The 71,898-nt window shown below is 43.3% G+C and overlaps 4 protein-coding genes and 1 pseudogene across 4 annotated transcripts; 1 reads left to right on the forward strand and 4 right to left on the reverse strand.

The window, feature by feature from the left end:
• Positions 1 to 7,335: 7,335 nt before the first annotated feature.
• LOC122106212 (golgin subfamily A member 2-like) lies at positions 7,336 to 10,023 on the reverse strand. Its single transcript, XM_042677508.1, has one exon. The coding sequence runs from the start codon at positions 10,021 to 10,023 to the stop codon at positions 7,336 to 7,338; it is 2,688 nt and encodes an 895-aa protein (XP_042533442.1).
• A 12,508-nt stretch (positions 10,024 to 22,531) lies between these two features.
• On the reverse strand, positions 22,532 to 25,219 carry LOC122106213 (golgin subfamily A member 2-like). Its single transcript, XM_042677509.1, has one exon. The coding sequence runs from the start codon at positions 25,217 to 25,219 to the stop codon at positions 22,532 to 22,534; it is 2,688 nt and encodes an 895-aa protein (XP_042533443.1).
• A 12,495-nt stretch (positions 25,220 to 37,714) lies between these two features.
• LOC122106214 (golgin subfamily A member 2-like) lies at positions 37,715 to 40,402 on the reverse strand. Its single transcript, XM_042677510.1, has one exon. It carries the CDS (start codon positions 40,400 to 40,402, stop codon positions 37,715 to 37,717), a length of 2,688 nt encoding a protein of 895 aa, XP_042533444.1.
• Positions 40,403 to 52,922: 12,520 nt separating this feature from the next.
• LOC122106215 (golgin subfamily A member 2-like) lies at positions 52,923 to 55,226 on the reverse strand. Its single transcript, XM_042677511.1, has one exon. It carries the CDS (start codon positions 55,224 to 55,226, stop codon positions 52,923 to 52,925), a length of 2,304 nt encoding a protein of 767 aa, XP_042533445.1.
• A 15,778-nt stretch (positions 55,227 to 71,004) lies between these two features.
• LOC122106216 lies at positions 71,005 to 71,617 on the forward strand (annotated as a pseudogene).
• Positions 71,618 to 71,898: the final 281 nt, after the last annotated feature.

The following is a 71,898-nucleotide window of genomic DNA, read 5'->3' on the forward strand; positions in this document are numbered from 1 at the left end:
ACCCCACAACTCCAGGTGACCACCCCTTTTGCTGTTTCCTCCCTCCATGTTAGCTGAACAGAGGAGCACTGAGGACACTTGGTATCTGACTCTAGATTCAGCTCTGTGGTTGCTCCCCATGGGAGGGGCACAGTCTAACATCCCTCAGGAGTCTCCTTTGGGCTTGTTTTTTAAACAACCAAAAGACTCTTAAGCTTGAATCAGACATGAACCCTTGGGAGCTTATATGCTTATATAATCAGCTTTGGCCCAATATTCGCTGGATCACCAGGCTATGTGACCTGTTCATGGGACACTGGATCCCGATGCTATACAGGACCTATGTAACTTCTGCAAGTGTTCTGGCAAGTTAAAAGCAGCCAGCTACTTAGAGGCCTTCTCTTTTCTGGGTTCTAAATTGTTTCTTTGGTGCTCATGCTCAGCTGGCCAAGTTCTCCTAGCCATGAGGCCTCCATCATATGCCCAAACACCTCTTTTGATGCTACAGATGAATCACAGCCATTTTGGGTGAAGACATTATCAGATCCCACTCCTGCTGAGGCGGGACTTCTGCCAAAGGAGGTGGGACTTCCATCAGAAAAGCCTGGACTTCCACCAGAGGAGGAGGAATCTCCTCTACGGGGTGGTACTTCCTCCCACCCTCAACCCCCAGCTTTCTTCGACCCACCAATCACCCGAGCACTTGCACCCTCCAAGGTCTATGCTCTCCTCCTTCAGCACCCCTTTTCCTCGTCAGGCCCCCTGATTCCCTGATGGCACAAAGATGAGTCCAACCCAGCCTCGTGAGCCAGCCGCCAGATGACCAACACGGTGGTGTCCTGGAGGTTGTTGGACATCTTGCAGCAATGTTGGGGCCGCCCTTACCCAGGTCCAGACTCTAGAGCCCACTCAAGGTCAGGTTCTGCCCCAGCTTCCCTTCTCCCCTCATGCGAGGTGACAGGAGCAGAGGGCATATTAGATGTCCATGTTCCTTTTTCACTAACTGATGCATCCCAGATGGAAACGCGCCTGGGCTCTTTCTCTTCCAGTCCCACCACCTACATCACGGAGTAGCAGCTTGTTGTCCAGCCTAGGAGGAATCCTAGCATGATGTGTATGTCATCTTGACTGGCACACTCCTGCTAGAGTGCACCACCTTCTCCACCCCCCGTACAGGTGCCTTACGGGAGTTCCTTCAACAAAGCAGCCCCCTAAACCTGCCCAACACAGTTTCTCACACAGCTTTCACAGACCTGCAAAGTATGCCAAAAGGCCAACCCCAATACCAATGTGCAGCCATCTTCCCAACCCATCAGGCTCGAGGTGACCTCCCAGAAATGGATTGGCAAGTTGCTTTTACCCCTATGCCAACCGTTCACAGGTACAAGCATCTGCTTGTTCTTGTAGACACCTTTACAGGATGGACAGAGGCATTTCCCACCACCACCCAGAGAGCCTCCTCTTGTGTCCCAGCTTCTTTTGCAGGAAAGAATTCCCCTCTTTGGCCTGCCAGCTTCCTTCCAGATGGACCATGTCCTGGAACTCGTTTCCTCCATAAGCCAGCACTTGGCTAAGTCTTTGAACACTTCCTGGCTCTTTCATATTCCCTATCCCCCTCAGTCCTTGGGGAAGGGGGAACCTGCCAACCGCCCCCTCAAACAGCTCTTGACCAAACTGTCTCTAACCTGAGATTGGCTAAGGCTTTCATCCTTGGCTCTTTTTCGTCTGCATGTTTTACCCAAAAAAGCCTTTAATACGAAGTGCTTTTGAAGTGATGTATGGCCGCCTACCTTTGCCTTCCTCGTTTCAGGCTTTGGATTCTCTGTTACCCTCCCCAATGCTGTCTTCTCTCCCTCAGCACCTGCCTACTTCTCTTTGGAAATATGCTGACCAATATAGCCCTCCGCCTTCCCTGTCATCCTCTGAGCCCTCATCGATGCTGACCTAGTGTACATTTCAAAAACTTACCTGCCACAGGCATCAAGTTCCACCAACTTTTCTGCTAAGTGGGAAGGACCTTTTCTAGTAACTTTATTCCCACAGAGGTGCAGGTTCCGGGCCATCCACACTGGATTCATCTCTGCCACATCAAACGTCACCTGCGTGATCCACCTTCATATACCTCTAGCCAACTGGACCCGTCTCTATGGATAAAACAAGATTGGACACAGTCTTCCTCCAGTCACTGAGGACCTGAAGGACCCTACTCTGGACAAGTAACATGTGTCTAACAGTACAGCCTTGGTCCACTTGGACAGTACCTGACGCTCCTATTGACTACCTTGCCCCCTCTCAGCAGGAAGTAGCTTTCAAAGAACAGACCCTGGCCCATACTCCCTGCTTGGTACTGTACCTATTCAACAACAAAGTGGGGAATGAAGTCAGTGGAATGCCCCCATCCAGACCTAAGTTCTGCCCTGCCTACTCACTGGTGGTACCTGCTGGGCATGTAGAATACCTCCCATCTCTAGCCTCCTGGCTGTATAAGGGTCCCCCTGGGAGACAGACAGGCACCTTTTTTACCCTCCCTTGTGGGAAATTTGGCCTTGTCAGCTCCACTGACAATAACCCCTTTTTGTTCGATGTGACTTTGTCTACATGGTCTTCTGGGTAGAGTACAACATTTCACTATACATAACTTTCAATTTTCTTCTGTTTTTTTTTTTTTTTTTTTTGGGGGGGGGGGGTCTGGTCGTGGGCCTGAACTCTGGGCCTGGGCGCTGTCCCTCAGCTCTTAAGCTCAAGGCTAGCGCTCTAACACTTGAGGCACAGCATCACTTCTGCTTTTTTTTTGCTCATGTGGTGCTGAGGAATCTAACCCAGGGCCTCATGCATGCAAGGCAAGCGCTCTACCACTGAGCCACCTTCCCAGCGCCCAATTTTCTTATTTCTTAAAAATTATCTTAAATGATCTTAAATTTAAAAGAAAAACAAGAGAAATAAGTGTTATTATTTTATTTATTAAAGAAAGAATACTGAACATATTACAGTATAGTTCACTGAAAAAGTTCAGATATGTGATATTCTATACATCCTCTATAATACTGTATTCTTCTTTTAGAATTACAATTCTGTACCCCATTTGGAAAGTGTTATGCAATTACACATAGCTCCAATTGTTAATGTCACATTTTTTTCTTTTAGCAAAGATTCAATACTCAGAAACTTTTCTTGTTTTCTACACTTTTGATGATTGCCTAATCTCAATATCCCCACTGTTGCATTTTAATACTCAAGAAAATTTCCTATTGTTGGTCCAGTTTAGTACATTTTGAAAATGCAAATGACTGCACAGCAATGTACCAACATATAATATGAAATGATTAATATCACCTATGTGATATTATGTATAAATGAAGTTTATGAATCAACATATATTAAATTATTCCATTAATTACTATTAGTGCTATGAAATAGTAATATGAACTGAGGGCATTGCTGCCCACCTTTCTTTGTAAAGGATTGACTCCTTGTAATAACCCTCACCTGGGCCTCTTCCCAGGAACCTATGGATTCTTAATGTCTCTAGATATGAGCCACCTCCTAGCAACCTCGGCTCTGTCTGGCCTACAGTTACCCCTTTTCCTACCATCCCATTACATTGAAACTCTCATGCCCATAGTATCTTTTGGAGGAAATAGCTCCTTTTTTTTTTCTTTTTTTTTGTGGGACATGGGGCTTGAATTCTGGGCCTGGGCGCTGGAGCCCCAGTCATTCATTAGATGGTGATGATTTCAAATATATCATCTGCTTGTGGCTTATAGAAGAAAGGGAGGCAGGACTCTTCGCCCCCGTCTGTGGGCTCTTGCTGGGGCTGGATGGCAGGCAGCAGCGGCACAGGAGGCCCTGCAATGGGGCTCTCCAGGGGCCCAGGCGCCCCAGCCTCTCCAGAGACAGGCTTCAAGTATTCTTGAAGATGCACATCTTCACAGCCTTGCTGCTCCTGCCTGACCTCTGTCTTCAGGGGGACTGAGAGGTCTGAGGGGCCTCGGCAGCAGGGGCCTGGGCAGCTGCCAGCATCATGTCCTGGCACTCTGTGCTCTCTCCTGCAAGGCGCAACAACAGCTCCTTCAGCTCCTTCCTCTTCCTCCTCTTCTCCTGGGACAGCTGGCTCACACACTGCTCTTTCTCCTGACACAGCTTTTCCAGGACTTCTAGCTGTTCCTTGTACAGCACGATGGTCTCTTCCATGGTGGTCAGGTGTTGGGTCAGCTGGCTGCAGCGATGGTGGAGGTCATCCACGTGACTCTGGGGGTGCCCCTTGCCAGCCAGGTCTTCAGAGAAGCAGATGTGCAGCTGCTTCTTGGGCGCCTGTGTGTCCTGCTTCTTCTTGCCGAACAGCCTGTGGATGCAGCGCTGGGGGAAGGTGGCTCAAGTGGTAGAATGGATAAACCTTAAATAGAAAAAGCTAAGAAAGAGCTCCCAGGCTCTGATTCAAGCCCAACACTGGGACACACAAACACACACACACACACACACACACACACACACACACACACACAAACAAAAAACAAACAATGTTGTTTTTGTTCAAAAGTGGAAACTAGACCTAAAATACATTCATAATCATGGACAAATATATATATGTACATATACACACACCTGTATACATAATTGCATATATAGATAACTGAGACTAACTAAGGGCCTACTGAGGACAAAGAGAAAATAATAGAGGGTGCAAATTTTTGAAATACATTGCAAGTGCATGTGAAAATTTTATAAAGGACTATCCTGGAAGCTGTTAAGAGTAGGGGTGGAGTTGAGAAAACAGATTCTGTGTAGAGGTACTCCTGAGAGGGGTTTGGTCTTAAAGGTTGAAGTAGATTGTCAGCATGAATGAAGATAGAAGAATGTAACCTTTGCAAATTGTAGTAGGAAGGGAGTACATGCGTGTTCCCACCATCATAGGAACACACATGGAAATCTCACAATGAAATACCCCCTTCCTTGTGTGGCTAATGTATGCTAATAAAAAGAGTTTGGGGAAAAATAAAAGAGCAATATTTCCACCACTTCATTCTGATTACCATGGGCTACAATTCCAGTACAGATTCAAAGAAAGAACTAACTCTACCTACAGGAGAGAAGAGAGACTGGCTTATTCACAGGAGAATAATCCTGGCAAGTGCTGAAGTAGACAACCACAATGCGTGTAGGCAATTCTGATCACATCTTTTCTGCAGTATGAGGACTGGGGTGACGATCATATCAGAGGAAGCTTGTACTTGTTTTCCTTTCGGTAGCACTAGTTTTGTGTCATGTTCCCACAATCTAGGCCAGTGGTGAACTGCAAACAAGAAGTTCCATATGTTTTGTGTTTTTATTTTAAGTTTGCAGGTCCTGGGGTCTCTTTGTGCTCAAGGCTATCGCTCTACTACTTGAGCCACAGTGCCACTTCAACTTTTTCTGAGTAGTTTATTGGAGATAAGAATCTCACTGACTTTTCTGCTGGAGTTAGTTTCAAACTGTGATCCTCAGATCTCCAACTCTTGAGTAGCTAAAGGCATGAGCCATGGGTGACCTGACCCAACCCATGTTATTTATTTATTTATTTAAATTTATTTATTTTTATTTATTTATGTCAGTTGTGGGGCTTGAACACGGGGCCTGGGCACTGTCCCTGAGCTCTTCAGCTCAAGGCTAGTGCTCCACCATTTGAGCCAGTGCCACTTCTGGTTTTCTAGTGGTTTATTGGAGATAAATGTCTCACGAACTTTCCGGACTGGGCTGGCTTTGAACCGTGATCCTCAGATTTCAGCCTCTTGAGTAACTATGATTACAGGCGTGAGCCACCAGCGCCTGGCCCCATATATAATTTTTAATTTTTTCTTTTTTTATATTTTTTTCCTCCCTCCTTTTCTTCCATTTTTTTCTTTTTTTGGGGGGGGCGGTCTGGTTGTGGGACCTAAACTCTGGGGCTGGGCGCTGTCCCTCAGCTCTTGAGCTCAAGGCTAGCACTCTACCACTTGAGCCACAGTGCCACTTCTGGCTTTTTTCTTTTTTCTTATGTAGTGCTGAGGAATCGAACCCAGGGCCTCAGGCTTGCAAGACAAGCGCTCTACCAGTAAGCCACCTTCCCAGCCCCCCTTCCTTCTTTTCTTTCTTTCCTTTCTTTCCTTCCTTCCCTCCCTCCCCCTTTCCTTCCCTCCCTTCCCTCTCTTCCTCCCTCCCTCTTTCTTCCTTCCTTCCTTTCTTCCTTCATCCTTCCTTCCTTCCCTCCTTCCTTCCTTCCTCCTTCCTTCCCTCCTTCCCTCATTCCTTCCTTCCCTCCTTCCCTCATTCCTTCCTGTCCTTTCTTTTTTTGTACCTCTCCTGGGGCTTGAACTCAGGGCCTGGGCTCTGTCCCTAAGCATTTTTGCTCAAGGCTAGCTATCACTTGTATCCTAACTCTACTTCTGGCTTTTTGGTAGTTTAGGAAGAGTCTCAAGGACTTTGCTGCTAAAGTGGGCTTTGAACAATGATAAGACCACAGCCTCCTGGCTTGCTAGGATTATAGCCAGGCCCCTGCTGCTGAGGCTGTCTTAGACCTCTCAGGTCCCCAGAGTAATTTTTAAGTTTCTAATAGCTACAATCAGCAAATTTTAAAAAGAACCAAGAAATTGAATTTTAATAATTTTATTCAATATAAAATATCCAACATCACGTCAGCACATCACTGAAATATTACTAAGGCAGTTGACATACTGTAGATATTCTATAATTATGTATTCTTATTTTTTATATGCCATTTTTGCACTGTCTTTGCTGATTTTCATTTGTAGCACATCTTCATTTGTTCTACTCATGGTGAGGTTTTTTTTTGTGCAAACTTTCAACATTATAATTTTCTTCTTTTTCACACTCATTACTATGTTTTCACTGCAATATTCACATTGCAGCATGTTACAATACAAAAAAGAACATTCCCTGATGCTGGGACAGAGTTCTTTTTGAAAAAATGCATGACTGCATCAACATATAATGTTAAAAAATGAAATAATTCAAGAATAACATAAACCTTTTCCATGAATCAATTATGAAAAGTACTTCTTTAAGATATCTGAAAATAATGCAGTGAGCATATGAATAAAGAAGCACTTCATAAAATGTCACTAATAAAACATGAATTATGAACCCTACCATCACTCCCATCTTCATTTTATTTTTCTCTTAATGGTGACCCATATCTGGGCCCCCTCCCTGACAACAAGTGGACTGTTAGATGTCCTTCAGGTTTAGGCCACTCCCAGCAGACTTTGCTCTGTCTGGGATATGGATACTCCTCCCCAAGTGCCACTCATTAAAGTAAGGCCTTAGACAGTGCTACCCATCATCATGCTATAAATACATTTTAGACAATAGAAGGCCATGTCTTTAGATGGTGATGATTTCAAATACATCATCTGCTTGTGGCTTATAGAAGAAAGGGAGGCAGGACTCTTCGCCCCCGTCTGTGGGCTCTTGCTGGGGCTGGATGGCAGGCAGCAGCGGCACAGGAGGCTCTGCAGTGGGGCTCTCCAAGGGCCCAGGCGCCCCAGCCTCTTCAGGGACAGGCTTCAAGCTTTCTTGAAGATGCACATCTTCACAGCCTTGCCGCTCCTCCCTGACCTTGGTCTTCAGGGGGACTGAGAGGTCTGAGGGGGCCTCGGCAGCAGGGGCCTGGGCGGCTGCCAGCATCATGTCCTGGCACTCTGTGCTCTCCCCTGTAAGGCGCAGCAACAGCTCCTTCAGCTCCTTCCTCTTCCTCCTCTTCTCCTGGGACAGCTGGCTCACACACTGCTCTTTCTCCTGACACAGCTTCTCCAGGACTTCTAGCTGTTCCTTGTACAGCACGATGGTCTCTTCCATGGTGGTCAGGTGTTGGGTCAGCTGGCTGCAGCGATGGTGGAGGTCATCCACGTGACTCTGGGGGTGTCCCTTGCTGGCCAGGTCTTCGGGGAAGCAGATGTGCAGCTGCTTCTTGGGCGCCTGTGTGTCCTGCTTCCTCTTGCCGAACAGCCTGTGGATGCAGCGCTGGGGGAAGGCGGCCTGGCTCTCCAGCTTTCTCTGGCACTGGGCTGCCAGCTGACTCAGGCACCCGCAGCGGGCCTGCTGCTCCTGCAGCTGCCGGCTCATCCTCGCCTTCCTGCCTTCTGCGATGGACAGTGCGTCCATGTAAAAATCCCACATGCTCTGCGGGTTGTCTACGTCGTCTGGAACAGTCACATCATGGGGAGTCGCCTCCTCACCCTTGTCTTCGTCTTGGCTCAGGCCTTCATCTTCCCTGGGGAAAGCCAGGGCGCTCAGCTGGGCCCGCAGCTGCGCATTCTCCTGTCTTGTTGCTTCCAGACACTTCAGAGTGTCCTGTAACTTCTCCCTTTCCATCTGGGCCAGCAACTTGCTCTGCACCTGCTCCTGCTTCAGCTGCTCCATCAGATGGCTCTGATTCAGCAGGTGCTGCTGCAGGGCCTCCTTCTCTGACATCAGCTGCTGGCTGGTGGCCTTGTGCTGTTTGCAGGTGGCGCTCAGCTCCTGCACCTGGGCCAGGTACTTGTCATGCAGCTCCTGCAGATCCTCAGCTGCTTGGCGCTTGAACTCTGCCACGTCTTTTCCTTCTTTGAATTCCTCCTCCAGCTCATCCAGCTTCGCCTGCAGGGTTGTCTTCTCCTGCTGCTCTGTGTGCAGGATGCTGGCGAGCTCCCCCTTCTCAGCGCTCAGCCTCTGCAAGGCATCCTGCAGCTGGGCCAGCTCTTCTTTCAGCTGGCGGTTGTGCACCAGTGTGCGTTTCAAGGTCTCCTGTTCCTTCTCCATGGTCTCCAGGATCTTGCGCCGGTCCTCGGCATGCTGTGCCCATTCCTCAGCCTTCTTTTCCAGTATCCACAGCCGCTGCTGCTGCTCCAGGTTCTGGAGACTGAGGCTCTGGTTCTCCTCCACCTGGAGGTGAAGTTGCTCCTCCAGGGTCTTGAGCTCCTTCTGCAACTGCAGGGTGTGGGCCTGCAGCTGCTGCTCAGCCTGAGCTGGCCCTGCAGGCGGCTCTGGGGGCCGCAGCTCTGACAGCTGCTCTCTCAGCTCCACCAGCTTGCTCTCCAACTCCAACACCTGCCTCACCCCTTGCTCCTTCTCCTCTCTCAGCTGGCTCACCTGCTCTAGCAGCTGCTGGACTTTCTCCTTCCCCGTGGAGCTCTCCAGCCTCAGGTCCTCCGCAAAGGTGTCTCTCTCCTCCTTTAATTTTGCCACCAACTCCTTCATGTTGTTGAGTTGGCTTTCCAACTCTGCCCGCTCCACTAGTTCCTCTTGGAACTTGTGGATTTCCATTTTCATGTCGGCCTTCTGTGTCAGGAGCACTTCCAGCCTCTCCTGCAGCTCGGTGTTCTCATCCTCCAGGTCTTCAATACTTCTGGCCTTTTCCTGGAGCTGCAGCTTCACGCGATTCAGGGCTTTCATGAGCTCTATGTTGTTGTTCTCAGTTTCATTCTGCGTGGTGTTGACTGCAGACAATGTTGTTTCTAGCTCTGTTACGCGCTGCTGTGCAGCCTGCAGGCAGCTGGTAAGACCCTCCTGCTCCAGTGCTCTTTCATCGGCCTCTTGCTGCTTGTGGGCCAGGGCAGATTGTAAGTCTGCTTTTTCTCGAATCAGCATCTGTATCGACAGCTTGTGCTGCTCCAGCTCTGCTTTCAGGGCTTCGTGCACACAGGCCATCTTCTCCTTGTCTTTTCCCTGTTGATCCTGCAGCTCTTGGATCTCAATGCAGAGCTGCTGCTTTTGTATTGTGCTGGAGTCCAGGGCAAGCACCAGGTGTTGGTTGTGTCTCTCCAGGTCCTTGGTGTTATTGGGACCTGTGACGCTCTGGACCCTGGCAGCTGTGACAGTGCCCAGGGGAGGGGGAGGCTCAGGGTCTGCGTGGTCTTGGGCCGCACCCTTGAGTAAAGGACAGTCCCCAGCGGTGTTTGTCTTGGGGTTACCTCCCTCTTTCATTTTCCTCTTCTTGGATTCTGCAGGTCTAGCAGGACCATTCCTCTGCTGGTATTGTTGCAGTAGTTTCCTTCCTGCAGCTACTTTTTTTTCTCTTTTTTTCTCAGGCATCCCAGCACTGGGACGGCGAAGGTGGGGGGGCCACATTCCCAGGCTGCCTAAACTCAACTCTGTTCTATCACCAGTAACTCTACCTCCAACTATTTCTCCAAAATTACCTCGATTCACCCACTCACCACTCACCACCACCTCTACCTCCTTCAACTCCTGTAGTGGTGTGAGCCAATAGAGGGGATCCCAGTGCTACTAGGCAGCATGGAATGTGGGCGTGGCCCCAAATCTTGTATCCCATTGGCCAAAGGGAAACATAACCAATAGGTGTGTGGCCAGAATCTTGTGATCCAAGCAGAATCAGTGTGTTCAGGATGAGAGTTGCTCCTGTGGCCCCTCCCCTACTCAGCCCAGGCCACTTGGGGGGATGGGATAGGACCATTTCTAGCTGGCATCCTGCTTAGCTGTACTGGAAACTTTTCATGACCATGACCTCCATCACACAATTGCATTCACTGAGTGATCTTGAGAGGTCATTCTCAGATCACTGCCCTTACCTCTCTAGTGCTGCAGAATCTCAGGCAACATTATCAGATCCCAGAGCTCAAGTGGTGAGTGAGTACTTGGCAGGAGAGAGAGTCTCTTTATAGGCCCTTTCCTCATTTCACAACTTAGCCCCATATTTTCATATCTTAGAATTTGCCTCTGAGGTGTTGGCCATCAATTCCCTCAAGATTGCCCTAGTTCCACAACTCCTCTTCACCTTCCTGGAAATATCCTGGTCCTGGTAGCAGATCTGATATCCTGTCATCTGGATCCAGTGCTGGATCCATTTCCTAGCTACTGCTCCTCTCCCACTTTTGGACCACGTTCCCATACGAGAAGGCATTGCTTTTAACCAGTTCTTTTGGGATTCTACTCCAGCAATGAATCAGAGCTGAAAAGTTGCCAGGGACCTTCTAACACCCCATTGATATGTGTATGCTTTTGTCTCACATCTGGACCCAACTGTAGCCCACCTTTTTCACCTGGTTTTAAGGTCCTCACCCAGTAGATCAGTGTAGTGATTACAGGTTAGGACTTCTCCCAAGGGCCAGAAAACCTCCAGGTCACACCTGACCAAACTAAGGCATCTGAGCAGCAGAATTTTTTTTTAATTTATTTTTTTATTTTTTGTGAACATACTGTACAGAGGGGTTATAATTACATGGGCAAGATAATGAGTACATTTCTTATCAAGCATTGCAGCCTCCTCCTTTGTTTGCCCTTCACATCCCTTCCCAGGCTCCATCCGCCCCCCCCATCCTCCCCCTCCCCACCAAAGTTGTAAAATTCGTTTTCGACATGACAACTTGTACTTCTCATTGTTGCAACGGGTCCACCTGTATCCTTAAACGACTTGTTTTTCCCCCTCTCCTCTACAAATTATACCGACATCAAATATAGTGAAAGCAGGGGTTATACTGTGGAGGAGGGACATACAAAGCAACGAAGAAATAATCTTATAAATGCGTTAGAAACACATGCATGAAAGAAAAATACCTTTAAATACATATCTAAGGGTTCATTTTCCTAACATCACATTATCTGACCTTTTCTGCTTGACTCATACATATACTAGATATTGCAAATAAGGGAAACCATGGGACCTATGTTTCTTTGGGCCTGGCTTACTTCACTTAATATAATTTTTTCCAAGCCTTTCCATTTCCTAACAAATGGGGAAATGTCATTCTTTCTGATGGAGGCATAGAATTCCATTGTGTATACATACCACATTTTCTTGATCCATTCATCTACTGAGGGGCATCTGGGTTGGTTCCATATCTTAGCTATGGTAAATAATTGAGCAGCAGAATTTTTGACTCCTTAGCCTGACTTTTACAATTAAACTCCTACTTAAGGCTTCATGCATATGCTTCACATCACATTTATATTTCTATATACATGCACATATAAATATATTTAATATGTAAAAATTTCGACATAGTTAATTATTAATTTATATTTGTATTCATTTGCATTTATTATAATATATTTATATTAGGTTATATTTGATTGTTAATTAATACATTGATTACAAATTTTAAATATATATTTGAAACTATATAGTTTGTTTTATATATATAGTATATTTTAAACTATGTAGTTTAAAATATATAATATAGTTTAAAATATATATTGGGCTGGGAAGGTGGCTCAGTGGTAGAGTGCTTGCCTTGCATGCATGAGGCTCTGGGTTCGATTCCTCAGCACCACATAAGCAAAAAGAAAAAAGCCGGAAGTGGTGCTGTGGCTCAAGTGGTAGAGCGTTAGCCTTGAGCTGAAGAGCTGAAGGACAGTGCCCAGGCCCAGAGTTCAGGCCCTATGAACGGACCCCCCCAAAATTAATAAATGAATAAATAAAATATATAAATATAAACTATATATAAGTATATAGTTTAAAATCATAGGATGGGAATCTTGCCTATGTGTGGATCCCTTCCAAAACTGCCAAGTCATGGCTTCTTATTTCACTAAGGAAAGCCCACTGTCATTACTATGAACTTCTCCCATACTCTAAATCTTAGAAAACTAAAATTCTTAACAGTGCATTTGTTCCTGAACTGCATAGGTTGATCCTGCCATTTCCTTCCATGGTGTACTTTCTTTTCTTTTCTTTTTCTTTTGTTCTTTGTTCTTTTTTTTTCTTTTTTCTTTTGTCAGGTGTGGGGCCTGAACTCTGGGCACTTCCACTGAGCCACCTTCCCAGCCCCTTTCTTTCTTTTATACTCTGTTATACCCTTTGCTTTGACGCTTTTGTGTGTATCTGCTTTCCATTCTTTGTTGGAGGCTCCAGGAATCTGGGATCATCACCTCTGCCAGCACCACTGGAAAAATACTATTTTTTAAATATATATCAAAACATATTTGCTTCATTTTCTTTCTTTTTTTCCTGGCCCAAATTAGTTAAGGAAAACCATAAATGGTTGGTGAAATAGATTTCCCAGATTACCTACTGGTAATTGTATCCGTCAAAGTTATCTTTCTTTTTTTTTTTTTTTGGTCCAGTCGTGGGCCTGAACTCTGGGCCTGGGCGCTGTCCCTCAGCTCTTCAGCTCAAGGCTGGCGCTCTACCACTTGAGCCACAGGCCACTTCCGGCTTTTTTCTTTTTTGCTTATGTGGTGCTGAGGAATCGAACTCAGGGCCTCAGGCATGCAAGGCAAGCGCTCTACCACTGAGCCACCTTCCCAGCCCCTCAAAGTTATCTTTCTAACAGAAAGGATAACTACAATGTTTTGGCTGTATTGCCCTGAAAGATAATGATTAGTGTTTAAATGATCTTAGCAATCTGTGTGTGTGTGTGTGTGTGTGTGTGTGTGTGTGTGTGTGTGTGTGTGTGTATTATTGAGTGTGTCAGTCCTGGACTTGAATTCAGGGTCTGGGCACTGTTCCTGAGTCCTTTTGCTTACTGTTAGTGAACTCTCACTTGAGCCATAGCATCACTTCTGGTTTTTCTGAGTAGTTTTATTGGAGATAAGAATCTCATGGACTGCCCAGGCTGGCTTCAGTCTGGATTCCTCAGTTCTCAGCTTCCTGAATAGCTAGGATTACAGGTTTGAGCCACCACCTCTCGGCTTTGAGAGGTCTTTGTAATTTGTGGAAATCTATACACTGATAAAATTGAGAATCTGGTGGTAATATAAATTTCTATGAAGCATTATTTGGAAATTTGCTTCTGCATTAGGCCCTAAGGAACTAGGCTAAAAATCAAAATGCAGTTACTCACACTAGAAGTTTCAAGTCACCCAATTGAAACTACGCTTTTTTTTTTTTTTTTTTTAATCTGACCTATGGAGAGTTCAGGATTAAAGAAATAACAAAGATCTCAACATACCAGTTTCAGCTGGCAAGATAATGAAGTTCCCTCTGCCTTAGCTCATACAGGTAGACAATCTGAAGTTAATTTTAACCTGAAGATAATTTTAACCAGTTACCTATTTTGCCCTCCATCTTGTCTCCCTGTTTCCACTCCACAAGCAAAGAAACATTCCAATGACCACTCTGCCTTGTGTTTTTTTGTGGGGTTTTTGCTCATCATTCTTTAGAACAGTAGATTACTACAGTGGTGAAACCAGAGTTTTCAGAACCCAGGCCTAAAGTCCACCAGTCTCAAGTTAAATCCAGCTACTGACCTACACATATCAAATGAAAAGATATGATGAAGGACAGAGAGAGGAGGGCATGCCATGGGAAGATAACACTTCAGACACAAGCTATACACTTAAACAGGGAAGTAGGCACAGAGGGCAACAAATATTCATAAGACAGTCCCAAGACACAGGTATGTTGAGAGATGATCAGAGGTGACTGGAGGTGGTCAGAGGGGGCCAGACAGTTCACTGACTCAGGCTGACTCAGGTGAGACCTAGTTATCCTAAGAGTTATTGGCAGGGTGGCAAGTGGTCTAGTCTTCTGCGGCTCCTCCTCTCTACCAAGATGTCTACAAAGTGACATCCTGGAGAAAATAGCTTGGTTCAAAGGACATAGCTACTATAATGGAGAAAACTGGGATGCCTAGCTTTTGTCCTGCTCTGCTTAAGTCATAATCCCAAGTAAGAAGTCAGTGTTTCTGTAGCAAAAGTACCTTCAAGCACTTCTTACAGTTACCATGATTTTTAAAAAATGTTTCCGAACCTTATCTTAGTGGATGTTTTGATAACAAGTAGATTTGCTTGGAGGGTAAGAAGCAAGTGTGTGGTAGGAGACGTTTATGTTTATCTGCTCTGATCAGACGTGGATTTCTTACTTGGTTCCATTAGACTTGTCCATGTTCACTGTGGAGCTTCTGGTGTCTGCTTAGTGGACACGGAAGCATTCACAGAGCCGTATTTTTCATTCACAGTTCCATTATGGTAAAAATTAACTAGCATTGTGAGGGGGTACTCTTATGAACACATTTGCTTTATAAATGGAGACACTGACATCAAGCCAATAACAGAGAAGCAGAAATAGAGGGTAAATTCACATACAGAACCTGACATACACAGAGCTGATTCTCAAAGCTGAGTCTGCAAGTTGAATTCACTGCTCCTAGGTTACCAGGAAAGAAAATTGAGATCCAAGAGGTTTTAAGCAATTTGCTCAAGGTTGACTAGTTAATTAGTACTGACTGGTACTATTCGGTTGGTGTTACAAGTCAGAAAAAGACATCCATATTCCCTAACTTCCTGGCTGATACACCAAATACAAAAAATTTAATGCAGCTAAATTGACTTCAGTCCTTCAGTCTCCCAAAAGAAGACTTCAGGCAAAAGACACACATAAGTAAAGGTGACAGGAAAGTTTATTAGAAAAACATATGGCGGAAAAAGAGAGCACATAGGAGAGATATGCTATAGGAAGACTGCATTTTATCCTGATGGAGTCATCATCCTGATGTCTTTGTCATTATTGCACCTGGCTGTGGCTTAAACAGGAAACTTGGAGTTCTTGAAGACAGCTTTCAGGTTGGTGAATTGCTATTCTGTTTCCTGTAAGGTTGTAGCACCAAAGATTTTGTGTTTAGTCCTTATTTCTATTTATTTATTTAATTTTTGGTGCCAATTATGAGGCTTAAATTCCGGGCTTGAAGAACTCACACCAATAATTCTTGAACTCTTCAATGAAATTGAAAGTGAAAGTTTACTACCAAACTCTTTCTATGAAGCCATCATAACCCTCATCCCAAAACCAGGCAGGGACTCCTCAAAGAAAGAGAACTATAGACCCATTTCTTTGAGGAACATTGATGCAAAACTTCTCAACAAAATTTTGGCCAATCGACTTCAACAATTCATCCAAAAATTCATACACCACGATCAAACAGGATTCATTTCAGGGATGCAAAGCTGGTTCAATATACGCAAATCAATTAATATTATTCATCACATCAACAGGAGCAAGAATAAGAACCACATGGTTATCTCAATAGACGCAGAAAAAGCACTCGACAAGATCCAACACCCCTTCATGATGAAGGTTTTGGAAAAATTAGGAATCCATGGAACATTCCTCAATACAATAAAGGCTGTATATGACAAACCTACAGCCAGCATTATACTCAATGGTGAAAAACTAAAGCCATTTCCTCTTAACTCAGGAACAAGACAAGGATGCCCACTCTCTCCACTTCTCTTCAATCTAGTATTAGAATGCCTAGCTGCAGCAGTAAGACAAGATGCAGACATAAAGGGGATCCAAATAGGGAAAGAAGAAATAAAACTCTCCCTCTTTGCAGATGACATGATCTTGTATTTAAAGAAGCCCATAGACTCCACTCCCAAATTACTCAAGCTGATTCAAAACTTTGGCAAAGTAGCAGGTTATAAAATTAATCCCCCAAAATCAATGGCTTTTCTGTATGCCAACAATGAGAAAAGTGTGGCTGAAATTAGGAAAGCAACTCCATTTGTAATAGCCCCACAAAAAATAAAATACCTAGGAATTAACTTAACTAAAGAAGTGAAGGACCTCTATGATGAAAACTTTAAAATCTTGAAAAAGGAAATCAACACAGAACTTAAAAAATGGCAAAACCTCCCATGCTCCTGGATTGGAAAGATTAACATCGTGAAAATGGCAATACTTCCCAAGGCTATCTACAAATTCAACGCAATACCTATCAAAATTCCACCCTCATTCTTCAAGGAAATAGAAGAGGCAATCCAAAAATTCATATGGAACAATAAAAGACCCCGAATAGCAAAAACGCTCCTCAACGGAAAGAACACTGCTGGAGGAATATCAATACCAAATTTCAAACTCTACTATAAAGCCATAGTAATCAAAACAGCTTGGTATTGGCATAAGAACGGACCTCAGGACCAATGGAATAGAACTGAAAACCCAGAAATGAACCTACAGATCTATAGCCATCTAATCTTCGATAAGGGAGCTAAAACAATAGAATGGAAGAAAGACAGCCTCTTCAGTAAATGGTGCTGGCAAAATTGGTTAACTACATATAGAAAACTAAAGCTAGATCCTTATATATCACCCTGCACCAGAATCAACTCCAAATGGATCAAAGACCTTGAAGTCAAAGCAGACACTCTGAAAACATTACAGGATGGAATAGGAGAAACCCTAGGTCTCCTTGGCTCAGGACAAAATTTTATGAATAGAGACCCGGAAACACAACAAATCAAAGAAAGGTAGGACAAATGGGATTGCATAAGGTTGCAGAGCTTCTGCAGGGCAAATGACAGCTAGCAAGATCAATAGAAAGCCCACGGATTGGGAGAAGATCTTTACTAGCCATACAACGGACAAGGGTCTCATATCTAAAATATACTTGGAACTCAAAAAATTAAACCACCCAACAACAAATCCTCAAAAAAACAACTGCCCAATAAATAAGTGGGCGAAAGAATTAAAGAGAAGCTTCTCTGAAGAAGAAAGAAGGATGGCCAATAGACACATGAAGAAATGTTCAACATCCCTAGCCATAAAAGAAATGTAAATCAAAACAACATTGAGATATCACCTCACTCCGGTTAGAACAGGAAAAATTCAAGAACTCTAACAACAACAGATGCTGGAGGGGATGTGGACAGAAAGGAACCTTACTTCATTGTTGGTGGGAATGTAAACTTGTTCAACCACTTTGGAAAGCAGTATGGAGGTTCCTCAAAAGACTTCACATAGAACTCCCCTATGACCCAGCAATCCCACTTTTGGGCATTTACCCTAATGTTTACGAAAAAGACCACACTAAAGCTACCAGCACAACTATGTTTATTGCAGCATTATTTACCATAGCTAAGATATGGAACCAACCCAGATGCCCCTCAGTAGATGAATGGATCAAGAAAATGTGGTATATATACACAATGGAATTCTATGCCTCCATCAGAAAGAATGACATTGCCCCATTTGTTAGGAAATGGACAAACTTGGAAAAAATTATATTAAGTGAAGTAAGCCAGGCCCAAAGAAACGTAGGTCCCATGGTTTCCCTTATTTGTAATATCTAGTATATGTATGAGTCAAACGGAAAAGGTCAGATAATGTGATGTCAAGAAAATGAACCCTTAGATGTGTATTTTAATGTTTTTTTTCTTTCATGCATGTGTTTCTAACACATTTATAAGATTATCTCTTTGTTGCTTTGTATGTCCCTCCTCCACAGTATAACCCCTGCTTTCACTATATTTGATGTCAGTATAACTTGTGGAGGAGATGGGGAAAAACCAGTTGTTTAAGGATACAGGTGGACCTGTTGCAACAATGAGAAGTACAAGTTGTCATGTCCAAAAAGAGCTTTACAACGTTGGTGCGGGGGGGGGGGGGGGGGGGGAGAAGGATTGGGATTAGGGGGGGAGGGGGGAGGCTGGGAAGGGATGTGAACGATAAACAAAGGAGGAGGCTGCAATGCTTGGTAAGAAATGTACGCATTATCCTGCCCATGTAACTGTAACTCCTCTGTACAGTATGTTCACAAATAAAATTAAATTAAATTAAAAAAAAAAAAAAAAAGAAAATGTGGTATATATACACAATGGAATTCTATGCCTCCATCAGAAAGAATGACATTTCCCCATTTGTTAGGAAATGGAAAGGCTTGGAAAAAATTATATTAAGTGAAGTAAGCCAGGCCCGAAGAAACATAGGTCCCATGGTTTCTCTTATTTGCAATATCTAGTATAGGTATGAGTCAAGCGGAAAAGGTCAGATAATGTGATGTTAGGAAAACGAACCCTTAAATATGTATTTTAATGTTTTTGTTTCTTTCATGCATGTGTTTCTAACACATTTATAAGATTATTTCTTTGTTGCTTTGTATGTCCCTCCCCCACAGTGTAACCCCCGCTTTCACTATATTTGATGTCAGTATAACATGTGGAGGAGATGGGGACAAACAAGTCGTTTAAGGATTCAGGTGGACCTGTTGCAACAATGAGAAGTACAAAATGTCATGTCAAAACCAGCTTTACAATGTCGGTGTGGGGGGGAGGGGGGAGGGGGGGTGTGATCGGGTGGGGGGGAGCGGGGAGGCTGGGAAGGGAGGTGAAGGGTAAACAAAGGAGGAGGCTGCAATGCTTGGTAAGAAATGTATGCATTATCCTGCCCATGTAATTGTAACCCCTCTGTACAGTATGTTCTCAAATAAAATAAAATAAAATTAAAAAAAAAAAGGCTTCATGCATATGCTTCACATCACATTTATATTTCTATATACATGCACATATAAATATATTTAAAAAGATGAATGGGTAAAGAATATGTATATATGTATATATGCACACCTGTATACTAATATTGTATATATACACTAACATATTTTCAAAATATACTAAGGTATGAAAGTTATGCAAAGTTTAGAGAAACATGAAATCATGTCGTTTTAAAGAAAATGGATAAAATTGGAGAACAGCCTATTGAGAATAGTCAGGCTCATAAAACAAGCTATGGCTAGTTGCCTGGGGCTCATGCCTATAATCCTAGCTATTCCACAGGCTGATATGTGAAGATTCAGGTTTGAAGCCAGTGCAGGTGGACAAATCTGAGAGAATCCTCTCTCCAATTAATCACCAAAACAACTGAGAGTAGAGGAGTGGCTCAAGTGGTAGAATGGATAAACCTTAAATAGAAGAAGCTAAGAAAGAGCTCCCAGGCTCTGATTCAAGCCCAACACTGGGACACACACACACACACACACACACACACACACACACACACACACACACACACACACACACAAACAAACAAAAAACAAACAATATTGTTTTTGTTCAAAAGTGGAAACTAGACCTAAAATACATTTACAATCATGGACAAATACATATATGTACATATACACACACCTGTATACATAATTGCATATATAGATAACTGAGACTTACTAAGGGCCTACTGAGGACAAAGAGAAAATAGAGGGTGCAAATTTTTGAAATACATTGCAAGTGCATGTGAAAATTTTATAAAGGACTATCCTGGAAGCTGTTAAGAGTAGGGGTGGAGTTGAGAAAACAGATTCTGTGTAGAGGTACTCCTGAGAGGGGTTTGGTCTTAAAGGTTGAAGTAGATTGTCAGCATGAATGAAGATAGAAGAATGTAACCTTTGCAAATTGTAGTAGGAAGGGAGTACATGCGTGTTCCCACCATCATAGGAACACACATGGAAATCTCACAATGAAATACCCCCTTCCTTGTGTGGCTAATGTATGCTAATAAAAAGAGTTTGGGGAAAAATAAAAGAGCAATATTTCCACCACTTCATTCTGATTACCATGGGCTACAATTCCAGTACAGAGTCAAAGAAAGAACTAACTCTCCCTACAGGAGAGAAGAGAGACTGCTTATTCACAGGAGAATAATCCTGGCAAGTGCTGAAGTAGACAACCACAATGCGTGTAGGCAATTCTGATCACATCTTTTCTGCAGTACGAGGACTGGGGTGACGATCATATCAGAGGAAGCTTGTACTTGTTTTCCTTTCGGTAGCACTAGTTTTGTGTCATGTTCCCACAATCTAGGCCAGTGGTGAACTGCAAACAAGAAGTTCCATATGTTTTGTGTTTTTAAGTTTGCAGGTCCTGGGGTCTCTTTGTGCTCAAGGCTATCGCTCTACCACTTGAGCCACAGTGCCACTTCAACTTTTTCTGAGTAGTTTATTGGAGATAAGAATCTCACTGACTTTTCTGCTGGAGTTAGTTTCAAACTGTGATCCTCAGATCTCTGACTCTTGAGTAGCTAAAGGCATGAGCCATGGGTGACCTGACCCAACCCATGTTATTTATTTATTTATTTAAATTTATTTATTTTTATTTATTTATGTCAGTTGTGGGGCTTGAACACGGGGCCTGGGCACTGTCCCTGAGCTCTTCAGCTCAAGGCTAGTGCTCTACCATTTGAGCCAGTGCCACTTCTGGTTTTCTAGTGGTTTATTGGAGATAAATGTCTCACGAACTTTCCGGACTGGGCTGGCTTTGAACCGTGATCCTCAGATTTCAGCCTCTTGAGTAACTATGATTACAGGCGTGAGCCACCAGCGCCTGGCCCCATATATAATTTTTAATTTTTTCTTTTTTTATATTTTTTTCCTCCCTCCTTTTCTTCCATTTTTTCTTTTTTTGGGGGGGCGGTCTGGTTGTGGGACCTAAACTCTGGGCCTGGGCGCTGTCCCTCAGCTCTTGAGCTCAAGGCTAGCACTCTACCACTTGAGCCACAGTGCCACTCCTGGCTTTTTTCTTTTTTCTTATGTAGTGCTGAGGAATCGAACCCAGGGCCTCAGGCTTGCAAGACAAGCGCTCTACCAGTAAGCCACCTTCCCAGCCCCCCTTCCTTCTTTTCTTTCTTTCCTTTCTTTCTTTTTCTTTCCTTCCTTCCCTCCCTCCCTCCCTTCCCCTTTCCTTCCCTCCCTTCCCTCTCTTCCTCCCTCCCTCCCTTTCTTCCTTCCTTCCTTTCTTCCTTCATCCTTCCTTCCTTCCCTCCTTCCTTCCTTCCTCCTTCCTTCCCTCCTTCCCTCATTCCTTCCTGTCCTTTCTTTTTTTGTACCTCTCCTGGGGCTTGAACTCAGGGCCTGGGCTCTGTCCCTAAGCATTTTTGCTCAAGGCTAGCTATCACTTGTATCCTAACTCTACTTCTGGCTTTTTGGTAGTTTAGGAAGAGTCTCAAGGACTTTGCTGCTAAAGTGGGCTTTGAACAATGATAAGACCACAGCCTCCTGGCTTGCTAGGATTATAGCCAGGCCCCTGCTGCTGAGGCTGTCTTAGACCTCTCAGGTACCCAGAGTAATTTTTAAGTTTCTAATAGCTACAATCAGCAAATTTTAAAAAGAACCAAGAAATTGAATTTTAATAATTTTATTCAATGAATAATATCCAACATCACATCAGCACATCACTGAAATATTACTAAGGCAGTTGACATACTGTAGATATTCTATAATTATGTATTCTTATTTTTTGTATGCCATTTTTGCACTGTCTTTGCTGATTTTCAATTGTAGAACACCTTCATTTGTTCTACTCATGGTGAGGTTTTTTTTTTTTGCAAACTTTCAACATTATATTTTTCTTCTTTTTCACACTCATTACTATGTTTTCACTGCAATATTCTCATTGCAGCATGTTACAATACAAAAAAGAACATTCCCTGTTGCTGGGACAGAGTTCATTTTGAAAAAATGCATGACTGCATCAACATATAATGTTAAAAAATGAAATAATTCAAGAATAACATAAACCTTTTCCATAAATCAATTATGAAAAGTACTTCTTTAAGATATCAGAAAATAATGCAGTGAGCATCTGAATAAAGAAGCACTTCATAAAATGTCACTAATAAAACATGAACTATAAACCCTACCATCACTCCCATCTTCATTTTATTTTTCTCTTAATGGTGACCCATATCTGGGCCCCCTCCCTAACAACAAGTGGACTGTTAGATGTCCTTCAAGTTGAGGCCACTCCCAGCAGCCTTTGCTCTGTCTGGGATATGGATACTCCTCCCCAAATGCCACTCATTAAAGTAAGGCCTTAGACAGTGCTACCCATCATCATGCTATAAATACATTTTAGACAATAGAAGGCCATGTCTTTAGATGGTGATGATTTCAAATACATCATCTGCTTGTGGCTTATAGAAGAAAGGGAGGCAGGACTCTTCGCCCCCGTCTGTGGGCTCTTGCTGGGGCTGGATGGCAGGCAGCAGCGGCACAGGAGGCTCTGCAGTGGGGTTCTCCAGGGGCCCAGGCGCCCCAGCCTCTTCAGGGACAGGCTTCAAGCTTTCTTGAAGATGCATATCTTCACAGCCTTGCTGCTCCTCCCTGACCTTGGTCTTCAGGGGGACTGAGAGGTCTGAGGGGGCCTCGGTAGCAGGGGCCTGGGCGGCTGCCAGCATCATGTCCTGGCACTCTGTGCTCTCCCCTGTAAGGCGCAGCAACAGCTCCTTCAGCTCCTTCCTCTTCCTCCTCTTCTCCTGGGACAGCTGGCTCACACACTGCTCTTTCTCCTGACACAGCTTCTCCAGGACTTCTAGCTGTTCCTTGTACAGCACGATGGTCTCTTCCATGGTGGTCAGGTGTTGGGTCAGCTGGCTGCAGCGATGGTGGAGGTCATCCACGTGACTCTGGGGGTATCCCTTGCTGGCCAGGTCTTCGGGGAAGCAGATGTGCAGCTGCTTCTTGGGCGCCTGTGTGTCCTGCTTCCTCTTGCCGAACAGCCTGTGGATGCAGCGCTGGGGGAAGGCGGCCTGGCTCTCCAGCTTTCTCTGGCACTGGGCTGCCAGCTGACTCAGGCACCCGCAGCGGGCCTGCTGCTCCTGCAGCTGCCGGCTCATCCTCGCCTTCCTGCCTTCTGCGATGGACAGTGTGTCCATGTAAAAATCCCACATGCTCTGCGGGTTGTCTACGTCGTCTGGAACATTCACCTCATGGGGAGTCGCCTCCTCACCCTTGTCTTCGTCTTGGCTCAGGCCTTCATCTTCCCTGGGGAAAGCCAGGGCGCTCAGCTGGGCCCGCAGCTGCGCATTCTCCTGTCTTGTTGCTTCCAGACACTTCAGAGTGTCCTGTAACTTCTCCCTTTCCATCTGGGCCAGCAACTTGCTCTGCACCTGCTCCTGCTTCAGCTGCTCCATCAGATGGCTCTGATTCAGCAGGTGCTGCTGCAGGGCCTCCTTCTCTGACATCAGCTGCTGGCTGGTGGCCTTGTGCTGTTTGCAGGTGGCGCTCAGCTCCTGCACCTGGGCCAGGTACTTGTCATGCAGCTCCTGCAGATCCTCAGCTGCTTGGCGCTTGAACTCTGCCACGTCTTTTCCTTCTTTGAATTCCTCCTCCAGCTCATCCAGCTTCGCCTGCAGGGTTGTCTTCTCCTGCTGCTCTGTGTGCAGGATGCTGGCGAGCTCCCCCTTCTCAGCGCTCAGCCTCTGCAAGGCATCCTGCAGCTGGGCCAGCTCTTCTTTCAGCTGGCGGTTGTGCACCAGTGTGCGTTTCAAGGTCTCCTGTTCCTTCTCCATGGTCTCCAGGATCTTGCGCCGGTCCTCGGCATGCTGTGCCCATTCCTCAGCCTTCTTTTCCAGTATCCACAGCCGCTGCTGCTGCTCCAGGTTCTGGAGACTGAGGCTCTGGTTCTCCTCCACCTGGAGGTGAAGTTGCTCCTCCAGGGTCTTGAGCTCCTTCTGCAACTGCAGGGTGTGGGCCTGCAGCTGCTGCTCAGCCTGAGCTGGCCCTGCAGGCGGCTCTGGGGGCCGCAGCTCTGACAGCTGCTCTCTCAGCTCCACCAGCTTGCTCTCCAACTCCAACACCTGCCTCACCCCTTGCTCCTTCTCCTCTCTCAGCTGGCTCACCTGCTCTAGCAGCTGCTGGACTTTCTCCTTCCCCGTGGAGCTCTCCAGCCTCAGGTCCTCCGCAAAGGTGTCTCTCTCCTCCTTTAATTTTGCCACCAACTCCTTCATGTTGTTGAGTTGGCTTTCCAACTCTGCCCGCTCCACTAGTTCCTCTTGGAACTTGTGGATTTCCATTTTCATGTCGGCCTTCTGTGTCAGGAGCACTTCCAGCCTCTCCTGCAGCTCGGTGTTCTCATCCTCCAGGTCTTCAATACTTCTGGCCTTTTCCTGGAGCTGCAGCTTCACGCGATTCAGGGCTTTCATGAGCTCTATGTTGTTGTTCTCAGTTTCATTCTGCGTGGTGTTGACTGCAGACAATGTTGTTTCTAGCTCTGTTACGCGCTGCTGTGCAGCCTGCAGGCAGCTGGTAAGACCCTCCTGCTCCAGTGCTCTTTCATCGGCCTCTTGCTGCTTGTGGGCCAGGGCAGATTGTAAGTCTGCTTTTTCTCGAATCAGCATCTGTATCGACAGCTTGTGCTGCTCCAGCTCTGCTTTCAGGGCTTCGTGCACACAGGCCATCTTCTCCTTGTCTTTTCCCTGTTGATCCTGCAGCTCTTGGATCTCAATGCAGAGCTGCTGCTTTTGTATTGTGCTGGAGTCCAGGGCAAGCACCAGGTGTTGGTTGTGTCTCTCCAGGTCCTTGGTGTTATTGGGACCTGTGACGCTCTGGACCCTGGCAGCTGTGACAGTGCCCAGGGGAGGGGGAGGCTCAGGGTCTGCGTGGTCTTGGGCCGCACCCTTGAGTAAAGGACAGTCCCCAGCGGTGTTTGTCTTGGGGTTACCTCCCTCTTTCATTTTCCTCTTCTTGGATTCTCCAGGTCTAGCAGGACCATTCCTCTGCTGGTATTGTTGCAGTAGTTTCCTTCCTGCAGCTACTTTTTTTTCTCTTTTTTTCTCAGGCATCCCACCACTGGGACGGCGAAGGTGGGGGGGCCACATTCCCAGGCTGCCTAAACTCAACTCTGTTCTATCACCAGTAACTCTACCTCCAACTATTTCTCCAAAATTACCTCGATTCACCCACTCACCACTCACCACCACCTCTACCTCCTTCAACTCCTGTAGTTGTGTGAGCCAATAGAGGGGATCCCAGTGCTACTAGGCAGCATGGAATGTGGGCGTGGCCCCAAATCTTGTATCCCATTGGCCAAAGGGAAACATAACCAATAGGAGTGTGGCCAGAATCTTGTGATCCAAGCAGAATCAGTGTGTTCAGGATGAGAGTTGCTCCTGTGGCCCCTCCCCTACTCAGCCCAGCCCACTTGGGGGGATGGGATAGGACCATTTCTAGCTGGCATCCTGCTTAGCTGTACTGGAAACTTTTCATGACCATGACCTCCATCACACAATTGTATTCACTGAGTGATCTTGAGAGGTCATTCTCAGATCACTGCCCTAACCTCTCTAGTGCTGCAGAATCTCAGGCAACATTATCAGATCCCAGAGCTCAAGTGGTGAGTGAGTACTTGGCAGGAGAGAGAGTCTCTTTATAGGCCCTTTCCTCATTTCACAACTTAGCCCCATATTTTCATATCTTAGAATTTGCCTCTGAGGTGTTGGCCATCAATTCCCTCAAGATTGCCCTAGTTCCACAACTCCTCTTCACCTTCCTGGAAATATCCTGGTCCTGGTAGCAGATCTGATATCCTGTCATCTGGATCCAGTGCTGGATCCATTTCCTAGCTACTGCTCCTCTCCCACTTTTGGACCATGTTCCCATACGAGAAGGCATTGCTTTTAACCAGTTCTTTTGGGATTCTACTCCAGCAATGAATCCGAGCTGAAAAGTTGCCAGGGACCTTCTAACACCCCATTGATATGTGTATGCTTTTGTCTCACATCTGGACCCAACTGTAGCCCACCTTTTTCACCTGGTTTTAAGGTCCTCACCCAGTAGATCAGTGTAGTGATTACAGGTTAGGACTTCTCCCAAGGGCTAGAAAACCTCCAGGTCACACCTGACCAAACTAAGGCATCTGAGCAGCAGAATTTTTTTTTAATTTATTTTTTTATTTTTTGTGAACATACTGTACAGAGGGGTTATAATTACATGGGCAAGATAATGAGTACATTTCTTATCAAGCATTGCAGCCTCCTCCTTTGTTTGCCCTTCACATCCCTTCCCAGGCTCCAATCGCCCACCAAAGTTGTAAAATTCGTTTTCGACATGACAACTTGTACTTCTCATTGTTGCAACGGGTCCACCTGTATCCTTAAACGACTTGTTTTTCCCCCTCTCCTCTACAAGTTATACCCACATCAAATATAGTGAAAGCAGGGGTTATACTGTGGGGGAGGGACATACAAAGCTACAAAGAAATAATCTTACAAATGAGTTAGAAACAAATGCATGAAAGAAAAATACCTTTAAATACATATCTAAGGGTTCATTTTCCTAACATCACATTATCTGACCTTTTCTGCTTGACCCATACATATACTAGATATTGCAAATAAGGGAAACCATGGGACCTATGTTTCTTTGGGCCTGGCTTACTTCACTTAATATAATTTTTTCCAAGCCTTTCCATTTCCTAACAAATGGGGAAATGTCATTCTTTCTGATGGAGGCATAGAATTCCATTGTGTATACATACCACATTTTCTTGATCCATTCATCTACTGAGGGGCATCTGGGTTGGTTCCATATCTTAGCTATGGTAAATAATTGAGCAGCAGAATTTTGACTCCTTAGCCTGACTTTTACAATTAAACTCCTACTTAAGGCTTCATGCATATGCTTCACATCACATTTATATTTCTATATACATGCACATATAAATATATTTAATATGTAAAAATTTCGACATAGTTAATTATTAATTTATATTTGTATTCATTTGCATTTATTATAATATATTTATATTAGGTTATATTTGATTGTTAATTAATACATTGATTACAAATTTTAAATATATATAAATATATATTTGAAACTATATAGTTTGTTTTATATATATAGTATATTTTAAACTATATAGTTTAAAATATATAATATAGTTTAAAATATATATTGGGCTGGGAAGGTGGCTCAGTGGTAGAGTGCTTGCCTTGCATGCATGAGGCTCTGGGTTCGATTCCTCAGCACCACATAAGCAAAAAGAAAAAAGCCGGAAGTGGTGCTGTGGCTCAAGTGGTAGAGCGTTAGCCTTGAGCTGAAGAGCTGAAGGACAGTGCCCAGGCCCAGAGTTCAGGCCCTATGAACGGACCCCCCCAAAATTAATAAATGAATAAATAAAATATATAAATATAAACTATATATAAGTATATAGTTTAAAATCATAGGATGGGAATCTTGCCTATGTGTGGATCCCTTCCAAAACTCTGCCAAGTCATGGCTTCTTATTTCACTAAGGAAAGCCCACTGTCATTACTATGAACTTCTCCCATACTCTAAATCTTAGAAAACTAAAATTCTTAACAGTGCATTTGTTCCTGAACTGCATAGGTTGATTCTGCCATTTCCTTCCATGGTGTACTTTCTTTTCTTTTCTTTTTCTTTTGTTCTTTGTTCTTTTTTTTTCTTTTTTCTTTTGTCAGGTGTGGGGCCTGAACTCTGGGCACTTCCACTGAGCCACCTTCCCAGCCCCTTTCTTTCTTTTATACTCTGTTATACCCTTTGCTTTGACACTTTTGTGTGTATCTGCTTTCCATTCTTTGTTGGAGGCTCCAGGAATCTGGGATCATCACCTCTGCCAGCACCACTGGAAAAATACTATTTTTTAAATATATATCAAAACATATTTGCTTCATTTTCTTTCTTTTTTTCCTGGCCCAAATTAGTTAAGGAAAACCATAAATGGTTGGTGAAATAGATTTCCCAGATTACCTACTGGTAATTGTATCCGTCAAAGTTATCTTTCTTTTTTTTTTTTTTTGGTCCAGTCGTGGGCCTGAACTCTGGGCCTGGGCGCTGTCCCTCAGCTCTTCAGCTCAAGGCTGGCGCTCTACCACTTGAGCCACAGGCCACTTCCGGCTTTTTTCTTTTTTGCTTATGTGGTGCTGAGGAATCGAACTCAGGGCCTCAGGCATGCAAGGCAAGCGCTCTACCACTGAGCCACCTTCCCAGCCCCTCAAAGTTATCTTTCTAACAGAAAGGATAACTACAATGTTTTGGCTGTATTGCCCTGAAAGATAATGATTAGTGTTTAAATGATCTTAGCAATCTGTGTGTGTGTGTGTGTGTGTGTGTGTGTGTGTGTGTGTGTGTGTGTATTATTGAGTGTGTCAGTCCTGGACTTGAATTCAGGGTCTGGGCACTGTTCCTGAGTCCTTTTGCTTACTGTTAGTGAACTCTCACTTGAGCCATAGCATCACTTCTGGTTTTTCTGAGTAGTTTTATTGGAGATAAGAATCTCGTGGACTGCCCAGGCTGGCTTCAGTCTGGATTCCTCAGTTCTCAGCTTCCTGAATAGCTAGGATTACAGGTTTGAGCCACCACCTCTCGGCTTTGAGAGGTCTTTGTAATTTGTGGAAATCTATACACTGATAAAATTGAGAATCTGGTGGTAATATAAATTTCTATGAAGCATTATTTGGAAATTTGCTTCTGCATTAGGCCCTAAGGAACTAGGCTAAAAATCAAAATGCAGTTACTCACACTAGAAGTTTCAAGTCACCCAATTGAAACTACGCTTTTTTTTTTTTTTTTAATCTGACCTATGGAGAGTTCAGGATTAAAGAAATAACAAAGATCTCAACATACCAGTTTCAGCTGGCAAGATAATGAAGTTCCCTCTGCCTTAGCTCATACAGGTAGACAATCTGAAGTTAATTTTAACCTGAAGATAATTTTAACCAGTTACCTATTTTGCCCTCCATCTTGTCTCCCTGTTTCCACTCCACAAGCAAAGAAACATTCCAATGACCACTCTGCCTTGTGTTTTTTTGTGGGGTTTTTGCTCATCATTCTTTAGAACAGTAGATTACTACAGTGGTGAAACCAGAGTTTTCAGAACCCAGGCCTAAAGTCCACCAGTCTCAAGTTAAATCCAGCTACTGACCTACACATATCAAATGAAAAGATATGATGAAGGACAGAGAGAGGAGGGCATGCCATGGGAAGATAACACTTCAGACACAAGCTATACACTTAAACAGGGAAGTAGGCACAGAGGGCAACAGATATTCATAAGACAGTCCCAAGACACAGGTATGTTGAGAGATGATCAGAGGTGACTGGAGGTGGTCAGAGGGGGCCAGACAGTTCACTGACTCAGGCTGACTCAGGTGAGACCTAGTTATCCTAAGAGTTATTGGCAGGGTGGCAAGTGGTCTAGTCTTCTGCGGCTCCTCCTCTCTACCAAGATGTCTACAAAGTGACATCCTGGAGAAAATAGCTTGGTTCAAAGGACATAGCTACTATAATGGAGAAAACTGGGATGCCTAGCTTTTGTCCTGCTCTGCTTAAGTCATAATCCCAAGTAAGAAGTCAGTGTTTCTGTAGCAAAAGTACCTTCAAGCACTTCTTACAGTTACCATGATTTTTAAAAAATGTTTCCGAACCTTATCTTAGTGGATGTTTTGATAACAAGTAGATTTGCTTGGAGGGTAAGAAGCAAGTGTGTGGTAGGAGACGTTTATGTTTATCTGCTCTGATCAGACGTGGATTTCTTACTTGGTTCCATTAGACTTGTCCATGTTCACTGTGGAGCTTCTGGTGTCTGCTTAGTGGACACGGAAGCATTCACAGAGCCGTATTTTTCATTCACTTTTCCATTATGGTAAAAATTAACTAGCATTGTGAGGGGGTACTCTTATGAACACATTTGCTTTATAAATGGAGACACTGACATCAAGCCAATAACAGAGAAGCAGAAATAGAGGGTAAATTCACATACAGAACCTGACATACACAGAGCTGATTCTCAAAGCTGAGTCTGCAAGTTGAATTCACTGCTCCTAGGTTACCAGGAAAGAAAATTGAGATCCAAGAGGTTTTAAGCAATTTGCTCAAGGTTGACTAGTTAATTAGTACTGACTGGTACTATTCGGTTGGTGTTACAAGTCAGAAAAAGACATCCATATTCCCTAACTTCCTGGCTGATACACCAAATACAAAAAATTTAATGCAGCTAAATTGACTTCAGTCCTTCAGTCTCCCAAGAGAAGACTTCAGGCAAAAGACACACATAAGTAAAGGTGACAGCAAAGTTTATTAGAAAAAAATATGGCAGAAAAAGAGAGCACATAGGAGAGATATGCTATAGGAAGACTGCATTTTATCCTGATGGAGTCATCATCCTGATGTCTTTGTCATTATTGCACCTGGCTGTGGCTTAAACAGGAAACTTGGAGTTCTTGAAGACAGCTTTCAGGTTGGTGAATTGCTATTCTGTTTCCTGTAAGGTAGTAGCACCAAAGATTTTGTGTTTAGTCCTTATTTCTATTTATTTATTTAATTTTTGGTGCCAATTATGAGGCTTAAATTCCGGGCTTGAAGAACTCACACCAATATTCCTTGAACTCTTCAATGAAATTGAAAGTGAAAGTTTACTACCAAACTCTTTCTATGAAGCCATCATAACCCTCATCCCAAAACCAGGCAGGGACTCCTCAAAGAAAGAGAACTATAGACCCATTTCTTTGAGGAACATTGATGCAAAACTTCTCAACAAAATTTTGGCCAATCGACTTCAACAATTCATCCAAAAATTCATACACCACGATCAAACAGGATTCATTTCAGGGATGCAAAGCTGGTTCAATATACGCAAATCAATTAATATTATTCATCACATCAACAGGAGCAAGAATAAGAACCACATGGTTATCTCAATAGATGCAGAAAAAGCATTCGACAAGATCCAACACCCCTTCATGATGAAGGTTTTGGAAAAATTAGGAATCCATGGAACATTCCTCAATACAATAAAGGCTGTATATGACAAACCTACAGCCAGCATTATACTCAATGGTGAAAAACTAAAGCCATTTCCTCTTAACTCAGGAACAAGACAAGGATGCCCACTCTCTCCACTTCTCTTCAATCTAGTATTAGAATGCCTAGCTACAGCAGTAAGACAAGATGCAGACATAAAGGGGATCCAAATAGGGAAAGAAGAAATAAAACTCTCCCTCTTTGCAGATGACATGATCTTGTATTTAAAGAAGCCCATAGACTCCACTCCCAAATTACTCAAGCTGATTCAAAACTTTGGCAAAGTAGCAGGTTATAAAATTAACCCCCCAAAATCAATGGCTTTTCTGTATGCCAACAATGAGAAAAGTGTGGCTGAAATTAGGAAAGCAACTCCATTTGTAATAGCCCCACAAAAAATAAAATACCTAGGAATTAACTTAACTAAAGAAGTGAAGGACCTCTATGATGAAAACTTTAAAATCTTGAAAAAGGAAATCAACACAGAACTTAAAAAATGGCAAAACCTCCCATGCTCCTGGATTGGAAAGATTAACATCGTGAAAATGGCAATACTTCCCAAGGCTATCTACAAATTCAACGCAATACCTATCAAAATTCCACCCTCATTCTTCAAGGAAATAGAAGAGGCAATCCAAAAATTCATATGGAACAATAAAAGACCCCGAATAGCAAAAACGCTCCTCAACGGAAAGAACACTGCTGGAGGAATATCAATACCAAATTTCAAACTCTACTATAAAGCCATAGTAATCAAAACAGCTTGGTATTGGCATAAGAACGGACCTCAGGACCAATGGAATAGAACTGAAAACCCAGAAATGAACCTACAGATCTATAGCCATCTAATCTTCGATAAGGGAGCTAAAACAATAGAATGGAAGAAAGACAGCCTCTTCAGTAAATGGTGCTGGCAAAATTGGTTAACTACATATAGAAAACTAAAGCTAGATCCTTATATATCACCCTGCACCAGAATCAACTCCAAATGGATCAAAGACCTTGAACTCAAAGCAGACACTCTGAAAACATTACAAGATGGAATAGGAGAAACCCTAGGTCTCCTTGGCTCAGGCCAAAATTTTCTGAATAGAGACCCGGAAACACAACAAATCAAAGAAAGGTAGGACAAATGGGATTGCATAAGGTTGCAGAGCTTCTGCAGGGCAAATGACAGCTAGCAAGATCAATAGAAAGCCCACGGATTGGGAGAAGATCTTTACTAGCCATACAACGGACAAGGGTCTCATATCTAAAATATACTTGGAACTCAAAAAATTAAACCACCCAACAACAAATCCTCAAAAAAACAACTGCCCAATAAATAAGTGGGCGAAAGAATTAAAGAGAAGCTTCTCTGAAGAAGAAAGAAGGATGGCCAATAGACACATGAAGAAATGTTCAACATCCCTAGCCATAAAAGAAATGTAAATCAAAACAACATTGAGATATCACCTCACTCCGGTTAGAACAGGAAAAATTCAAGAACTCTAACAACAACAGATGCTGGAGGGGATGTGGACAGAAAGGAACCTTACTTCATTGTTGGTGGGAATGTAAACTTGTTCAACCACCTTGGAAAGCAGTATGGAGGTTCCTCAAAAGACTTCACATAGAACTCCCCTATGACCCAGCAATCCCACTTTTGGGCATTTACCCTAATGTTTACGAAAAAGACCACACTAAAGCTACCAGCACAACTATGTTTATTGCAGCATTATTTACCATAGCTAAGATATGGAACCAACCCAGATGCCCCTCAGTAGATGAATGGATCAAGAAAATGTGGTATATATACACAATGGAATTCTATGCCTCCATCAGAAAGAATGACATTGCCCCATTTGTTAGGAAATGGACAAACTTGGAAAAAATTATATTAAGTGAAGTAAGCCAGGCCCAAAGAAACGTAGGTCCCATGGTTTCCCTTATTTGTAATATCTAGTATATGTATGAGTCAAACGGAAAAGGTCAGATAATGTGATGTCAAGAAAATGAACCCTTAGATGTGTATTTTAATGTTTTTTTTCTTTCATGCATGTGTTTCTAACACATTTATAAGATTATCTCTTTGTTGCTTTGTATGTCCCTCCTCCACAGTATAACCCCTGCTTTCACTATATTTGATGTCAGTATAACTTGTGGAGGAGATGGGGAAAAACCAGTTGTTTAAGGATACAGGTGGACCTGTTGCAACAATGAGAAGTACAAGTTGTCATGTCCAAAACGAGCTTTACAACGTTGGTGCGGGGGGGGGGGGGGGGGGGGGGGGGGGGGAGAAGGATTGGGATTAGGGGGGGAGGGGGGAGGCTGGGAAGGGATGTGAAGGATAAACAAAGGAGGAGGCTGCAATGCTTGGTAAGAAATGTACGCATTATCCTGCCCATGTAACTGTAACTCCTCTGTACAGTATGTTCACAAATAAAATTAAATTAAATTAAAAAAAAAAAAAAAAAGAAAATGTGGTATATATACACAATGGAATTCTATGCCTCCATCAGAAAGAATGACATTTCCCCATTTGTTAGGAAATGGAAAGGCTTGGAAAAAATTATATTAAGTGAAGTAAGCCAGGCCCGAAGAAACATAGGTCCCATGGTTTCTCTTATTTGCAATATCTAGTATAGGTATGAGTCAAGCGGAAAAGGTCAGATAATGTGATGTTAGGAAAACGAACCCTTAAATATGTATTTTAATGTTTTTGTTTCTTTCATGCATGTGTTTCTAACACATTTATAAGATTATTTCTTTGTTGCTTTGTATGTCCCTCCCCCACAGTGTAACCCCCGCTTTCACTATATTTGATGTCAGTATAACATGTGGAGGAGATGGGGACAAACAAGTCGTTTAAGGATTCAGGTGGACCTGTTGCAACAATGAGAAGTACAAAATGTCATGTCAAAACCAGCTTTACAATGTCGGTGTGGGGGGGAGGGGGGAGGGGGGGTATGATCGGGTGGGGGGGGAGCGGGGAGGCTGGGAAGGGAGGTGAAGGGTAAACAAAGGAGGAGGCTGCAATGCTTGGTAAGAAATGTATGCATTATCCTGCCCATGTAATTGTAACCCCTCTGTACAGTATGTTCTCAAATAAAATAAAATAAAATTAAAAAAAAAAGGCTTCATGCATATGCTTCACATCACATTTATATTTCTATATACATGCACATATAAATATATTTAAAAAGATGAATGGGTAAAGAATATGTATATATGTATATATGCACACCTGTATACTAATATTGTATATATACACTAACATATTTTCAAAATATACTAAGGTATGAAAGTTATGCAAAGTTTAGAGAAACATGAAATCATGTCGTTTTAAAGAAAATGGATAAAATTGGAGAACAGCCTATTGAGAATAGTCAGGCTCATAAAACAAGCTATGGCTAGTTGCCTGGGGCTCATGCCTATAATCCTAGCTATTCCACAGGCTGATATGTGAAGATTCAGGTTTGAAGCCAGTGCAGGTGGACAAATCTGAGAGAATCCTCTCTCCAATTAATCACCAAAACAACTGAGAGTAGAGGAGTGGCTCAAGTGGTAGAATGGATAAACCTTAAATAGAAGAAGCTAAGAAAGAGCTCCCAGGCTCTGATTCAAGCCCAACACTGGGACACACACACACACACACACACACACACACACACACACACACACACACACACACAAACAAACAAAAAACAAACAATATTGTTTTTGTTCAAAAGTGGAAACTAGACCTAAAATACATTTACAATCATGGACAAATACATATATGTACATATACACACACCTGTATACATAATTGCATATATAGATAACTGAGACTTACTAAGGGCCTACTGAGGACAAAGAGAAAATAGAGGGTGCAAATTTTTGAAATACATTGCAAGTGCATGTGAAAATTTTATAAAGGACTATCCTGGAAGCTGTTAAGAGTAGGGGTGGAGTTGAGAAAACAGATTCTGTGTAGAGGTACTCCTGAGAGGGGTTTGGTCTTAAAGGTTGAAGTAGATTGTCAGCATGAATGAAGATAGAAGAATGTAACCTTTGCAAATTGTAGTAGGAAGGGAGTACATGCGTGTTCCCACCATCATAGGAACACACATGGAAATCTCACAATGAAATACCCCCTTCCTTGTGTGGCTAATGTATGCTAATAAAAAGAGTTTGGGGAAAAATAAAAGAGCAATATTTCCACCACTTCATTCTGATTACCATGGGCTACAATTCCAGTACAGAGTCAAAGAAAGAACTAACTCTCCCTACAGGAGAGAAGAGAGACTGCTTATTCACAGGAGAATAATCCTGGCAAGTGCTGAAGTAGACAACCACAATGCGTGTAGGCAATTCTGATCACATCTTTTCTGCAGTACGAGGACTGGGGTGACGATCATATCAGAGGAAGCTTGTACTTGTTTTCCTTTCGGTAGCACTAGTTTTGTGTCATGTTCCCACAATCTAGGCCAGTGGTGAACTGCAAACAAGAAGTTCCATATGTTTTGTGTTTTTAAGTTTGCAGGTCCTGGGGTCTCTTTGTGCTCAAGGCTATCGCTCTACCACTTGAGCCACAGTGCCACTTCAACTTTTTCTGAGTAGTTTATTGGAGATAAGAATCTCACTGACTTTTCTGCTGGAGTTAGTTTCAAACTGTGATCCTCAGATCTCTGACTCTTGAGTAGCTAAAGGCATGAGCCATGGGTGACCTGACCCAACCCATGTTATTTATTTATTTATTTAAATTTATTTATTTTTATTTATTTATGTCAGTTGTGGGGCTTGAACACGGGGCCTGGGCACTGTCCCTGAGCTCTTCAGCTCAAGGCTAGTGCTCTACCATTTGAGCCAGTGCCACTTCTGGTTTTCTAGTGGTTTATTGGAGATAAATGTCTCACGAACTTTCCGGACTGGGCTGGCTTTGAACCGTGATCCTCAGATTTCAGCCTCTTGAGTAACTATGATTACAGGCGTGAGCCACCAGCGCCTGGCCCCATATATAATTTTTAATTTTTTCTTTTTTTATATTTTTTTCCTCCCTCCTTTTCTTCCATTTTTTCTTTTTTTGGGGGGGCGGTCTGGTTGTGGGACCTAAACTCTGGGCCTGGGCGCTGTCCCTCAGCTCTTGAGCTCAAGGCTAGCACTCTACCACTTGAGCCACAGTGCCACTCCTGGCTTTTTTCTTTTTTCTTATGTAGTGCTGAGGAATCGAACCCAGGGCCTCAGGCTTGCAAGACAAGCGCTCTACCAGTAAGCCACCTTCCCAGCCCCCCTTCCTTCTTTTCTTTCTTTCCTTTCTTTCTTTTTCTTTCCTTCCTTCCCTCCCTCCCTCCCTTCCCCTTTCCTTCCCTCCCTTCCCTCTCTTCCTCCCTCCCTCCCTTTCTTCCTTCCTTCCTTTCTTCCTTCATCCTTCCTTCCTTCCCTCCTTCCTTCCTTCCTCCTTCCTTCCCTCCTTCCCTCATTCCTTCCTGTCCTTTCTTTTTTTGTACCTCTCCTGGGGCTTGAACTCAGGGCCTGGGCTCTGTCCCTAAGCATTTTTGCTCAAGGCTAGCTATCACTTGTATCCTAACTCTACTTCTGGCTTTTTGGTAGTTTAGGAAGAGTCTCAAGGACTTTGCTGCTAAAGTGGGCTTTGAACAATGATAAGACCACAGCCTCCTGGCTTGCTAGGATTATAGCCAGGCCCCTGCTGCTGAGGCTGTCTTAGACCTCTCAGGTACCCAGAGTAATTTTTAAGTTTCTAATAGCTACAATCAGCAAATTTTAAAAAGAACCAAGAAATTGAATTTTAATAATTTTATTCAATGAATAATATCCAACATCACATCAGCACATCACTGAAATATTACTAAGGCAGTTGACATACTGTAGATATTCTATAATTATGTATTCTTATTTTTTGTATGCCATTTTTGCACTGTCTTTGCTGATTTTCAATTGTAGAACACCTTCATTTGTTCTACTCATGGTGAGGTTTTTTTTTTTTGCAAACTTTCAACATTATATTTTTCTTCTTTTTCACACTCATTACTATGTTTTCACTGCAATATTCTCATTGCAGCATGTTACAATACAAAAAAGAACATTCCCTGTTGCTGGGACAGAGTTCATTTTGAAAAAATGCATGACTGCATCAACATATAATGTTAAAAAATGAAATAATTCAAGAATAACATAAACCTTTTCCATAAATCAATTATGAAAAGTACTTCTTTAAGATATCAGAAAATAATGCAGTGAGCATCTGAATAAAGAAGCACTTCATAAAATGTCACTAATAAAACATGAACTATAAACCCTACCATCACTCCCATCTTCATTTTATTTTTCTCTTAATGGTGACCCATATCTGGGCCCCCTCCCTAACAACAAGTGGACTGTTAGATGTCCTTCAAGTTGAGGCCACTCCCAGCAGCCTTTGCTCTGTCTGGGATATGGATACTCCTCCCCAAATGCCACTCATTAAAGTAAGGCCTTAGACAGTGCTACCCATCATCATGCTATAAATACATTTTAGACAATAGAAGGCCATGTCTTTAGATGGTGATGATTTCAAATACATCATCTGCTTGTGGCTTATAGAAGAAAGGGAGGCAGGACTCTTCGCCCCCGTCTGTGGGCTCTTGCTGGGGCTGGATGGCAGGCAGCAGCGGCACAGGAGGCTCTGCAGTGGGGTTCTCCAGGGGCCCAGGCGCCCCAGCCTCTTCAGGGACAGGCTTCAAGCTTTCTTGAAGATGCATATCTTCACAGCCTTGCTGCTCCTCCCTGACCTTGGTCTTCAGGGGGACTGAGAGGTCTGAGGGGGCCTCGGTAGCAGGGGCCTGGGCGGCTGCCAGCATCATGTCCTGGCACTCTGTGCTCTCCCCTGTAAGGCGCAGCAACAGCTCCTTCAGCTCCTTCCTCTTCCTCCTCTTCTCCTGGGACAGCTGGCTCACACACTGCTCTTTCTCCTGACACAGCTTCTCCAGGACTTCTAGCTGTTCCTTGTACAGCACGATGGTCTCTTCCATGGTGGTCAGGTGTTGGGTCAGCTGGCTGCAGCGATGGTGGAGGTCATCCACGTGACTCTGGGGGTATCCCTTGCTGGCCAGGTCTTCGGGGAAGCAGATGTGCAGCTGCTTCTTGGGCGCCTGTGTGTCCTGCTTCCTCTTGCCGAACAGCCTGTGGATGCAGCGCTGGGGGAAGGCGGCCTGGCTCTCCAGCTTTCTCTGGCACTGGGCTGCCAGCTGACTCAGGCACCCGCAGCGGGCCTGCTGCTCCTGCAGCTGCCGGCTCATCCTCGCCTTCCTGCCTTCTGCGATGGACAGTGTGTCCATGTAAAAATCCCACATGCTCTGCGGGTTGTCTACGTCGTCTGGAACATTCACCTCATGGGGAGTCGCCTCCTCACCCTTGTCTTCGTCTTGGCTCAGGCCTTCATCTTCCCTGGGGAAAGCCAGGGCGCTCAGCTGGGCCCGCAGCTGCGCATTCTCCTGTCTTGTTGCTTCCAGACACTTCAGAGTGTCCTGTAACTTCTCCCTTTCCATCTGGGCCAGCAACTTGCTCTGCACCTGCTCCTGCTTCAGCTGCTCCATCAGATGGCTCTGATTCAGCAGGTGCTGCTGCAGGGCCTCCTTCTCTGACATCAGCTGCTGGCTGGTGGCCTTGTGCTGTTTGCAGGTGGCGCTCAGCTCCTGCACCTGGGCCAGGTACTTGTCATGCAGCTCCTGCAGATCCTCAGCTGCTTGGCGCTTGAACTCTGCCACGTCTTTTCCTTCTTTGAATTCCTCCTCCAGCTCATCCAGCTTCGCCTGCAGGGTTGTCTTCTCCTGCTGCTCTGTGTGCAGGATGCTGGCGAGCTCCCCCTTCTCAGCGCTCAGCCTCTGCAAGGCATCCTGCAGCTGGGCCAGCTCTTCTTTCAGCTGGCGGTTGTGCACCAGTGTGCGTTTCAAGGTCTCCTGTTCCTTCTCCATGGTCTCCAGGATCTTGCGCCGGTCCTCGGCATGCTGTGCCCATTCCTCAGCCTTCTTTTCCAGTATCCACAGCCGCTGCTGCTGCTCCAGGTTCTGGAGACTGAGGCTCTGGTTCTCCTCCACCTGGAGGTGAAGTTGCTCCTCCAGGGTCTTGAGCTCCTTCTGCAACTGCAGGGTGTGGGCCTGCAGCTGCTGCTCAGCCTGAGCTGGCCCTGCAGGCGGCTCTGGGGGCCGCAGCTCTGACAGCTGCTCTCTCAGCTCCACCAGCTTGCTCTCCAACTCCAACACCTGCCTCACCCCTTGCTCCTTCTCCTCTCTCAGCTGGCTCACCTGCTCTAGCAGCTGCTGGACTTTCTCCTTCCCCGTGGAGCTCTCCAGCCTCAGGTCCTCCGCAAAGGTGTCTCTCTCCTCCTTTAATTTTGCCACCAACTCCTTCATGTTGTTGAGTTGGCTTTCCAACTCTGCCCGCTCCACTAGTTCCTCTTGGAACTTGTGGATTTCCATTTTCATGTCGGCCTTCTGTGTCAGGAGCACTTCCAGCCTCTCCTGCAGCTCGGTGTTCTCATCCTCCAGGTCTTCAATACTTCTGGCCTTTTCCTGGAGCTGCAGCTTCACGCGATTCAGGGCTTTCATGAGCTCTATGTTGTTGTTCTCAGTTTCATTCTGCGTGGTGTTGACTGCAGACAATGTTGTTTCTAGCTCTGTTACGCGCTGCTGTGCAGCCTGCAGGCAGCTGGTAAGACCCTCCTGCTCCAGTGCTCTTTCATCGGCCTCTTGCTGCTTGTGGGCCAGGGCAGATTGTAAGTCTGCTTTTTCTCGAATCAGCATCTGTATCGACAGCTTGTGCTGCTCCAGCTCTGCTTTCAGGGCTTCGTGCACACAGGCCATCTTCTCCTTGTCTTTTCCCTGTTGATCCTGCAGCTCTTGGATCTCAATGCAGAGCTGCTGCTTTTGTATTGTGCTGGAGTCCAGGGCAAGCACCAGGTGTTGGTTGTGTCTCTCCAGGTCCTTGGTGTTATTGGGACCTGTGACGCTCTGGACCCTGGCAGCTGTGACAGTGCCCAGGGGAGGGGGAGGCTCAGGGTCTGCGTGGTCTTGGGCCGCACCCTTGAGTAAAGGACAGTCCCCAGCGGTGTTTGTCTTGGGGTTACCTCCCTCTTTCATTTTCCTCTTCTTGGATTCTCCAGGTCTAGCAGGACCATTCCTCTGCTGGTATTGTTGCAGTAGTTTCCTTCCTGCAGCTACTTTTTTTTCTCTTTTTTTCTCAGGCATCCCACCACTGGGACGGCGAAGGTGGGGGGGCCACATTCCCAGGCTGCCTAAACTCAACTCTGTTCTATCACCAGTAACTCTACCTCCAACTATTTCTCCAAAATTACCTCGATTCACCCACTCACCACTCACCACCACCTCTACCTCCTTCAACTCCTGTAGTTGTGTGAGCCAATAGAGGGGATCCCAGTGCTACTAGGCAGCATGGAATGTGGGCGTGGCCCCAAATCTTGTATCCCATTGGCCAAAGGGAAACATAACCAATAGGAGTGTGGCCAGAATCTTGTGATCCAAGCAGAATCAGTGTGTTCAGGATGAGAGTTGCTCCTGTGGCCCCTCCCCTACTCAGCCCAGCCCACTTGGGGGGATGGGATAGGACCATTTCTAGCTGGCATCCTGCTTAGCTGTACTGGAAACTTTTCATGACCATGACCTCCATCACACAATTGTATTCACTGAGTGATCTTGAGAGGTCATTCTCAGATCACTGCCCTAACCTCTCTAGTGCTGCAGAATCTCAGGCAACATTATCAGATCCCAGAGCTCAAGTGGTGAGTGAGTACTTGGCAGGAGAGAGAGTCTCTTTATAGGCCCTTTCCTCATTTCACAACTTAGCCCCATATTTTCATATCTTAGAATTTGCCTCTGAGGTGTTGGCCATCAATTCCCTCAAGATTGCCCTAGTTCCACAACTCCTCTTCACCTTCCTGGAAATATCCTGGTCCTGGTAGCAGATCTGATATCCTGTCATCTGGATCCAGTGCTGGATCCATTTCCTAGCTACTGCTCCTCTCCCACTTTTGGACCATGTTCCCATACGAGAAGGCATTGCTTTTAACCAGTTCTTTTGGGATTCTACTCCAGCAATGAATCCGAGCTGAAAAGTTGCCAGGGACCTTCTAACACCCCATTGATATGTGTATGCTTTTGTCTCACATCTGGACCCAACTGTAGCCCACCTTTTTCACCTGGTTTTAAGGTCCTCACCCAGTAGATCAGTGTAGTGATTACAGGTTAGGACTTCTCCCAAGGGCTAGAAAACCTCCAGGTCACACCTGACCAAACTAAGGCATCTGAGCAGCAGAATTTTTTTTTAATTTATTTTTTTATTTTTTGTGAACATACTGTACAGAGGGGTTATAATTACATGGGCAAGATAATGAGTACATTTCTTATCAAGCATTGCAGCCTCCTCCTTTGTTTGCCCTTCACATCCCTTCCCAGGCTCCAATCGCCCACCAAAGTTGTAAAATTCGTTTTCGACATGACAACTTGTACTTCTCATTGTTGCAACGGGTCCACCTGTATCCTTAAACGACTTGTTTTTCCCCCTCTCCTCTACAAGTTATACCCACATCAAATATAGTGAAAGCAGGGGTTATACTGTGGGGGAGGGACATACAAAGCTACAAAGAAATAATCTTACAAATGAGTTAGAAACAAATGCATGAAAGAAAAATACCTTTAAATACATATCTAAGGGTTCATTTTCCTAACATCACATTATCTGACCTTTTCTGCTTGACCCATACATATACTAGATATTGCAAATAAGGGAAACCATGGGACCTATGTTTCTTTGGGCCTGGCTTACTTCACTTAATATAATTTTTTCCAAGCCTTTCCATTTCCTAACAAATGGGGAAATGTCATTCTTTCTGATGGAGGCATAGAATTCCATTGTGTATACATACCACATTTTCTTGATCCATTCATCTACTGAGGGGCATCTGGGTTGGTTCCATATCTTAGCTATGGTAAATAATTGAGCAGCAGAATTTTGACTCCTTAGCCTGACTTTTACAATTAAACTCCTACTTAAGGCTTCATGCATATGCTTCACATCACATTTATATTTCTATATACATGCACATATAAATATATTTAATATGTAAAAATTTCGACATAGTTAATTATTAATTTATATTTGTATTCATTTGCATTTATTATAATATATTTATATTAGGTTATATTTGATTGTTAATTAATACATTGATTACAAATTTTAAATATATATAAATATATATTTGAAACTATATAGTTTGTTTTATATATATAGTATATTTTAAACTATATAGTTTAAAATATATAATATAGTTTAAAATATATATTGGGCTGGGAAGGTGGCTCAGTGGTAGAGTGCTTGCCTTGCATGCATGAGGCTCTGGGTTCGATTCCTCAGCACCACATAAGCAAAAAGAAAAAAGCCGGAAGTGGTGCTGTGGCTCAAGTGGTAGAGCGTTAGCCTTGAGCTGAAGAGCTGAAGGACAGTGCCCAGGCCCAGAGTTCAGGCCCTATGAACGGACCCCCCCAAAATTAATAAATGAATAAATAAAATATATAAATATAAACTATATATAAGTATATAGTTTAAAATCATAGGATGGGAATCTTGCCTATGTGTGGATCCCTTCCAAAACTCTGCCAAGTCATGGCTTCTTATTTCACTAAGGAAAGCCCACTGTCATTACTATGAACTTCTCCCATACTCTAAATCTTAGAAAACTAAAATTCTTAACAGTGCATTTGTTCCTGAACTGCATAGGTTGATTCTGCCATTTCCTTCCATGGTGTACTTTCTTTTCTTTTCTTTTTCTTTTGTTCTTTGTTCTTTTTTTTTCTTTTTTCTTTTGTCAGGTGTGGGGCCTGAACTCTGGGCACTTCCACTGAGCCACCTTCCCAGCCCCTTTCTTTCTTTTATACTCTGTTATACCCTTTGCTTTGACACTTTTGTGTGTATCTGCTTTCCATTCTTTGTTGGAGGCTCCAGGAATCTGGGATCATCACCTCTGCCAGCACCACTGGAAAAATACTATTTTTTAAATATATATCAAAACATATTTGCTTCATTTTCTTTCTTTTTTTCCTGGCCCAAATTAGTTAAGGAAAACCATAAATGGTTGGTGAAATAGATTTCCCAGATTACCTACTGGTAATTGTATCCGTCAAAGTTATCTTTCTTTTTTTTTTTTTTTGGTCCAGTCGTGGGCCTGAACTCTGGGCCTGGGCGCTGTCCCTCAGCTCTTCAGCTCAAGGCTGGCGCTCTACCACTTGAGCCACAGGCCACTTCCGGCTTTTTTCTTTTTTGCTTATGTGGTGCTGAGGAATCGAACTCAGGGCCTCAGGCATGCAAGGCAAGCGCTCTACCACTGAGCCACCTTCCCAGCCCCTCAAAGTTATCTTTCTAACAGAAAGGATAACTACAATGTTTTGGCTGTATTGCCCTGAAAGATAATGATTAGTGTTTAAATGATCTTAGCAATCTGTGTGTGTGTGTGTGTGTGTGTGTGTGTGTGTGTGTGTGTGTGTGTATTATTGAGTGTGTCAGTCCTGGACTTGAATTCAGGGTCTGGGCACTGTTCCTGAGTCCTTTTGCTTACTGTTAGTGAACTCTCACTTGAGCCATAGCATCACTTCTGGTTTTTCTGAGTAGTTTTATTGGAGATAAGAATCTCGTGGACTGCCCAGGCTGGCTTCAGTCTGGATTCCTCAGTTCTCAGCTTCCTGAATAGCTAGGATTACAGGTTTGAGCCACCACCTCTCGGCTTTGAGAGGTCTTTGTAATTTGTGGAAATCTATACACTGATAAAATTGAGAATCTGGTGGTAATATAAATTTCTATGAAGCATTATTTGGAAATTTGCTTCTGCATTAGGCCCTAAGGAACTAGGCTAAAAATCAAAATGCAGTTACTCACACTAGAAGTTTCAAGTCACCCAATTGAAACTACGCTTTTTTTTTTTTTTTTAATCTGACCTATGGAGAGTTCAGGATTAAAGAAATAACAAAGATCTCAACATACCAGTTTCAGCTGGCAAGATAATGAAGTTCCCTCTGCCTTAGCTCATACAGGTAGACAATCTGAAGTTAATTTTAACCTGAAGATAATTTTAACCAGTTACCTATTTTGCCCTCCATCTTGTCTCCCTGTTTCCACTCCACAAGCAAAGAAACATTCCAATGACCACTCTGCCTTGTGTTTTTTTGTGGGGTTTTTGCTCATCATTCTTTAGAACAGTAGATTACTACAGTGGTGAAACCAGAGTTTTCAGAACCCAGGCCTAAAGTCCACCAGTCTCAAGTTAAATCCAGCTACTGACCTACACATATCAAATGAAAAGATATGATGAAGGACAGAGAGAGGAGGGCATGCCATGGGAAGATAACACTTCAGACACAAGCTATACACTTAAACAGGGAAGTAGGCACAGAGGGCAACAGATATTCATAAGACAGTCCCAAGACACAGGTATGTTGAGAGATGATCAGAGGTGACTGGAGGTGGTCAGAGGGGGCCAGACAGTTCACTGACTCAGGCTGACTCAGGTGAGACCTAGTTATCCTAAGAGTTATTGGCAGGGTGGCAAGTGGTCTAGTCTTCTGCGGCTCCTCCTCTCTACCAAGATGTCTACAAAGTGACATCCTGGAGAAAATAGCTTGGTTCAAAGGACATAGCTACTATAATGGAGAAAACTGGGATGCCTAGCTTTTGTCCTGCTCTGCTTAAGTCATAATCCCAAGTAAGAAGTCAGTGTTTCTGTAGCAAAAGTACCTTCAAGCACTTCTTACAGTTACCATGATTTTTAAAAAATGTTTCCGAACCTTATCTTAGTGGATGTTTTGATAACAAGTAGATTTGCTTGGAGGGTAAGAAGCAAGTGTGTGGTAGGAGACGTTTATGTTTATCTGCTCTGATCAGACGTGGATTTCTTACTTGGTTCCATTAGACTTGTCCATGTTCACTGTGGAGCTTCTGGTGTCTGCTTAGTGGACACGGAAGCATTCACAGAGCCGTATTTTTCATTCACTTTTCCATTATGGTAAAAATTAACTAGCATTGTGAGGGGGTACTCTTATGAACACATTTGCTTTATAAATGGAGACACTGACATCAAGCCAATAACAGAGAAGCAGAAATAGAGGGTAAATTCACATACAGAACCTGACATACACAGAGCTGATTCTCAAAGCTGAGTCTGCAAGTTGAATTCACTGCTCCTAGGTTACCAGGAAAGAAAATTGAGATCCAAGAGGTTTTAAGCAATTTGCTCAAGGTTGACTAGTTAATTAGTACTGACTGGTACTATTCGGTTGGTGTTACAAGTCAGAAAAAGACATCCATATTCCCTAACTTCCTGGCTGATACACCAAATACAAAAAATTTAATGCAGCTAAATTGACTTCAGTCCTTCAGTCTCCCAAGAGAAGACTTCAGGCAAAAGACACACATAAGTAAAGGTGACAGCAAAGTTTATTAGAAAAAAATATGGCAGAAAAAGAGAGCACATAGGAGAGATATGCTATAGGAAGACTGCATTTTATCCTGATGGAGTCATCATCCTGATGTCTTTGTCATTATTGCACCTGGCTGTGGCTTAAACAGGAAACTTGGAGTTCTTGAAGACAGCTTTCAGGTTGGTGAATTGCTATTCTGTTTCCTGTAAGGTAGTAGCACCAAAGATTTTGTGTTTAGTCCTTATTTCTATTTATTTATTTAATTTTTGGTGCCAATTATGAGGCTTAAATTCCGGGCTTGAAGAACTCACACCAATATTCCTTGAACTCTTCAATGAAATTGAAAGTGAAAGTTTACTACCAAACTCTTTCTATGAAGCCATCATAACCCTCATCCCAAAACCAGGCAGGGACTCCTCAAAGAAAGAGAACTATAGACCCATTTCTTTGAGGAACATTGATGCAAAACTTCTCAACAAAATTTTGGCCAATCGACTTCAACAATTCATCCAAAAATTCATACACCACGATCAAACAGGATTCATTTCAGGGATGCAAAGCTGGTTCAATATACGCAAATCAATTAATATTATTCATCACATCAACAGGAGCAAGAATAAGAACCACATGGTTATCTCAATAGATGCAGAAAAAGCATTCGACAAGATCCAACACCCCTTCATGATGAAGGTTTTGGAAAAATTAGGAATCCATGGAACATTCCTCAATACAATAAAGGCTGTATATGACAAACCTACAGCCAGCATTATACTCAATGGTGAAAAACTAAAGCCATTTCCTCTTAACTCAGGAACAAGACAAGGATGCCCACTCTCTCCACTTCTCTTCAATCTAGTATTAGAATGCCTAGCTACAGCAGTAAGACAAGATGCAGACATAAAGGGGATCCAAATAGGGAAAGAAGAAATAAAACTCTCCCTCTTTGCAGATGACATGATCTTGTATTTAAAGAAGCCCATAGACTCCACTCCCAAATTACTCAAGCTGATTCAAAACTTTGGCAAAGTAGCAGGTTATAAAATTAACCCCCCAAAATCAATGGCTTTTCTGTATGCCAACAATGAGAAAAGTGTGGCTGAAATTAGGAAAGCAACTCCATTTGTAATAGCCCCACAAAAAATAAAATACCTAGGAATTAACTTAACTAAAGAAGTGAAGGACCTCTATGATGAAAACTTTAAAATCTTGAAAAAGGAAATCAACACAGAACTTAAAAAATGGCAAAACCTCCCATGCTCCTGGATTGGAAAGATTAACATCGTGAAAATGGCAATACTTCCCAAGGCTATCTACAAATTCAACGCAATACCTATCAAAATTCCACCCTCATTCTTCAAGGAAATAGAAGAGGCAATCCAAAAATTCATATGGAACAATAAAAGACCCCGAATAGCAAAAACGCTCCTCAACGGAAAGAACACTGCTGGAGGAATATCAATACCAAATTTCAAACTCTACTATAAAGCCATAGTAATCAAAACAGCTTGGTATTGGCATAAGAACGGACCTCAGGACCAATGGAATAGAACTGAAAACCCAGAAATGAACCTACAGATCTATAGCCATCTAATCTTCGATAAGGGAGCTAAAACAATAGAATGGAAGAAAGACAGCCTCTTCAGTAAATGGTGCTGGCAAAATTGGTTAACTACATATAGAAAACTAAAGCTAGATCCTTATATATCACCCTGCACCAGAATCAACTCCAAATGGATCAAAGACCTTGAACTCAAAGCAGACACTCTGAAAACATTACAAGATGGAATAGGAGAAACCCTAGGTCTCCTTGGCTCAGGCCAAAATTTTCTGAATAGAGACCCGGAAACACAACAAATCAAAGAAAGGTAGGACAAATGGGATTGCATAAGGTTGCAGAGCTTCTGCAGGGCAAATGACAGCTAGCAAGATCAATAGAAAGCCCACGGATTGGGAGAAGATCTTTACTAGCCATACAACGGACAAGGGTCTCATATCTAAAATATACTTGGAACTCAAAAAATTAAACCACCCAACAACAAATCCTCAAAAAAACAACTGCCCAATAAATAAGTGGGCGAAAGAATTAAAGAGAAGCTTCTCTGAAGAAGAAAGAAGGATGGCCAATAGACACATGAAGAAATGTTCAACATCCCTAGCCATAAAAGAAATGTAAATCAAAACAACATTGAGATATCACCTCACTCCGGTTAGAACAGGAAAAATTCAAGAACTCTAACAACAACAGATGCTGGAGGGGATGTGGACAGAAAGGAACCTTACTTCATTGTTGGTGGGAATGTAAACTTGTTCAACCACCTTGGAAAGCAGTATGGAGGTTCCTCAAAAGACTTCACATAGAACTCCCCTATGACCCAGCAATCCCACTTTTGGGCATTTACCCTAATGTTTACGAAAAAGACCACACTAAAGCTACCAGCACAACTATGTTTATTGCAGCATTATTTACCATAGCTAAGATATGGAACCAACCCAGATGCCCCTCAGTAGATGAATGGATCAAGAAAATGTGGTATATATACACAATGGAATTCTATGCCTCCATCAGAAAGAATGACATTGCCCCATTTGTTAGGAAATGGACAAACTTGGAAAAAATTATATTAAGTGAAGTAAGCCAGGCCCAAAGAAACGTAGGTCCCATGGTTTCCCTTATTTGTAATATCTAGTATATGTATGAGTCAAACGGAAAAGGTCAGATAATGTGATGTCAAGAAAATGAACCCTTAGATGTGTATTTTAATGTTTTTTTTCTTTCATGCATGTGTTTCTAACACATTTATAAGATTATCTCTTTGTTGCTTTGTATGTCCCTCCTCCACAGTATAACCCCTGCTTTCACTATATTTGATGTCAGTATAACTTGTGGAGGAGATGGGGAAAAACCAGTTGTTTAAGGATACAGGTGGACCTGTTGCAACAATGAGAAGTACAAGTTGTCATGTCCAAAACGAGCTTTACAACGTTGGTGCGGGGGGGGGGGGGGGGGGGGGGGGGGGGAGAAGGATTGGGATTAGGGGGGGAGGGGGGAGGCTGGGAAGGGATGTGAAGGATAAACAAAGGAGGAGGCTGCAATGCTTGGTAAGAAATGTACGCATTATCCTGCCCATGTAACTGTAACTCCTCTGTACAGTATGTTCACAAATAAAATTAAATTAAATTAAAAAAAAAAAAAAAAAAGAAAATGTGGTATATATACACAATGGAATTCTATGCCTCCATCAGAAAGAATGACATTTCCCCATTTGTTAGGAAATGGAAAGGCTTGGAAAAAATTATATTAAGTGAAGTAAGCCAGGCCCGAAGAAACATAGGTCCCATGGTTTCTCTTATTTGCAATATCTAGTATAGGTATGAGTCAAGCGGAAAAGGTCAGATAATGTGATGTTAGGAAAACGAACCCTTAAATATGTATTTTAATGTTTTTGTTTCTTTCATGCATGTGTTTCTAACACATTTATAAGATTATTTCTTTGTTGCTTTGTATGTCCCTCCCCCACAGTGTAACCCCCGCTTTCACTATATTTGATGTCAGTATAACATGTGGAGGAGATGGGGACAAACAAGTCGTTTAAGGATTCAGGTGGACCTGTTGCAACAATGAGAAGTACAAAATGTCATGTCAAAACCAGCTTTACAATGTCGGTGTGGGGGGGAGGGGGGAGGGGGGGTATGATCGGGTGGGGGGGAGCGGGGAGGCTGGGAAGGGAGGTGAAGGGTAAACAAAGGAGGAGGCTGCAATGCTTGGTAAGAAATGTATGCATTATCCTGCCCATGTAATTGTAACCCCTCTGTACAGTATGTTCTCAAATAAAATAAAATAAAATTAAAAAAAAAAGGCTTCATGCATATGCTTCACATCACATTTATATTTCTATATACATGCACATATAAATATATTTAAAAAGATGAATGGGTAAAGAATATGTATATATGTATATATGCACACCTGTATACTAATATTGTATATATACACTAACATATTTTCAAAATATACTAAGGTATGAAAGTTATGCAAAGTTTAGAGAAACATGAAATCATGTCGTTTTAAAGAAAATGGATAAAATTGGAGAACAGCCTATTGAGAATAGTCAGGCTCATAAAACAAGCTATGGCTAGTTGCCTGGGGCTCATGCCTATAATCCTAGCTATTCCACAGGCTGATATGTGAAGATTCAGGTTTGAAGCCAGTGCAGGTGGACAAATCTGAGAGAATCCTCTCTCCAATTAATCACCAAAACAACTGAGAGTAGAGGAGTGGCTCAAGTGGTAGAATGGATAAACCTTAAATAGAAGAAGCTAAGAAAGAGCTCCCAGGCTCTGATTCAAGCCCAACACTGGGACACACACACACACACACACACACACACACACACACACACACACACACACACACACAAACAAACAAAAAACAAACAATATTGTTTTTGTTCAAAAGTGGAAACTAGACCTAAAATACATTTACAATCATGGACAAATACATATATGTACATATACACACACCTGTATACATAATTGCATATATAGATAACTGAGACTTACTAAGGGCCTACTGAGGACAAAGAGAAAATAGAGGGTGCAAATTTTTGAAATACATTGCAAGTGCATGTGAAAATTTTATAAAGGACTATCCTGGAAGCTGTTAAGAGTAGGGGTGGAGTTGAGAAAACAGATTCTGTGTAGAGGTACTCCTGAGAGGGGTTTGGTCTTAAAGGTTGAAGTAGATTGTCAGCATGAATGAAGATAGAAGAATGTAACCTTTGCAAATTGTAGTAGGAAGGGAGTACATGCGTGTTCCCACCATCATAGGAACACACATGGAAATCTCACAATGAAATACCCCCTTCCTTGTGTGGCTAATGTATGCTAATAAAAAGAGTTTGGGGAAAAATAAAAGAGCAATATTTCCACCACTTCATTCTGATTACCATGGGCTACAATTCCAGTACAGATTCAAAGAAAGAACTAACTCTCCCTACAGGAGAGAAGAGAGACTGCTTATTCACAGGAGAATAATCCTGGCAAGTGCTGAAGTAGACAACCACAATGCGTGTAGGCAATTCTGATCACATCTTTTCTGCAGTACGAGGACTGGGGTGACGATCATATCAGAGGAAGCTTGTACTTGTTTTCCTTTCGGTAGCACTAGTTTTGTGTCATGTTCCCACAATCTAGGCCAGTGGTGAACTGCAAACAAGAAGTTCCATATGTTTTGTGTTTTTATTTTAAGTTTGCAGGTCCTGGGGTCTCTTTGTGCTCAAGGCTATCGCTCTACCACTTGAGCCACAGTGCCACTTCAACTTTTTCTGAGTGGTTTATTGGAGATAAGAATCTCACTGACTTTTCTGCTGGAGTTAGTTTCAAACTGTGATCCTCAGATCTCTGACTCTTGAGTAGCTAAAGGCATGAGCCATGGGTGACCTGACCCAACCCATGTTATTTATTTATTTATTTAAATTTATTTATTTTTATTTATTTATGTCAGTTGTGGGGCTTGAACACGGGGCCTGGGCACTGTCCCTGAGCTCTTCAGCTCAAGGCTAGTGCTCTACCATTTGAGCCAGTGCCACTTCTGGTTTTCTAGTGGTTTATTGGAGATAAATGTCTCACGAACTTTCCGGACTGGGCTGGCTTTGAACCGTGATCCTCAGATTTCAGCCTCTTGAGTAACTATGATTACAGGCGTGAGCCACCAGCGCCTGGCCCCATATATAATTTTTAATTTTTTCTTTTTTTATATTTTTTTCCTCCCTCCTTTTCTTCCATTTTTTCTTTTTTTGGGGGGGCGGTCTGGTTGTGGGACCTAAACTCTGGGCCTGGGTGCTGTCCCTCAGCTCTTGAGCTCAAGGCTAGCACTCTACCACTTGAGCCACAGTGCCACTTCTGGCTTTTTTCTTTTTTCTTATGTAGTGCTGAGGAATCGAACCCAGGGCCTCAGGCTTGCAAGACAAGCGCTCTACCAGTAAGCCACCTTCCCAGCCCCCCTTCCTTCTTTTCTTTCTTTCCTTTCTTTCTTTTTCTTTCCTTCCTTCCCTCCCTCCCCCTTTCCTTCCCTTCCTTCCCTCTCTTCCTCCCTCCCTCTCTTTCTTCCTTCCTTCCTTTCTTCCTTCATCCTTCCTTCCTTCCCTCCTTCCTTCCTTCCTTCCTTCCTCCTTCCTTCCCTCCTTCCCTCATTCCTTCCTTCCCTCCTTCCCTCATTCCTTCCTGTCCTTTCTTTTTTTGTACCTCTCCTGGGGCTTGAACTCAGGGCCTGGGCTCTGTCCCTAAGCATTTTTGCTCAAGGCTAGCTATCACTTGTATCCTAACTCTACTTCTGGCTTTTTGGTAGTTTAGGAAGAGTCTCAAGGACTTTGCTGCTAAAGTGGGCTTTGAACAATGATAAGACCACAGCCTCCTGGCTTGCTAGGATTATAGCCAGGCCCCTGCTGCTGAGGCTGTCTTAGACCTCTCAGGTACCCAGAGTAATTTTTAAGTTTCTAATAGCTACAATCAGCAAATTTTAAAAAGAACCAAGAAATTGAATTTTAATAATTTTATTCAATGAATAATATCCAACATCACGTCAGCACATCACTGAAATATTACTAAGGCTGTTGACATACTGTAGATATTCTATAATTATGTATTCTTATTTTTTGTATGCCATTTTTGCAATGTCTTTGCTGATTTTCAATTGTAGCACATCTTCATTTGTTCTACTCATGGTGAGGTTTTTTTGCAAACTTTCAACATTATAATTTTCTTCTTTTTCACACTCATTACTATGTTTTCACTGCAATATTCTCATTGCAGCATGTTACGATACAAAAAAGAACATTCCCTGTTGCTGGGACAGAGTTCATTTTGAAAAAATGCATGACTGCATCAACATATAATGTTAAAAAATGAAATAATTCAAGAATAACATAAACCTTTTCCATAAATCAATTATGAAAAGTACTTCTTTAAGATATCAGAAAATAATGCAGTGAGCATATGAATAAAGAAGCACTTCATAAAATGCCACTAATAAAACATGAACTATAAACCCTACCATCACTCCCAACTTCATTTTATTTTTGTCTTAATGGTGACCCATATCTGGGCCCCCTCCCTGACAACAAGTGGACTGTTAGATGTCCTTCAAATTTAGGCCACTCCCAGCAGCCTTTGCTCTGTCTGGGATATGGATACTCTTCCCCAAATGCCACTCATTAAAGTAAGGCCTTAGACAGTGCTACCCATCATCATGCTATAAATACATTTTAGACAATAGAAGGCCATGTCTTTAGATGGTGATGATTTCAAATACATCATCTGCATGTGGCTTATAGAAGAAAGGGAGGCAGGATTCTTCGCCCCCATCTGTGGGCTCTTGCTGGGGCTGGATGGCAGGCAGCAGCGGCACAGGAGGCTCTGCAGTGGGGCTCTCCAGGGACCCAGGCGCCCCAGCCTCTTCAGGGACAGGCTTCAAGCTTTCTTGAAGATGCACATCTTCACAGCCTTGCCGCTCCTCCCTGACCTCCATCCTCACGGGGACAGAGAGGTCTGAGGGGGCCTCGGTAGCAGGGGCCTGGGCGGCTGCCAGCATCATGTCCTGGCACTCTGTGCTCTCCCCTGTAAGGCGCAGCAACAGGTCCTTCAGCTCCTTCCTCTTCCTCCTCTTCTCCTGGGACAGCTGGCTCACACACTGCTCTTTCTCCTGACACAGCTTCTCCAGGACTTCTAGCTGTTCCTTGTACAGCACGATGGTCTCTTCCATGGTGGTCAGGTGTTGGGTCAGCTGGCTGCAGCGATGGTGGAGGTCATCCACGTGACTCTGGGGGTATCCCTTGCTGGCCAGGTCTTCGGGGAAGCAGATGTGCAGCTGCTTCTTGGGCGCCTGTGTGTCCTGCTTCCTCTTGCCGAACAGCCTGTGGATGCAGCGCTGGGGGAAGGCGGCCTGGCTCTCCAGCTTTCTCTGGCACTGGGCTGCCAGCTGACTCAGGCACCCGCAGCGGGCCTGCTGCTCCTGCAGCTGCCGGCTCATCCTCGCCTTCCTGCCTTCTGCGATGGACAGTGCGTCCATGTAAAAATCCCACATGCTCTGCAGGTTGTCTACATCGTCTGGAACAGTCACATCATGGGGAGTCGCCTCCTCACCCTTGTCTTCGTCTTGGCTCAGGCCTTCATCTTCCCTGGGGAAAGCCAGGGCGCTCAGCTGGGCCCGCAGCTGCGCATTCTCCTGTCTTGTTGCTTCCAGACACTGCAGAGTGTCCTGTAACTTCTCCCTTTCCATCTGGACCAGCAACTTGCTCTGCACCTGCTCCTGCTTCAGCTGCTCCATCAGATGGCTCTGATTCAGCAGGTGCTGCTGCAGGGCCTCCTTCTCTGACATCAGCTGCTGGCTGGTGGCCTTGTGCTGTTTGCAGGTGGCGCTCAGCTCCTGCACCTGGGCCAGGTACTTGTCATGCAGCTCCTGCAGATCCTCAGCTGCTTGGCACGTGAACTCTGCCACGTCTTTTCCTTCTTTGAATTCCTCCTCCAGCTCATCCAGCTTCGCCTGCAGGGTTGTCTTCTCCTGCTGCTCTGTGTGCAGGATGCTGGCGAGCTCCCCCTTCTCAGCGCTCAGCCTCTGCAAGGCATCCTGCAGCTGGGCCAGCTCTTCTTTCAGCTGGCGGTTGTGCACCAGCGTGCGTTTCAAGGTCTCCTGTTCCTTCTCCATGGTCTCCAGGATCTTGCGCCGGTCCTCGGCATGCTGTGCCCATTCCTCAGCCTTCTTTTCCAGTATCCACAGCCGCTGCTGCTGCTCCAGGTTCTGGAGACTGAGGCTCTGGTTCTCCTCCACCTGGAGGTGAAGTTGCTCCTCCAGGGTCTTGAGCTCCTTCTGCAACTGCAGGGTGTGGGCCTGCAGCTGCTGCTCAGCCTGAGCTGGCCCTGCAGGCGGCTCTGGGGGCCGCAGCTCTGACAGCTGCTCTCTCAGCTCCACCAGCTTGCTCTCCAACTCCAACACCTGCCTCACCCCTTGCTCCTTCTCCTCTCTCAGCTGGCTCACCTGCTCTAGCAGCTGCTGGACTTTCTCCTTCCCCGTGGAGCTCTCCAGCCTCAGGTCCTCCGCAAAGGTGTCTCTCTCCTCCTTTAATTTTGCCACCAACTCCTTCATGTTGTTGAGTTGGCTTTCCAACTCTGCCCGCTCCACTAGTTCCTCTTGGAACTTGTGGATTTCCATTTTCATGTCGGCCTTCTGTGTCAGGAGCACTTCCAGCCTCTCCTGCAGCTCGGTGTTCTCATCCTCCAGGTCTTCAATACTTCTGGCCTTTTCCTGGAGCTGCAGCTTCACGCGATTCAGGGCTTTCATGAGCTCTATGTTGTTGTTCTCAGTTTCATTCTGCGTGGTGTTGACTGCAGACAATGTTGTTTCCAGTTCTGTTATGCGCTGCTGTGCAGCCTGCAGGCAGCTGGTAAGACCCTCCTGCTCCAGTGCTCTTTCATCGGCCTCTTGCTGCTTGTGGGCCAGGGCAGATTGTAAGTCTGCTTTTTCTCGAATCAGCATCTGTATCGACAGCTTGTGCTGCTCCAGCTCTGCTTTCAGGGCTTCGTGCACACAGGCCATCTTCTCCTTGTCTTTTCCCTGTTGATCCTGCAGCTCTTGGATCTCAGTGCAGAGCTCCTGCTTTTGTATTGTGCTGGAGTCCAGGGCAAGCACCAGGTGTTGGTTGTGTCTCTCCAGGTCCTTGGTGTTATTGGGACCTGTGACACTCTGGACCCTGGCAGCTGTGACAGTGCCCAGGGGAGGGGGAGGCTCAGGGTCTGCGTGGTCTTGGGCCGCACCCTTGAGTAAAGGACAGTCCCCAGCGGTGTTTGTCTTGGGGTTACCTCCCTCTTTCATTTTCCTCTTCTTGGATTCTGCAGGTCTAGCAGGACCATTCCTCTGCTGGTATTGTTGCAGTAGTTTCCTTCCTGCAGCTACTTTTTTTTCTCTTTTTTTCTCAGACATCCCAGCTCTGGGACGGCGAAGGTGGGGGGGCCACATTCCCAGGCTGTCTACACTCAACTATCACCAGTAACTCGAATATCTACCTCCAACTATTTCTTCAAAATCAGCTCAATTTGCACACTCACCACTCACCACCTCTACCTCCTTCAAGTCCTGTAGTGGTGTGAGCCAATAGAGGGGATCCCAGTGCTACTAGGCAGCATGGAATGTGGGCGTGGCCTCAACTCATATCCTATTGGTCAGAGAAACATGAAAAAATTGGAGGTGTGGCCAGAATCTTCTCATCCAGGCAGAACAGCCAAGGTCCAATAACAGCTGCACCTGCAGTCCCCCCTATCTAGCCCCGCCCACATGGGGGACAGTTAGGGACCAGCTCTAGCTGGGAACCTGCACAGCTCTACTTGTAACTTTACAGACCATGACCTCCATCCCACATTTCTAGTCCCAGATGATCCTGAGAGGTCCTGTGTTATAGACATTCATGACAAGGGCTCAGGTGGTGGCATCCCAGGACTCAGGTGGAGACTAAGGAAGGACAACAGGCACAGTGCATCCCTGTAGAGTCCCTCTCCTCATTTTACAACTTGGTTCCAAATATTTCTGTCTTAGAAATCTCTCCCCTAGGGCTAATTGGATTGGCCAAGTTCATCTTGCCCTGTAAGTTCATATCCATAATCGCCTCTCTGGAGTTCACCCCATCCTTTTTCTAATCCTTTGATGCCTTCTTGTATCTTTTAAGATGGCCTCCTGGAAAGCAGTGGGACACTGCATGGTTTGCTAACAGAAGATATCTGCAAGACCGAGATTTGAACCCAGGCAATCAGAAGTCAGAAGACTCCACCTCCAGTAAAGGAGTAAAAAGTGAAGCTGGGAGTATATGTCCAATGATAGAATTCTTGCCAAGCAAGCAATTGAAGTTAGTTCAATCCCCTGAGTTCAAGCCCTGGAATCTCTAAAATTAATCAGAAAAAAGACAAGAAAATACTCATTTACAACTCTAAATTTAAATACTAGCAAGCTTTCATGCATCAAAACTCCTAAGATTATCCAATACCTGGTAACTCATGCATGTAATCCTATCTAATCAGGAGGCTGAGATCTAAGGATTGTAGTTCAAAGCCAGCCATGGCAAGAAAGCCTGTGAGACTCTGATCTCCAAGAAACTAACCATCCTTGAGCGTGCGTGCGCCCACGTACACACACACACACACACACACACACACACACACCAGGTCAGTTATATCAACTTAAATAATATTTTATGGGCAAAATTATATGTCTTTTCTCAAGGGGTAAGTTGAACATCAGAATAAAGTGGAACTGTGCAAACTGGTGGGATGTTAGAGGCACTGGCCTGGCAGCTGCATTGTGTCTGGAGCAGCTGAGGCCAGACAGCGCTGTCACTACCAACAGCACTGCAGACATGTAAGTGTCTGCAGTGGTGTGAGCACCGTCCCCAAGAGGATCACAGCAACACTATTCAAATGAGGCAACAGTGCAAGCAACAAAGAGAAATAGGAAACATAAAACTCTCCTGGCAAGTCGGGGGACGGTGGTTCATGTCTGTAATCCTAGCTATTCAGGAAGCAGAGATCTGAGGATCAGGGTTCAAAGCCAGCCCAGGCAGAAAAGTCTGCGAGACTCTTATCTCCAATAAGCCACTAGAAAACCAGACGCAGCATTGTGGCTCAAGTGGTAGAGCGCTCACCCTGAGCTAAAGAGCTGAGGGACAGCACCTAGGCCCAGAGTTCAAGTCCCATGACTGACACAAACAAACAATAAAAAAAACTCTCCTGACATAAGGAACCTATGTAAATAAATATAAAGGGTTGAGAAATGGGTGCTTCACATTGATTTAAAATTTTTTTGTTTACCTTGGATATGTCTATTTTTAATCCTATAAAATATTTCAATTTCATTCTATTTATTCATCGACAAACATAAATATTTCTTGTGTAACATTTATATATTTTAGAATGTATGGTTGTTTAAAGCTAAATCATTGAATGGTTTGAAGTAGGTCAGACATCTAAGTACATTCAGTATTTAATTTGTTGCAAGTGAAAATAAAGGTTAGAATGTACCTCAGTTTTCTATTTTAATGACTAAGTGAATTCAGTTTTGAATTATATTAGTCACAGTAAATTTTGAAAAATGTGCAAATGAGCTTTGTAAAAAGACTCATTTGCTCTTGCACATCTTTTTAAAAACACACATCATAGGTGAGAAAATAAAATTTATTTTTAGGTAAAATTTGTAGAGAGGAGTTGGTGATTTAAAAAACATTATCACCTGCTGTGTATGTGTGTGCGTGCGAGTGCACATGCTCACGCCAGTCTTAGGGCTGGAACTCAGGGCCTAGGTGATGTTTCTGAGTTTCTGTGCCCTGGCTAGCTCCCTATCACTTGAGCCACAGCACCCCTTCTGGCTTTGGGGTGGATAATTGGAGATGAGAATCTCATGGACTTTCCTGCCAAAGCTAGTAGGATCCTCAGATCTCAGACTCCCATGTAGCTAGGATTACAGACATGAGCCACCTACCCATCCTACCTACTGTTTTCTAAATAGAATTTTAAAAATCATGTTTAAGTAGTTATACAAAGAAGTTTTAATTCAACTATGAGTTTACTACATGCTTGTATTTGTTTAAATGTCTAGCATTCCAGCCTTTAAAATGAGAATGTATGGAAGTGGTTTCTAAAGTCTCTTCAATTTGCAATGATGGATTTCACCCAGGTAATGTGGTCCCATCCTGCCATTCCCAGTGTGGTCAGGTGAGTAGTAATGCATCTATGTTGCCCTCTAGTGGCAACAAAATAAAGAGAATTTAAAAAACTGTTACACAGAAAAGTCATTTGAAGAAATAAAAAGGCCAGTAGGGATAGACAGCAAATCATCTAGACAGCAAGAGGAAAAATAAAATAGGACACAGGGGAAAACTATAGGAAGCACTTAGATAAGAAGATTCAGGGGCTGGGAAGGTGGCTCAGTGGTAGAGCGCTTGCCTTGTATGCATGAGGCCCTGGGTTCAATACCTCAGCACCACATAAGCAAAAAGAAAAAAGCCAGAAGTGGCGCTGTGGCTCAAGTGGTAGAGCGCTAGCCTTGAGCTGTAGAGCTGAGGGACAGAGTCCAGGCCCAGAGTTCAGGCCCCATGACCGGACCCATAAAAAAATGAAAAAAAAAAGAAAATTCAGACTCAGTATTTACAAAGCAGGCTTTCAACAATGCTTTCATGTTTGCTAATTTAATCTTCTTGAAAAACTCCAAAAAGATAGTACAACCTCTGTTTTTACACAGAGCTTTTCAATGGAAGGTCAAAATAATGTGCCAAATAATGTAATCAGAAACTATAGGGGAAGTGATTGATTCCAAAGTCAATGCCCTTTTACGATCAGGTTACAAGCAAAGTTGGGAACATTGAAGACAGGTTGGAATGAAGTCAGCCTTTATTCCTTACTGGGATGCAACATCATGTTGGCTATCCACCTACTTATGATTCCTATGGAACTGGAGGGGAGGGGTGGAGTTTGCTGATGACTCCCAGGTTTGTAGCTCACTCTTTCTAGAATGTACTAACTCGTATCAGTAGAGTGGGAACAAACCAAGAAATACTGTTAAAATTGTTCCTAAGGAAGTGATTTCCATATCTCAGGTTCTGCAATGCCTATCAACCACCTGTAACCATTTTCTATCCCCTAGACTTGAGAAAGATTACAGCCTAATTCCTCTCATTTTCCCACCGCCTTTATTTTTCTCTATCAATTTCATGGCTTATATTACTGTATCTATAGCTAAAGGCTAGAGATGGGCAATGCTTGGTAAAATACTATTCTGATTCCAGGAATACATAAACACTGTGAATCACTTTAAGAAATGTTTTTAAGAAATGAAGCAAGACTTGTGACAGGGAATGCCTATAAAATTCTAAATGTTACTTGTGAATTTCTTTCTAAAACTAATCATCTAACGTAATACATATATTTTCTTGTGCTGGAGATCAAACCCAAGGACTTCCACACAGAAAGTAAGTGCTCTATTATGGAGCCACATCTCCAGTCTTTTAAAATGAAAATGAAAAGTGATGCTGGCTACCCAGGAAACTAACATCTAAGGATCACAGTTCAAAGCCAGTCCTGGCACAAAAGGCCCTGAAACTCTTATCTCCAAGTACTACCAAAAAGACAGAAGTGGAGCTATGGCTTAAGTGGTAGAGTATGAGCCTTAAACAAAATATCTCAGGGAAAGCACCCAGGCTGGGAGATTAAGCACAGGACCACACACCCATGAAAGAAATGCATCGATAGAATACTTAACATACATCATAAGAAATTTTCTGTCAAGTAGTTCTCACTACAACAAACCTCTACATGATCATTTGACTTAAAACTTGAATAGGTATTTTGTTCTAAAAAATATTAAGTACACAAATAATTTGGAGCCAGGCACTGGTGGCTCACACCTATAATTATAGCTACCCAAGAGAAAGATCTGAGGATTACTGTTTGAAGCCAACCTGTGCAGGAAAGTCCACGACAGTCTTGTCTCCAATTGACCACCAAAAAGCCAGAAATAGAGGAGTGGATCAAAGTGGCAGCACAGGAGCTTTGAGCAAAAATGTCTCAGGGACAGTGCCCTGGCCCTGATTTCAAGCCCTATGATTAACCAAAAGAAAACACAAATGTGAGTTCTTTGCTCATATACTGTTGCCAATATATTATTTATTCATTTATTATCTCTTGTACTGCCCAACACCTATCCTTCCTCTTGATACTATTTATACATTCATGTCATCCCTTTGTAAAATTGCAATTTGTTTTGAGGAAATACCAGTTTATTCATCACTGAAGGTTTTATGCAGCTTGAACTCTGGGCCTAGGTGCTGTCTCTTAGTTCTTCAGCTTAAGGATAGAACTCTACCACTTGAGCCACAGCACCACTCCCTCCTTTTTTTGCTTATGTGATGCTGGGGAATTGAACCCAGCAGAACAATTTTCCCTCTTGTTTGACAAGGAACTACTGAGCTCACTCATTTCTCCTGCTGAGCTGTTGCTGTACCAGTGAAACAGGTGCATGGAGGTTTCTTTCTGGTTTTTACACAGTTGGAAAGAGCTGTCCTGACTGTACACACTTTTCACAAGGCAGTTCTGAGACTTCAGACAGACAGTGAGGAAACTGGGGCTTCTCAGGGAGCTCTACCCATTACAGCTAATCCTTTCTAGGATTAGCTGAACAAATCCATCACCAATTTTGGTCAGTATTTCTACTTTTACTGCCTATGATCAAAACATTTCAGTAAAAGCAATGCATGGCTTATTCAAATACAGTTAGCACAAGAGAGAAAAGTCTTCCTAAATTCAAAGAAAGAAATTGTTGAATCATTTGATATAATGCCTATACCATATGTAGATTATCAAAGAATGAGAAATGAAGGCGCTTGATGTACCACCTGATACACATTTATGGAAGGTGTAAGATATATTAGTGAAATTATTTTATGTAAACAGTTATTGCTAAACATTTTTCTCAGCATGTATTTAGCTGTGTCCCACAAAGTTTGGTATGTTGTATTTTCAGTTTTATTCAATTAGATGCATTATTACAATAGCTTCCCTGGAGACTTCCTCTTCAAACTCATGGGTTAATTACAAACATGTTTAGTTTCTCAATGTTCCAAAGACATTTCTGTTCATGATTCCCAGTTTGATTGTATCTCACTTACAGAGCAAACGCTGCATGGGCTAGCTTGAAGAAGCTTGAACCTCAGCCTCCCCAGTGGCTACAATTATAGGAATGAATCAACAACACCCAAACATGCTAACATATACAAAGATATAATCATTAGTTTTAATTTTCTAGGAAAAGAGCCCAAATGTTTTCCACTTAGATATCTAGCAAAGTGAGCTTCAATTCCAGTGCAATACCTGAAAACCACTGTTACTCAGCTAAGCCAGCTGTTCTTCCTGTAGAGGATGAGTAGAAACCTCTAGGCCTGATTCCCTCAGGTCACAGATTCCAGAACAGGAAGTAAATTGCCTGGGACATATCTGTACCTAATACTGTCATTTCCTCTTCTCAATGTGTGTGTGTGTTTGTGTGTGTTTGTGTGTGTGTGTGTGTGTGTGTGTGTGTGTGTGTGGCCTGAACTCTGGACTTGGGCTCTGTCTCTCAGCTCTTCAGCTCAAGGCTACTGCTCTATCACTTGAGCCACAGTACCACTTGCGGCTTTTTCTGCTTATGTGGTGCTGAAGAATTAAGCCCAGGGCCTCATGCATGCAAGGCAAGCATTCTACCCCTGAGCCACCTTCCCAGCCCTAAATGTATGTATCTGTATAAAACAAGGGAACGTGACTTGCAAACTCTGAATTTCCCATGCTCTTTGGGAAGTCTTTCCAAGATGGACAGAATTAATGGTGGTATATTCAGAATTAGATTTGGTCACAAAGAACAGCCCCAAGAGTTCTACAGGTATGTTATTAGACACATGCCTGAACTCATAGTTAATGGACTCTACAATGTTTTTCAAGCTTGTGGTTCATGCCTATTATTCTGGTTAATCAGGAGGTTGAGATCTGATGATCAGGGGCTGAAGTCAGCTAGGACAGGAACGTCTGTGAGACTCATCTCCAAATGACTAGCAAAAGGTAGGAAGAGGAGGTATGGCCCAAGTGGCAGAACACTAACCTTAAAGAGAACCAAACCAACAAAATTAGAAATGGAAAAGGAAACATCATAACAGATACCCAGGAAAGTTGTAAAATTTCCAAGAAATGGAGAAAGTTCTATAGACATACAAGATGCCAAAACTGAATGAAAAAGACACGAATCACTTAAACAAAATCCCAGGAAGCAAAGTTATCAGAGAAAAAAATGAAGAGTCTCCCAACCAGGGAAAGTCCAAGGGATTCACAGCAGAATTACAGAAGGCTGTTAAAGAAGAGCTAACACTAGTACATATCAATTTTTTCCATGAAATGAAATGCTGAAAAAACAATCCCAGAATTTCCTTCTTTTAAAGTCCTTTGGCCTTCGAGCCGCCAGTGGCTCACACCTGGAATCCTAGTTACTCAGTAGGCTGAGACCTAACGATTGAAGTTTTGAAGCCATCCTGGGCATGAGATTCTTATCTCCAATTAACTACCAAAAAGCTGGAATTGGAGCTGTGGCTGAAGAGCACGAGCCTTGAGGAGAAAAGCTCAGGGACAGTGCTGAGGCCCTGAGTTCAAGCAGGTACAGAAGGAAAAAGAAAAATTATCTGGCCTTTAACCTCTTCTTGATTCAATACTAATCATCTTGTAATTTCCTAATGAGTTTTTAAAATTAAATTTGGATTATAAGTTCCTTCAAAGCAAGACTGGTACTTTCTCAGTATTGATGTGAGCAGTAAAAGCTGTTCATTAGCCAGGAAGATGGAGCTGGTCAGGGACAGAACTGAAGCAAAAGCATACCATTCACTGTGGACTCAAACTGGACTTGTAAGAATCAGACCACATCTTGTTGAACTGGAATGTGAAAAATGATTTTATTTATTTCTGTTGTCTTTTAGAATCCCTGCATTTGGCAAATATGAAGAAATGTCAGCATATCATGAGAAAAATAATGTTACCCAAATGTTTATTTTATTTTCTACTTTATTTATTTTTCTTTTGCTGGGATTTGAAATCAAGGTCAATATATGTGTGGTAGGTACTTTACTAGTTTAAAAATCTTATTTCATATCTGGTGGCTCATGCCTATAATCCTAGCTACTCAGGAGTTAAGATCTGAGGATTGCGGTTCAAAGCCACTGGGCAGGAAAATCTGTGAGACTCTTATCTACAAATAAACCCAGCAGAAAACTGGAAGTGGTGTTATGGCTTAAGAGTGCTTCCTTGAGCTGAAGAGCTGAGGGACAGCCCTCAGCCCCAGAGATCAAGCCCCAGTACCGACCAAAACAAAAAAAAAACTTATTCATTTCATTTTTATTTATTTAGATTTGCCTCTTCATTTAGACTGGGTTTTTTTTTTTTTTTTCAGGTAGGCTCTTGTACTACCTATGACTCTTACATAGTTGGAAGTATAGACCCATGACCAAGCACTCAGCTTTTTCTTTAGTTTGGGTCTTGCTAACTCTTTGCCTAAATTGGCCTTAAACCTTGATCTCTCCAAATTCGGCCTTATGAGATGGTAAGATTATGTGGATGGGCATGTATTTTCTTTTTTGTTGTTCCGGTCATGGGGCCTGAACTTCTGGGCCAGGGTGTTGTCCCTCAGCTCTTCATCTCAAGGCTAGCACTCTACCACTTGAGCCACAGCACCACTTGCGGCTTTTTTCTTTTTGCTTATGTGGTGCTGAGGAATCGAACCCAGGGCCTCGTGCATGCAAGGCAAGCGCTCTACCACTGAACCACCTCCTCAGCCCCGGGCATGTATTGATATTAATCCACATAGAAGAAATTCACTCAATTTAAAACTAATCTAGTAGTATATTCAAAACAAGCTCTACATTCAAAGCTAAAAGCCAAGCAATCGTTTCTTGAAGAGCCCAGATATTTTATGAATATGAAGAGTCCTTGGCTACAGATGGAAGGGCAAGGTCAAAGATCCTCTCTGTGACGATGGTTGGACTCACACCGCCAGTGTAACCAACTCTGTCTACATTCCCTCTCAGGACCTGCCTTGTAAGCCCCTCACACCACACACAGCTGTCACTTTTGTGAAGGATCCTCAGGTACCCAAAGGGAGCCCGGGAGTGTGACCCTCCATGGGCAAGTCCATACCTGCCCCTACCGTTCCTCCAGTCCTCAGCTTCCAGAGGCAGTGGTCAACCTCTTCTGACTATGATCCAGATCTTCAGGAAAGTCACTCAGATGCCGATCCCAGCTCCATCTCAACCGAGGCATGCAATTCTGTAATTGGTGACTCGTTCCTTTCTCTACCTAATGCAATGAGAATAAGAGGTAAAATTAAGTGACTCATAGAAAATATAAAAACTTAGGATGAGCATATAGAAGCTGACATAGGAAGATGTAGGGAGGCAGAAGGAGACCTTATCATTGAAAAAGAATTCCAACGAACCAGGTGTTCGTACCCCATGTCTGTAAACAAAACTGCTCAGGAAGCTTAGATCTGAGTGTTGTGGCTCATAACCAGACCAGGCACAAAAGACCACAATACTCTTAGTTCCAATTAACCATCAAACATCTGGAAGTTGAACTGTGGCACAAGTGGTAGAACAGAAGCCTTCAGCAAAAAAGCCAAGGTATACCACCTGGGCACTGAATTCAAGCCCATGCATGGGTGCACCCACCCCTACACAATCCAGGTAGAATTAGGATATAGTTCTTATTCAAAATGAGAATAGAGGGGCTGGGAAGGTGGCTCAGTGGTAGACCGCTTGCCTTGCTTGCCTGAGGCCTTGAGTTCGATTCCTCAGCATAACATAAGCAAAAAGAAAAAAGCCTGTGGTGGCGCTGTGGCTCAAGAGGTAGATCGCTAGCCTTGAACAGAAGAGCTGAGGGACAGCACCCAGGCCCAGAGTTCAGGCCCCACGACCAGACCCCAAAAAACAAAAACAAAAACAAAATGAAAATAGAATCTAAAGTGTAGACAAGTCTTAAGTGAAATTATATGTAAAGTGGTTTTTTATCTATCTCAACTAGAATAATCAAGTCTGAACATATACTAAAGACATCTTCACTCATGAAAGGTCTAAAATATTTACACTGTGAAATGGAAAATCAGGTGGATGAGGATTTCTAGGAAGATGGAAGAGGGCACTGTGATGTTAGAATAGCGATGTTAAGAACTCCTAGTAGGAAAATGGGAGACATTTCATTAGTGCTAAGCACAGAGTACATTAAGTTCATGCCAAAGATGATCATTATTCATTCTCAACAAGGACAAAACAGTACAAATTGTTCAAAAACAGAAATATAATCATACAATTCTGCCACTTACATAAGTATCTACATAGTCTTTAAATAAGGTATACTCCGTGTTTTCTAATTGGGCAGCTAAGAGAGGAAGAGGGACAAACCTTCAATCCTTACTTAGAAGTCAAGAAGACATTTCTCAAACTGAAAGATTCATTAATAGTAGCCCATGTAAAACACTTAGAAATAAGATGAATACTCAAAGATTAAGTGTACTATGAAGTAACCATCTGAGAAACTACAGACAGACATGGCAGGAACAGAGTTTCATTCTTCTTCATCTGTTGGGGCTTCTAGAACAAAACACTTTTCTCAAAGATGGCATGTCCTCAGTATATTATGTATGGGAAGGAGCAAGACAGTTCCTGGGGGCTCTTTTTCCAGGGCACAAATCCCATTATTAGAGTTCATGACCTAATCATCTCCCAAAAGCCCCCACCTCATGGATCCATCTGATTGGTGCTCATTTCAGCACTATTTTGCGAGATAGAGCATTTAGACCACAGGGTTTTCAAAAGAAGCCAACTCGGCAGGCAACATTCAGGTTTGTTCTTTGCATAAAGCAAAAACAGAAAGTACCCACACCTACAAATCTGGGTGGTTTTCTTCTTTTTCTGAGATCCTCTTCAATATTCTTGGAAGTAGAAGAGCTAATGATTGCTTGGTTTGTGGCCTTCGTGTTTTCAAGCAGAGTCGGCAAATTAACATCTTGACTACTACAGGTATTTTTGGTACTCTTTCCCATTACCAGGAATTACCATTTATAACAATAACACAAAAAATAAAAGATTTGGAACATTGATTTGTATAACTACTACCTACTGAACTAACAATCTGTGAGAAAAGCAAAATCAACACCCCTAACAGCTCCACACATAAAAATAGCTATGAATTCTCCATTACTTGTGACTAAACACATTCTAATTGAAAAAAAATGTCAAGGGTACAAAAAAATTAGGAGATTTCATGTTTCACACACTCTATCAACTTTTTCCTCAGTAGTTCCCAAATCATCTAGAAGCTACTTAGGCATGAGTAGTAAAGAGGGAACAGAATCCGTTTGTGTGCAGAAAACTCGGTGTCGCTGCCCTGACTGCATTCCCCTCCCTGGAGGCAGGCTGCTCTCAGAGGACAAGTCCCACAGACCATCTCTGCACGTGTCCTAAGATGCTCTTTCAGGTCCGGCCTCTCTCTCCCTGGCTCTTTGCTGCCCATCTAACCTCTCATCACTCCTGGGACTCCAGGTTGTGGCCCACTCGGCAGGCTGATGGCTCTATTAAGTGGAATGAAAGATTTCCATCACCTTGAGTGAAATGGGCTGGAAGAGCATGCTACTGTGAGAAGAGTTCATGGACAAGTTTTCTTGGACGGCTGGAGGAGTTCAACCCAACTTGCAAAGAATGAATCTGTAGGTATGATGATACTACTAACATTTTTTTTCTAAAATTCTATGCAGCCAACTATGAGAGTTCTAATGCTCTCAGAAGCTCCATGTGGTTAATGTTTTCTTGCATAAAAATCATTTTTCTAATAAAACCTTGGCTACTTTATATTAACAAAAACCCTAAGAAAGGATTTTGATCAATTCAGGCCTACTGGGAGTAAACAGGATCAGGTAATGGATTTCTTAAGATTGATTGCTTGTCACTTCAAGTAACAAAACAAAGAACTGAAGTGACTTATCTGTAGGGGAGAAAATCAAATTAGGAGCCCCTGTGATATACAAACATGCTACGTAATATACACTAGGCTTCAGTATAAGAAGGAAACTCAGGCCCGGAGCCAGTGACTCTTGCCTATAATTTAAACTACTCAGGAGGCTGAGATCTGAGGATCATGTTTGGAAGCAAGATGAGGTAGGAATGTCCATGAGGCTCTATGTCCACTTAACCACTAAAAGACAGAATTAGAGTTGTGGCTCAAGTGGTAGAGTACTAGTCTTGAGCAAAGAAAGTTCAGGGGTAGCACCCAAGGCCTGACTTCAATCCACAGGATGTGCATAAACAAACAAACAAACAAAGGTATTCAGACCTCATCACAAAGGCTCAATAGCTATGTGCATGTGATCATATAAAATGATGCTTATTGAAAAGAATTCCAAGGAATGGAACAAGAGGGTTTGTTTTTTTTTTTATTGTAAAGATACTATACAGAGGGTTACAGTTACATGAGTGAGGTAATGAGTACACTTCCTCTTGAACATTGTTACCCCCTCCATTAACAAGAGGGTTTTTATTCTAATGTTTGCACTTCCTATTTTTTCCCTTTTGTCGCTGTTTTCAATTTCTGTATCTTTATTGTGTATGTAGTTTTATCTGATGTGAGGAGGGGAAGGGAAAGCACAGAAACAGTATGACAATGAGTAAGCTAATTCAGCAGTGTTACTCACTAGACAGTATGTTTGAACTGTATGACTTCTGGGGAGAGGGAAGTAAGGGAAAATATGGGAGAAAATAAAGGAGGGGTGACACTATTCCAAAAGAAATGTACTTAATTCCTAATTTATGTAACTATAACCACTCTGTGTATCACCTATGCTATAAAAAACTTTAAAAACATGATATTCCTATTTCAATACAAAGAAAAGTGGGTAATTTTTTCTTTGTCAATTGTGGGGCTTGAACTCTGGATCTGGGTAGTGTCCTAGTTTGTGCTCTTTAGCTCAAGGCGAGTGCTCTACAGCTTGAGCCACAGTGCTACTTCCAGTTTTCTGGTGGCTTAGTGTAGAGAAGAGTCTCATGGACTTTTCTGCCTGGTGTGGCTTTGAACAGAGATCCTCAGATCTCAGCCTCCTGAGAAGCTCTGATCACAGGCGTGAGCCACCAACGCAGGGCTTTGGGTAGATATTTGATATCTCCTTGATATCAGAGGAATAATTATATATAATATATCCCTAGCCTGGGGCTGCTGGCTCAAATCTGTAATCCAGGCTACTCAGAAGGCTGAGATATCTGAAGTTCATGATTCACAAAGCCAGACCAGGAAGAAAAGTCCATGGACTCTTATCTTCAATAAACAATTCAGAAAAGGCTGGAAGTGATGCTGTGGATCAAGTGGTAGCAAGACTTGAGCAAAAGAACTCAGGGACAATGCCCAGGCCTTGAATTCAAGCCCCACAGCCCCCCACCCCCAAAAGTAGGAAAGAGATGAAATAAATATTCCACAGGTAGCAGAAGCAGATAAACTCCAAGGTAGCGTGGAGAAACTAAAGGTAGAACAGAACAGAGACCACAGTCTTCTCAGGGAATGAATAGTGTGTGGTGCTTTCCCAACAATGTGGTTCTTACTTGTTATGAAAAGCTTGCAAGTTAGAGACCATCATCAGAATGCAGGAAAAATGGATAGGTTTCAATTCAGAGTACTTTTTGGCAGGTAACGTTATGTGTGAGCCAGGATTTCTTGCTTGTGAGCAGGTGATCTAGCCACTTCACCCTTACTTTAAGCCACAGGCATTTTAAAGTGAGCAGGAGCTAGCAAAGGAAGATTGTTCAGGTCTCTACATGGCCTGAGCCACCACTAAATCATCAGTCTCCTGTCACAGGTTGTGTGGCCTTCAGTCCGGTCTTATGACCCACCCACCCTGCACTGTCCTGAATGAGAGCAAAGTAAACTACAATAGTAAGAGTTCAGGTAGACAAAAGACTCAAAGTTACAACAAAGTACAAAACAAAGAGACAGGATACATGATAACGCTTCAGTCAGTCACCTATAATTCAGGTGTTTATGCGACAGAGACCTAGACAATTGAAGTTCAAAGCCAGGCCAGGCAAAAAGTCTGAGAGACAGTTTTTCCAATTAACCACCAAAAAAGCTGAACTGGCTCAAGTGGTAGAGCCAGCCATCAGCAAAAATAAAACAATAAAACAAAAAAAACAAAAACTCAAAAAAACCAACAGCACAAACCTCTGAATTCCAACCTGAGTATCAGCCTTCTTCCTTCCCCCTCCCTCAATACTGTCACTTTCTCAGAGTTAGTATAGTTTACTGTTTTGTCAAATATTAGTAAGTAAAAATGTATTTTGTTTCCTCTGTGAGCAGAAAAACATTATCTTTTTCATTCTATGAACACAGAAATGTTTTCCTTCTTCCCATACAAACAACATTTCAGATTGTGGTCTATCAGAGGAAAATGTAATTCAGAAAGCAAACAAGTAAAATTTCTGTCTTTTAAACTGTAATCATCTTTGTGATTTCTGACACAAAATGGTACATCTGTCATGACACCTGTCTGTCGTGCAGGTGGCAGTGAAGGGAGCAGGGACAATGGGAAGATCACTTGCTTGGAAAAGCTGCCTTTGGTCTCCTCCTGCTTCATGAGAACTGAATCCTGCCATCTCTAGCGCACTCAGGCGGTAAAATCATGTAACTCCAAGTTCTTTTCTGATTCTGTCTCCATCTCCAATTTCACTTGGTAAATTACACAGATCTGAATATTCTCACACACTTTAGTGTCCCTGATTCAATTTCTGCATAAACTTCCTAAAATGCTAACAGAACTGAGGTAGTTCAATTTTTTTTTTTTGTCGGTCATGCGCTTTGAACTCTGGGCCTGGTGCTGTCCCTCAGCTCTTCAGCTTAATGTGAGTACTCTACCTCTTGAGCCACAGTGCCACTTCAGTTTTCTGAATGGTTTATTGGAGATAAGAGTCTCATGGACTTTCCTGCCTGAGCTGGTTTTGAACTGTGATTCTCAGATCTCAGCCTCCTGAGTAGCTAGGATTACAGGCATGAGCCACCAGCACCTGGCCTAGTTCAACTTTTAAAATACGTGAAAAGTCAGCTAGTAAAGTACTAATTAGTAGTACATTTAGTGTAATGGAATTAGGTTAATTTGTTTTCCTCTCACATTTTGCCTTTCAACCAACCATATTCCAATTCTCTAGACCAATTCTTACCTTGAAATTATGTTGTGTGACAGAAGAGATATTTATTTTTTAGTTTAGTTTTAATCTTTTTGGCTGGTCGTGGGGCTGAACTCTGGTCCTGGGGGCTGTCCCTGAGCTCCTTTTGCTCAAGGCTAGCACTTTATCACTTGAGCCACAGTGCCACTTCCATCTTTCTCTGTGATTAATTGGACATAAGCATCTCACAGTTTCCTGCCTGGGATGGCTTCAAATCTTGATCTTCAGAAATCAGCTTCCTTAGTAGCTAGAATTACAGGTGTGAGCCACTGGCACCTGGCTAGACTGTTATATCTTTATTTGCTTCTTGTGTGATACACTTATAAGAAGGTTGCTTTGAAGTATACAAGTATTATATATATAAGGATATAGATACTATAGAATGTATACATTTTGAGAGTAATTTATCTATCCATGTTGCATTTATTTGGGATTCATAAAAGAAGACTGCTTTGCAGGATGATTGATGCATGCATATAATCCCACTGACTCAGGAAACTGAGACAGAGAAATTGTGGTTTGAGGCCAGTCCAGGAAAAGTTAGGGAGATTCTATCTCAAAAAGATAATGTTAGGAGGTATGGTTCCGGTGAGAGACGCCGGGCCCGAGGACACCAAGATAGCGGTATACCCACATGGTCATCCAACTCCTTCCCTAAGAGATGCAAAACTTAGAAGACAAGTAGTCATGCATATCATAGAAAAAAATTGAATCACTTAGAAAAGGCCTTAAATATAAATGGAACAATCCTGCTTGGAACAACAGCTAGCAACTCTGGAATATCAGCAAACTTGGTCTTCAGAAGCTGCTTGAAAGTCAATTATGATACTTTGAAGACATATTCATCATTGGCTATGCTTCCATTTTTATCTTCAGTAGTTACTTACAAGCTCCTTGTAACTGATGCTTTGTGTTCAGGATGCAAGGAAAACTGCATCCTGAGAAGTTTGCAGTTAAGTACACTATGTGGTATACTACATCCCAGTGCTTTGGCTTTTTCTAAAAATGGACGTCTGGCAGTCAAGTACCATACTGTTCCATGCCACCAAAAGGAAGAGCTTTACTTCATTGGGTGCTGCTTTGTCAAACAGAAATTAAACTAATGGTAAGTCCTATGATCTTTCAGACATGCTTTGGACTAGTTAATAGTCTATGACATTATGCAGTATATGAAAGCACACTTAAAACCTAGCCGGGCGCTGGTGGCTCACGCCTGTAATCCTAGCTCCTCAGGAGGCTGAGATCTGAGGATTGTGGTTCAAAGCCAGCCCGGGCAGGAGAGACCGTGAGACTCCTATCTCCAATAAACTACCAGAAAACCGGAAGTGGCGCTGTAGCTCAAGTGGTAGAGCGCTCGCCTTGAGCTGAAGAGCTTAGGGACAACGCCCAGGCCCAGAGTTCAAGCCCCACGACCGACCAAAAAAAAAAAAAAAAAAAAAACCTATATGTAAAGATTAACCAAACAATGGATGG

Source organism: Dipodomys spectabilis, unplaced genomic scaffold (assembly GCF_019054845.1).
Source record: "Dipodomys spectabilis isolate Male_0828 unplaced genomic scaffold, ASM1905484v1 ptg000039l, whole genome shotgun sequence".
In the NCBI taxonomy this organism is placed as follows: domain Eukaryota; kingdom Metazoa; phylum Chordata; class Mammalia; order Rodentia; family Heteromyidae; genus Dipodomys; species Dipodomys spectabilis.

Coding starts and splice junctions, on each gene's coding strand:
- LOC122106212 (XM_042677508.1), bottom strand. CDS start 10,023: ATGCCTGAGAAAAAAAGAGAAAAAAAAGTAGCTGCAGGAAGGAAACTA.
- LOC122106213 (XM_042677509.1), bottom strand. CDS start 25,219: ATGCCTGAGAAAAAAAGAGAAAAAAAAGTAGCTGCAGGAAGGAAACTA.
- LOC122106214 (XM_042677510.1), bottom strand. CDS start 40,402: ATGCCTGAGAAAAAAAGAGAAAAAAAAGTAGCTGCAGGAAGGAAACTA.
- LOC122106215 (XM_042677511.1), bottom strand. CDS start 55,226: ATGGCCTGTGTGCACGAAGCCCTGAAAGCAGAGCTGGAGCAGCACAAG.